Raw genomic sequence first — 70,817 nt, 5'->3', positions numbered from 1 at the left:
TTTGGAATTTCCCTTTTGAGGGCAACTTCTGACATTCTGAGGTTTTGTATCACTTTAATAAGAAAGGAAAGGAAACATGGCAACATTATGCAGGAAAAAATTTTAAATCTATATTTGAAAAAAAAAATCAAAATGCTTTATTTGGGAAACATTCCTAGACCTTCCAGGCCCCCTGGCCTGCCTGCCCCGAGGACTAATGCCCCTACGAGGACTATCGCTCCTACGGTGGGCAGGGTCCCTGGATATCCAGGCTCCAGGGGTTTGGTTTTATTTTTCTTTAAATGAAAGCAGCTGCTGCTCCACTTCGTTCTAAGTGAAACCTCTTATCCCACAGCCCTGCTCACAGCATCTCCTGCTTATTGTAAAAGAAACTGTCTGATACTTGGAGCACACAAAAAAAATCAGTGGAGATGTCTGAGGTCTCATTCAATACTACCTAGAGTAGCAGCTGTTTTTAATATCCACTTCTGAAATGCTGGAGAAGAAAATTAACTCGGAGGCTTCACTCCGTACTGATTAAAGCAGCAGCTGCTCTTAATAGCCTAGAAAATTGTTTCCAGGCTAAAGTGAAATGAAAAGCCCAAAGAGCTGGGTTGCCTGGGGGCTGAGTTGCCCTGGGAGCCAGGGGGTGGAAACTGGAGGAAACAAACTGGCTGAGTAACCAAGGAGTTTAGGAGCCAGGTTCAGGTGCCCAAACTCCTCATAGTTTCATAGTTTCATAGTTTCATAGTAGCTAGAGTCGGAAGGGACCTAGGTAGATCATCTAGTCCGACCCCCTGCCTTAGCAGGAAAGAGCCCCGGGGTCAGATGACCCCGGCAAGGTGCTCATCTAACTTCCTTTTAAAAATCCCCAGGCTAGGAGCCTGCACCACTTCCCCTGGAAGCTGGTTCCAGGCCCTAGCCACCCTGACTGTGAAGTAGCCTCATGAAGGAGGCAGTCCCAGGATGGGCTTTGCTGGAGCATGGAGGCCCCAGGTCCGTGGCAGCTTGTCAAGCAGGTGCCAGGAAGCCAGAGGTCTCAGGTTGATTCTTCCCAAATCAGCATTTTCCCGAAGAACCACAACTCACCTGTGGCAAACGTTGATTTGGCGCTAGCCGTCATTTCCACCCACCAGTCCTTCTGCTGGAAAACCTGCAATTCGCTCTACTTCCACGGGCTGGGGCCAGCAGCCAGCCGCGGCAGGCTCAAGGGCGGAGAGGCTCCCAAAGTGCAGCGGGTTTATTTTTCTACCTGTAGAGATCGCAAGGCTCCCACAGCCCCAGCCCACCCAGCTTTGCTCTCTTCCTTCCACTGCTGCAGCAGGACCCTCGGGGTGAGGGACTCCACCCCACTGTGCTCTTCATCTGCCTCCAGTTGGCATCCAAGCTGCTAGATTGTACGTGCTCCAATTGCTTCCTAGGGTGTCTTTTAGATCCTAGCGAAGGACGAAATGCATCAAATCAGAGACATCCCTGCAAATATCGGGCACATAATTCCCCTAACATTTATGGCATCACTTAATGTCAGCCCCTATACAACCTTATTTTCCAGTTCCTAAAGCAGGGGCAGGCTGTGTGCTAATTGCTTCTAGGTTTGTTAAGTGTAATTACCCAAGTGAAAAGAACCTGTAAGTGTTGAGTTAGTTGGCAGGTGCCCACTGTACCCTAGAAAATACAACGGGGCCCCATCTTCACTGGGGGGTAAAGCAGCCGACCTCTACTGGTGTTGGGAGAGCTGCTCACGTTCACATCAGCTGAGAAGCTGCCCCCACCCCTGTTCTCTCCAGGACACGTTTTAAACAATGCCGGCTGGGAAAGGAAGCGGAAAAGCAGCGTGGTGGAGGATTAAAGCTATTAGAGAGACGTCGGCATTTGGGAGCAAGCACTCCAGTACATGATGGGAAAACCCACTTGTATTGAGAGGCTATTCATTTTTGTTCATACTTCATTCATGTTTTTTCATTCTATTGTATGGACCATGCGTGTGTGTTTGTGTCTCGCGGTCCTTTGCTGGAAGCAATGCTGAGCTCAGACATTTGTGGAAGGCAAATGTTAAATTTGCTCCCTCAAAGCTACTGATCAGGCTTATTAGACCAAACCATTAAGGGTACAGGTCCAGTAACTAAGAGGTGCCCTTTCAGCACACCAGGGAAGGGATCATAGGAGTTAGCCTTGCTCAGGGGGGACATACCCTGAGCATACATCCACTGTGATGACTTCTTTGACTATCCCAACTAAACAGCTGAGCTTAAACAGTAAAAGAAATCCAGCCCTTTGGGTTGAGTCCTAACTAGATTTGGGGAAAAAAGCCCCGTACAAGGATAGTCAAAGCAATTATTTGTTCCTGGCTATTTGTAAGCTGCGGTGACAAGCTCCAAGTCATGCGTAGCCATCCGAGTGTCTCATGCCTGCTAATTACCAAAGCGGCTCATGTTTCACTGTGGGCTTCCTCCCTCGCAACCCAGCACCCACCCCGCCGACACGCTCCAGTCATTATATATTTATTACACACGCAGTTGGTGCCTAATAAATAAATGAATAAGTAAATAAGGGCATAAATAATGAAAGGATAGCGTGCACCCCTTGCAATGAGGTCATCCCAAAGCTGACTCGCTTACAGTTCCCTGGAGGGAAAGGCTGTAAGCTGATAAACCGAGGATTAGGGCTGCACTGCAGCCAGAAAGAGGGGAGTTGAGGAGGGGGAAACCCTCATTAGAGCAAGACAGCAAGGGCAAACACCGACCAGCCCTATTATGGGGCATAGGGGCAGAAGGGTCCTTCAGCAGGAGCTCACTGCGGTGTGAAAAGCCTTCGGGAAGGGAGAGCGTAAGGAACAGTTTCAAAGCACCTAACTGATGGAAGAGCCTAAGCCCTCTTACAAAGGGACAGGGGAGCAGATTTTGAATGGGATTTTTAGGTGCCTGGAGATGCAGAGACGCCTAGTGGGATTTTCAAAAGAGCCTGCACTGTTCTGGGAAATACTATTAAGCACCTGCCTGTATTCTTAACGCCAACCGCCTTGAAAATGTTGCTTTTAGGAGGCCAAGAGTACGACCATCTCAGGAACTTATCACATGGTCGAATCAGGAGGGCTTCACCACACATCGGCTGGTCCACGGTATCTGGACAAGTGCCTACTCTTACCCCATGACCAGCAGCAGGGAAACTATGGTAGCTTGGGCCTTGCTCTGTTCCTCTGAGATTGTATGGGAGACCGAGGGCTCAGTGATCTGGACATCGGCGGTAACCAGGCACGATCCCACCCCTACATGGATCCACAGGGAAGTCACCGGGGCTGGCTGCGGGTGGAGGGGTGCAGCCAGACCTGTCTGGGGCTGACCTCTCCTGAACGAACTTTGCACCGCACAGGCTCGGTCTTAGTCGAGGCCTTTTGCAGTAGGACGATTTATCGCTGCAGACATGCCTGAAAACTCGCGTTTGCCTCGATGGTTATCTCAGACTTCTCTCTGCAGGATGACACAAGCCTGTAGGCACAGACCATGGCTGAAGAGGGAGACTCTCCTGGATCTCTCCCCTCCTGTTTGCAGGCACAAGTCTCCCTCATTCCCATTCACCATCACGCATTGCAGTGCAAGCGTACAGTGTCCCTGTTGCAGCTCCTGACACAGACAGCTCATTCCTGGTGGGTATTTTGTTCCTTTATATCTCACTTAGATGCAATTCAGCATCTGGAAGCCAAGAGGAGAAGCCAGCAGCACTGCCTGGCAGGCACTGCTCAACGCTCTGCGGGGCCATCGCCTGCTACTGGGAACCATGGAGTCAAACCCCGGTGACTTGTCCTGCCACAACGCACCGATCCTTGCACAAGAGCTCAGGACTTGTGTCCTGCAACAGCTCTGCTCAGAGCAGGGAGCAGCGCCCATTTCCTACAGAAAAACGAGTCATAAAGGCCAACAGTCCCCATGGGCCTGCCGCCCCATGATGTTGCTCCCACCTTTCAGTACTTGTGGTGCTGCCAGCTCTATCCTCCAGGGCCACGCTCTGTCCGCTCTTCGCGCGTGCCCCCGCCAGCCTTGGGTGCGGAGATACTTGCTGGGAGCCGGTGCACGGAGGAGTGCCCTGAGAACGTAGCTGGAAAAAGGAAGGGGCGAGGGGGCAGTAGCTGCGTCTCCGGGTGCGAATCAGCCTCCAGCCCCGTCGCTGCCGCACTGCCCGCTCACAATCCCAGGGTCAGTGACTGTCAAGCTTTGCGAAGGGGGCTTCCACACCGCCGGGAGGTCAAATATCCACTGACCAGGCCCGACTGGTGAGGGCCAGAGCTGCGATGCTGCCTGGAGACAAAAGTCCCCTCGACTGAGGATCAGCCCATTGCCATCCCTATTAAATCGGGGACGGCAGAGACATCCCCTCCTTTCCTGGCCCCCCCGCTTCGCTCCGTCCTGATTGTTCCCTTGCTTGGAGACCTGGGCTCTGGTCTGCTTTGCTTTCATCTCCCTCGTTTGTTGGCACCTGAATAAAACGGCGCCGAGGAAGGAGCCGCAAAACGCACCTCGTCTCGGAGGGGGGCTGATCCTGCGCGGCGCTGAGTGCTCTCCCCTCCCCGTCACTGGGACCACTCCCCTCAGCCCCCCATGCCAGAGCTGTGCACATAATACAGGGTAATATGTATTTACCCGAGGCAAAGGGGATCGTTTATTAAGAGACGCCTGACAACTGCCGCCAAACTAATTTCTCTTAATAAGATACTTGTGGTCCCCATGGCGACTGCATTGTAGTTTCCGCGTTAATGGTATTTCACATAGGAAAACAAATTAACCGCCCCAAAAAGTCCCTCCAACATGCAGAGAAGAAAGCCGGCGCAGGCCCGGCACTGACAGCGCCGAGGCCGTCGGAGGGGCTGCAGACGGGGAGGCAGACAGCTCGCCAGGCCGCGTGTCGGGAGACACGCGGCCCCCAACACGGTCGCATCGAGCTGCTTTTCATCTTCCTTTCCCCGGCCTGATCACAAGCCAGTAGCCACGGGGAAAGGCTTAATTGGCAGGGCTCTGGTAGCGGGTGGATGGCTCTGTGATGGGTTTGGAGGATGAAAGGCAGGCAGAGGGCGGTGGGGAGACACAGGGATGTAGCCTGCAGCCTGCCTGCCTGGTTACCGGCGAGAGCGGCGCGGAGCAGAGCGCGGTGCATTGCAGCCCCGGCTGTCACAGGCAGAGCCACAGAGTCCCCTCCATCCTCATGAGGGGCCGAGGCAGTTCAGGCCCTATGCACCCGAATTGCCGGCGTCCCAGCACTGCACAATGCCCATGAGAGAGCCCTGCACCGCCAAACCCGTTGGGATGGGGAAGGCGCAGCCCTGAGGCCTCCAGGGGCTCCCCGGAAAGGACAGCTGGGGTGCAGCTATGGGATAGGCCCAGAGCTATGGCCCCGTAAACCAGAGAGACCCGCACTCCCTCTCCGATGCCCCTCTGGGATGGGGCAGACAAGTCAGGATGGCTCCAGAAACCCACCCCGTGCGAGGCAGTGGCTCCCTCTCAAATGCACTGTCCCCACAGAGAGGAGCAGGAGGTCAGACAGCACCTACACCTTGGGTTTCCTCGTGGCCTATTGGCACCTCCCTGCTGAGCACCGAGGTGACCGCCGTCGCCCTCCGGTGACCTGCAGGTCTCCACAAGCACTGCCCAGGAAGCCCAGGCCCATCCATTAGGATCTCCCTTCTGCAGCAAGGCACCCAGATCTTAGGCACCTCCGCTCCTACGCGAAGGTGCCAACAAGGGCATTTTGGGTCTGGGGACATCCGGCTGGTCTGCAGCGGAGGAGTGCCTGAGGGCAGCCAGGCCCTGTGCTTCTCCCCTCTCCTGCTCGCTGCTCGGAGACTCGGCACGGGCCCAGGGAGCAGCGACGGAGCCGCTCTGAGAACCGCGTGTGTGGCTGGGTCGGAGACCACGTCCGGCGCCCGCCTCCTTCTCCCGCAACCGCAGGCCCTGCTTCTTACCCTCCCCAGCCCACGCGCGGCCCTTGAGCAAGTGGTCTGGGAAGGCGGGTGCTCGACTGGCCTGCCAGCAGCCGGAGCAGTGTGCCAGGATGTCCCTCCTTCCTGCCACAGGTTTCTTCTTGCACTGAATGAATAACGAGGACCCAGCGCAGCAGCTTGGTGCCCACGGCCCCTTCAGCACAGCAGCAGCAATCTGCTCCCCGCGGGCAGCCCGCGCCAGGCCCTTTCTCTGCTCAGCCTCTCGCACACAGTGAGAATGGGACCCAGGCAGGCAGGCGCTGGCTCTGTAGAGCTGCCGAGAAGCAGATGGGACTTGCAGAGTCCCAGGGGATGCCCTCCCTTGGTATAAACATCACCCCTGCCTTACTCGGCGCTCAGCCTGCTCCCCCGGGGCTGCCCCTCACATCAGCAGCTCACCCCTGACCCCCACGCACCGCAGACGTGCTGCCCTGGTGCATTATTCTGAAGAGACTCTTCAAGGAGACATCCTTCCCCCGGGGGTCTGGCCCCATCTCCAAGCCTGACTTGGGGTCAGAGCTTGCAACAGCCCCGTGCAGTCACTGGCTGCAGTCAACGGCCCCCTCTACGTGCATGGCCAGATGGATACCAGGGGTGAAATGCAAAGCTGCTGCCCTGATTGGATCTAGTGTGTTGCTAAAGCCCCCGGGCCACCTGGTGCAGGGAGGGACATGGTCCCGATGCACATCAGAGGCTCCTGAGCGGATGGATGGGGTGAATTCCCCCAGGAAGCTCTATAGGCTGGAGGAAGGAGACCAGGTCATGCTCCCACAGCCCCAGTGGTGATCACCCTCCCAGTTCAACACTGCCCTACAGTCCCTTGGTGCCAGCTCATGGGTGCAGGGGATTTCTAGACAGAGCAGCCTGCACTGCTGGCTCTGCATTGCATTGGCACCATCTAGCCCTCTCTGTCCTTTCTCTGGTATCAGAGCCAGGGCATGGATGAGGGCCCGAGGTCCTCTCCCCCTTGCACACGCAAGTCGCCTTGGAGTGACAGCAGGGTTTTCCCCACACCCAGTTTCATAGATGTTCGGGGCTGGAAGGGACCTTGCAAGATCATCAGGTCCGGTCCCCCTAACTCAGCAGGGCAGCCGGACCCCTGCAGACCGAAGCAGCTCCCGCCCCAAAGAGGAACAAGTGCCACCGCGAGAGGCTGGATAGGCAGCAACCTCCTGATCACACGCACACATGCTTCCAGCCCCCGAGAGCCTGCTGCCCCCCACGCCCTGACACCAGGTGGCAGCTAGCAGCACCACCCTGCCATGCAAGCTGGTCTCCAGGGCATCAGAACGGGATCCTGGCTCCACGCAAGCTGGCCTGGCTTCGGCCACACGGACATGGGTGCTCCACTCCCTGCCTCTATCCTCCGCCCCCTGCCCTAGCAATGAAATCCCTTGCGGCTAGCGCGTGGAGAGCAACATAAGCAGAGGAGAATGGGTGTGTGCATCAGCCTGAACTAATTTTTGAAACCTGCTGCCTCTTTGCAATCTTGCATTCAGGCCCGATGAACTGCATCTGGCCTGGGTCCCCTCCCAGCAGAAAAGAAGAGCCCTGGGCCTGCTGCCTGGCTCCCCCCTCACCTGGGGGCATCCTTATAATCGCCGTGCTCACCGCCAGCTTCTCCCATGGCCTCTGCAGGCTTTCCTCTTCAGTGCCAGGGTTTCCTAGCCCTCTTGTTAAATCCTTCTTGCCTTCAAGAAGGGGGTGGGTAGGGAGGGACACGAAACCCGGCTGCAGCCTCTTGCAAATGCAGCTCCCTGGATGGGCTGCTTAGAAAGGACCGTGGCTCGGCTCTTGCCCCAGCCCCAGACTGGCACAGGCCAGAGAGTGTCTGGGGAGGTGGGAAAGGAGCAGGGATACCATATGCTGGGCAGAAGATCATGACTGAGGGACCGGAGGGCTGTATTAATAGCAATAAATGAACAAAGCAGAACTCGTTACTGGTGGCTCCTGTCACCCTGGAGATAAACAAGTGACTTCCAGTCCTTGCTGGCAAGCCTCGTGCTAAGACTAGCGGCAGAGTGCCCTCTAGCGACTCCGCAAGGGAGGCAGCGCCAGCGCCAGCGCCCTCACCCAGCTCAGCCACAGCCCGCAGGGCAACAGGACTGGGTGACCCCTGGGCCTGGGGCACGGCCCCCTTGCTGGCCGCTGCCCCTCAGAGCTCCTGCAGGCTCCAGCAGGGAGGAGATCAGCAGCAAAATTCACACAGGTGCCCCCAGTGCACCTGTCTGAACAGGACGGTCCCTGCTGAACGCGGCGCTGCGGGAGCTGGACCGGGCTTGCCATCCGAGCGGCTGGTGGGGAAGAGGCAGAGGGTGGTGCAGGGATCACTGCTGGGGACGCCCTGCCCCAGAGGAAGCCGCTGGGACACAGGCCACTAACAAGCATGAAGCCAAATGCTGTTGCAACCGGGACCGTCAAGACCCAAGCAGAGTTTGGGATGGAGCTGCAGATCTCTTACCCAGGGGCTCGTAACTGGGCAAGCTAACACCCCCTCAGCCCGGCAGGACTACAGGCTGGTCCATGAGGGCACTTGGCTCAGCGCTGCTTTCACTTGCAGCAGTGTAAGCTGGGGGGGATGCCCTTGGGACCAGAATAACCAGATGGGAGGGAGCGGGGAGATGGGTGCCAGGTGCCAACAGCCCACTGTACTCTCCTCTGCTGCCTGGAACTTCCCAGGTGCTCTGCAAACATCAGCAGGCACCATGGAGATGGGGGCTTTATAAATACCTGCAATAATCATCATAATTAACAGACTAAAAAGGAAGGTGTGGGCTGCAGGCAGAGGAGCTGCATGCTGCAGGTGCCCCACTTTCAGCTGTCAGCTCAATCCGCTGGGAAGCTGGAGGAGTTGCAGGGCTCGAGCAATCTCAAAAGGCTCCAGATTTCAGATTGGAGCCATATCCCCAAGTCTGGGGGCAGGGGCCGAGGTCCCAGGCCCCGGGGGTTTGCAGCAGAGGGCAGGGAATCTCTGCAGGTCACGCTATTTTTCTTCAGGTTAATGTAACGTTGAGAGCATAACTAGAGACCCTTGAATGGTGAGCTTTTAGAGGAGATAGGGGCCATGCACCCTGCACATGAGACGATCCCAAGTGGTCAGCGGTGAGCGCCGGGTAGGAAGAAGCAGCCTCTGAAGACCAAGCAGGGTGTCAGGCTGGCTGGGTCCTAAACTGCAAGCCTTGGCAGACCGCACCTACAGTCAGGGAAGAGCTAGGAGGTTTAGGTAGCAAATGGAGAGCAGACTTACACTGGAGCATCCAGGCTCTTCCAAAATGCAGCAACCACAGGCCTCTCCTGACCCGGTCTTGGAGGCAGAGCATGTTGTGGGGGTCCGCAGGCCCTGCCTGATGAGCATGCATGTCCAGGCCCTGAGCAGCCACTGCAGAAGGCTGCAGCCTGGGACCTGCAATCCTGCAGGGCCCAAGCTCTGCTCTGTGGTCCCTGAGGGAAACCTCAGATGTGGAGGGTTTGCTTCCTGAGCACGTGCATTGGCCATTCATGTCTACAGGCTCTTGGGCTTTGCTCAGGAAGGATGTCCTGTTGTGTGGTGGAAGGACAGGGTCGCTGCCGTCTGCTGCTACTTCCTAGCTGAGCAAATCAGTTCACTTCGGGCCTGCTCCAAAACCCAGTGGATCTCCTGTGCAGGGCTGACTGTGCAGTCGGAGACCCCCATGCAAAGCCTGCCTTGCCACGGGGAGGTGTCAGACCGCACTCCTGACCCTGCCTTTTCCTTCATCCCACCCGGGGCAAGCAGAGAGGAACTGGTTCCCTCCGTGATCACTCTGTTTGTAGCTGCAGGACCAGGGGTGAAGGGCTGCAAATGAAGACACAGCAAAGAGCCGACGTTGTCCCTTGGAATCACTAATGCCTTCACGCTTCACACCCACCTTTTAATATGGACGGCTGAGAATGGGGCAGTGACCTAAGACCGGGAGTCAATTCCTTGTTCTGCCACTGACTTCTTGGGTGACCTCAGACAAGTCACCCAGTCTCCGTACCTCAGTTCCTCAGCTGTAAAATGGGTTTAAGAACAGGGGTGGCAGCATTTTCCAGCAGCAGGCTGGAATGACCCAGGTCAGGTCTGAGGCAGGCTGGCACTAGGATCTGGCCACTTCCCCACTGCTTTTCCCTGTCTCCTGGCTGCAACGCAGCAGGGGCAAAGCCTCCTCCCTTCCCTGACTAGCTCCAAGGGCCTGATCCAAAGGCTCCACAGGCCATAGGCTGCCGGCCCCTTGTCCAGCAGCATTTCCCTACCTCGCAGGGATGTGGTGAGAGCAAATTCATTAGCAATACAATTGTAAGGTGCTCGTTTGCCTCAGTGAGGGCAGCTGCATCTCATACCCTGAGCTACAAGCAGGAGATTTTTTTTCCTGTGGGCAATTTTGAGGGGGGAAAAAACATCTTTTTCTACATATGATTTTCCCTTGTGCAACTTTCAGGTATTTTGCTCAAATCAGATTTTTTTTCCACCTCATTTTCAAAAACTCAAAGGGTAAGATATTTTCCCTGCTCTGAATGAACGTTGTGTTTGGTCAAAAAAAAGCTGAAACCTAAGTGTTTTGGAAAGAAACCAGCAACGATCCTTTCCTTCCAACCTCTGTTTTTCTCCCCCAAGGCCCAGCCGACTTCTTCACCAACTGTTCAAGTGACTCTGGGGAGGCTCTGGGGATAGGAGCGGATCCTGGGGAGCTGCGGGGAAAACCGCAATGAAACAAAAGTACTCAGGACACGGATTCAAGCGCACTTTGCTTTATTGGGGTAACACCACTTGTGTAACAGAGAACACGACCGCCGCGAGGAGCCAGCCGACAAACTCGCCGTGCCCCACCGAGGGACATCTTCGGCATCACAGAATGGTCGACCCGTCACACGAAGATAGCTGACACGGATAACAAAGGGACCACAGCACGAGCACAGTCCTGACATCAAAACACTGCTTCCTCCCTTCCTACCCCCACCCCGACCCCAACCCCGCCCCGGCCACAAAACTCAAAGCCCACCGAACAAGGCAATGCTGCTGACGCATCCGGAAAGTGAGCGAAAGGCAATGGGTCTCCAACGAGCAGCAAAAAAATCACAGGCACCACAGTCACATTGTACGCTACAGCGTGTGGTCGCATCCATAGGCACTTGAGGGTCTGGAGAACAATCACCAGCCATGTCATCTGAACCACAGAGGACTGCAGAAAGCCACCCGGCTAATTTGACAGCTACGTGACACCACGAGCAGCGACACAGCGACACAAAACTCTGACTGGAACGGATGGATGTCCAACGCATCCCTGGCAACGGAGACTGCATCCAAGCTAAGATGGACCACAGTGTAGTTGGAGAGCTCCCAACTTTTTTAACAATAGGTGAGGCAGCGTTTTATAGTGGTCAGAGCTGGGAACCATCACTCCCCAAGTTCTGCTCCAGCAAGTCATTTAGCTCTCTGTGCCTCAGTTTCCCCACTTATAAACTGGACAGAGTTACCTACCTTGCTGGCTGATCTAGTATTGATTGAGTGCTCTGGTGTCCTTGGAATTAACAGTGTTGCCTGAATGGAAGCAATTACTGATCTTATGATGCTGTATCCAGCATGTCATGGGTTTTCCATTGGAGAAAAGGCCTTGCAACATGGGAGCTATATAAACCACCCCGCACAGCTGGAAGCCAGCACTCGGGTATGAGACTCCAAACTCCTACGGCTAAACCCCTTTGATGCAGAGACAACCTCCGGGATTATCCTTCCCTGCTCAGCTGACAGAGGCTGAGGGAGCTGCCTTCTCCATGCAGCTGGACCTCAAGGCATTGCTGCAAGGTTCAGCTCTTCGCAGCTGCCCAGCCCGTCTTACCCTCACCGTCTCTGACGGCCAACCACAGATCTCAGCATCTTGATGAGCATGAAGCAAGGTCACCCTCTGGTGGCCTGTCCAGACAGCCTGCCTGGCAACTTGGAGGCCGTGCTGGAGGATTTCACAGCAGCACTCAGCAAGAGCTTAATTAACACAAGATTAAACACTCCCCTGTGAGTCCAGCAGAGAGCTCTCCTTTCCCTGGCCAGCCTGTATAATTCTCAGCTAGAGCCAAAGCCTATCCCATCCATGCTAAACCTCTCCTGTCAGTACTTTGGTTTGAAACAGTAACTGGACGCTTCCTCAGAGCTGACCTCAAGTTACAAGGCAGCACTCTGGGCTCTCCTGCAAGGAGCCTGTAGTACAAGGACATTCAAATGTTGGTAGATCATGCCAGGGTTGCAGGTACCGAGACCTGGTCTGGTCGTATGGAGTAGTACAGATCTCCCCCAAAATATTCTGACTGCATGTCTTGTGGAAGATGTCATTGGAAACCAGCACAGGTCCCTATTAACTAGCAGGGCTGAGGTTTGAGTCATAGCTATCTTAGATGGACCTAGTTCAAGACTCTGCTAACTTCTCTGTAGTGAGAACCCAAGACAGAGAGCAAGAGTTGGGCAAAAAAGAGAGGTAGGTTTTGCTCTTCAGTAAAATATTACTATTACCTCAGATTAGATCTCATCTGCTTACTGATCTGCAGGCTCCCCCCCTCAGGGGGTCAATGCACTCCGAACTGCAGCCTCTGTTGCATGGTTGAGCTGGTAATTCGGAGAGCAGGCTCAGAGAAGCAATAGGGATGACCTGCTAGCCTCCTGTTACATCTGCAAACCAACACAGAGTGATTTTAGAGCAGAGTTAGCAGCAGCGATGCATGTTTTACCAGTTCACAGAACTGCTCTTGGGCTAATCTGACTGTCTCAAGACCATGCTAAAAAGCAGATGGCCAACACGAGTCTCTATGTGATAGCCTGCATGGTGGCTGTTGCACACAACACACCGCAGGTGGTGTGTCTTTCCCTGTTTTATTACAAACGACCCCTGTCTCTGATGGCACTTCCTATCTCTGCTGCTGGGCCGCAGCTTGAACACCAGAGACAGCTTCCTCTGCTGTTGCACACACTCTCCATACTTTTTTCCCCCATGCACACTCAACACATCTATGTCCCTCACTCAGTACATCTTCTAGACCTTGTAACTATTACAGACACGTACAAGGGCTAGTTAGGAGTCACTGAGACTTGCATTGACATTGGAGAGTCCGAACCACGAGGCCATATGTTTGTGTTGGGGGGTTATAGTAATCGGGGAGATTTTCTGTGATGTTCTCATTTTTCTGTGCGAAACTGAGACATTAGACTGTGACTCACCTCGTAAAGACCTGCTGAGCCTCTAACTGAAAAGCCATTTGGAATGATTGCTAAAAGCCCATAACCTGGAAGCATCTAAAGTGCTTTGAGTGCATAGAAATAAGCTCCTATCAGATAATGCAGCATTGTGGACAGAGCTGTTGTGACACCACCTAGGACCTGTGTACCAAGCCTGACTGACCCACACGCCGCAGGCCTTGGCATTCCCCATCTCTGCAGCCGTGGCTCTCTGAGCTGCCAATCTGGGCTTCAACACCCACTACATCTGCTGTGAGAGCCAGGCGCCCCCCAGGAAAAGGGGGTCACTGTGGTATGGTTTGCATTGATTAATGCTTCTGGTATTTACAAAGCTGAGCCTCGCAGGTGGCTGAGGGGAGCAGGGACATAAGGCGAGGTGGTAGGAGGGTGCAAAAACACTTTAAAAACCCAGTACATCAGGTCACTCCACCTACCAAAAAAAAAAGCTCACATCACATTGCTTTTAGCCAGGGTCTTGCACTGGCTCTGCAGCACACCGACACCACGTCACAGGGTGGGACGGCTACGGGACAGGGTAATAGCTACATACACAGTTAAGCTTTCGGTTTGCTACTTTCCATGACATGCAACTTGAGACAGGAAGAGCAAATGACCTGCTTGAAAAGGAGTGTTGCAGCTCTCCAGCACTCCCAACGCAGGGGCTGGTACATTAATAATGCCGCACAATGACATGGGCATCTTCTGTAACGTCTGGGTCGATGCCCTGTTGAACACACATGGGATGCCAGCAGTTTCAGGGACTAATCTGGAACATAACCAGGAAAGGCATGGATGCATTTGGAACCGGACCACGGTCTTGCAGCCTGAGCTGACAAGACACATATCTGAACTGGATCTGAAGACAACAGGAGGAGGCATCTTGTAACCTCCTCTTGCAAGCCAAACAAAACTCTCATTCCAATCTGTTCACACAAGAGATTATATGAAAACCTACTTCTTCTTTTTCATAAATGCCTGCTCCAAAATTCATGGTCGAAAATGTTGGTTTCCCATGGGGGCTCCCAAATAAATATTTTTGCATCAGAAGAAAGTCCAGTGGTCTCTCACTTCTTCCTCCTCTTTTACTTCTCCTGGAGGGAAAGAGATAAAAATGGAGGGGAAGACCCCCTGCCCCCAAAATCCAAACCCTGCAAATGGCAACTAACATTTTTCAGTTCCCCAAGACCAATGTTAAAGCTATATTCTGGGTTGAAACAAAAGAAATATATATTTTTAGAGTTCTCCTGTCAGAAAAATTAAGTAAAGCAAAAATCACTGAAAACAGTGCCTTTGCCCTCTATCCCTTTGCAAAGATCAACTTCAACAGAATCATAGTTTCTGACAGAAATTGTTTTTGGTTGAAAGCATCACGATCAGCTCCATTTCTCACATGTGAACCTGACCTCTTTCACTCCCTTTCACACAATCTCACATCTTCCAACTCACCCAACCATCGATGGCGTCCCGACTCACCCACCCATCTTTTCAGGCATGATGAAACCTGGCCCCAATTCAGGAAAGCCTTAAAGCATGTGCTAAATTTTCACGTGTTTTAATGGGCTCTACATGGGTGCTGAAGTGAATAGGGAGGTTTTCTTGATTCACGGACATGAGCTTGGTTGTACGAACCTCCCTGAGGTGACAGCATCCCCCGCATCCTGGGGTGACGGTGCAGATGCAGTCACCCTTCAGCCGCAGGCCATAATGAGGCCTGCACTGTCCCCACAAATGAGACAGGTACAGTTATGTGCACGTTGATCAGAACAAGCCAGTTGTGCTGTGAGTTTTGTCATGGAAAGGTCATATTTGGCCTTTAAACACTCGTGCTCATCTCCCGTGGACTGCAACAGGCTGAATCTGGTCCTTACTGAGTCTTTAATAATCACTCTATTATGAACTAATTGGCTGTGGTGTATTTAGTTGAATTAACATGTTTTTGACAATTGTCACCCAAAGCATGTTCCTGGCATTAGCTGGAGATAACAGGGATGGTACTGGTGACTTTGCAGAGCACTGGAGTCTGAGGATTACAGTTGCCTTCCACTATGAATAACTGATTCAGGATGGTTTCTGCCAAGCAACTACACTCACTGAAGGTCTGCCAATACAATTTGCTATCAGTTGTCACTTTGCGTTAAGCAGAGTGGATACAGGTACCCACGGATAGTGCCTGTCACAAGCGCTACGGCACTCCAGTCAAAACACAGCACAGAGAGGATGGGAACAAGTTCAGCAGCAGTGCCGGAGGGAGGGGGAGAGAATCCAAGGGGCTCGCCAGGCATCCAACCCAACTGGGAAATAAATGGTTTGCTCACCCCATCTGGAGGGGCAGTGTGAGACCCGAGGGGCAAGGTGTGACAGACAGGCATGTGACAGGTTTGCAGGCAGACACAAGAAGGTAGAACCTATGCACAGGGAGTAATGCTAATGGTAGAAAAGGCAGCCACACCAATAATGAAAGAGCTCTGCCAATCTGGCCAGGACAGAGGAGTTTGGCTAGCAGGAGCTTCAAAGAGCCAGGTGCACAGGAGGGCAGTGGAATATTTTCCATCTGAGTCAGGAAACCAAAGTGCAAGAGGGTCAAAACCACTGGGCAAATGGCTTCAAGTTGGAAATGCAACTCCAAGCCAGGCCCTTTAGCCAGGTGGTTTTGATCGGATGTAACATGCTGCACAGCCTCTCTCGAGACCGTAGGCTGTGTCCCTACAGGAGGGGGCTTTGATGGAGCAGAGAAGACTTTACTTCTTAGGACACTTTCCTGTCTCTACTACACTAAGCCAGAAGTGCTTGGGAAAGAGCTTGCTTTCTTCAGCCCATCCTCTGCATGTTCCAGGCAGTTTACTGACTGCAGAGTCTGCCCTCACAATGCCCCTGCTCTGTGGGCACACGATGCTAAGGCACGTTGTCAGCTGTGGGGCAGTCCTGGACACCAAGGAATTTGGAATTATAGTGGGATCTGAGCACTTAATTCCTGAGGGTTTCATTGAAAATCTCAGCCCAAGTCCTCCCCTGGTGATCAGTGAAGCCATTCCATGGCCAGGGCTGGGAGAAAGTAGCTTTTCACCCATCTCCAATAGGAACAACACTACTGCTGTTTGCGTATAAGCCACCTGGACACTCAGTCGCAGTCTGCATTTCCATTGCCCTTGACCTACGAGAAGTAGCAGATGCATAAGCATGAATCCTGAGACAAGAGACACAGGATAATCTTCACTAAAAGGCATTCAAGACTGACGGTGGGACACTGTCAGGTGCCTCTGGGGAGCAACAAATAAATCATGCTGCAAATGCTCTGCATGAAGAGCAGAGGGGAGCTTGGTAAGCAGGAGAAAAGTGGGTGGATCAGACAGCTGAGCAATGCTTTGGGATTCTCTTCCTGGGAGCAGCACTGGGGACCACAGGGAAGCTGCCTGGTGCCCAGCAAAACCAGACGTGCTCTTCCTAGTTACCAAATTGTCTGATCCTTTCTGCTGAGACACTAGCCTAAATAATGTCCTTCTGCAGGAAGCAGCACAGGACCTTGCTTAGGCCGTGAGAAGAAGAATCGCCAAGCATGGGATTTTGAATGCATTTCAGTCACGGCTTTGCCAGCGCAAAGCCTTGTTCTAATAAACGTGCACATCACTGCTGGAGCAGAGCTCAGTGTGTCTTTAAGGACTAGTCCCTGTATCCTGGGTGCCTTCACAGACATCTGCCTGGATCCCCCCCAATGCCCCTGCCGCTCCTAGACATTGTTTGGGTTGTAGCACAGCAAGTTGAACTCAAGGTTCTCATCCCAGTGCCTGAGCAACACAAAGAGCTGCCGGGCTGCAGCCTTCACAGTGGCCAGGCCGCAGCCCAGGGGGAACTCCTGCTCACTAAGCCACATGCTGGCTTTGGCAGCCACCAGCTCCCACTCAATAAAGTAGGAGGCCGAGCTGTGTTCCAGCCAGGCCAGGGCGACCGCTGTGGCCCAAAGCATCCCCTCCGGCTCAGTCCGCTGCTGCAGCTCAATGTCAGACAGCAGGGCCTGGAGCTCGGAGCTGTCTGTCTCAGAGCCTCTGCCACTGTCACTCTGCAGCTCCAGAGGAGGCTGGGTGCTCTGCAGGGAGGAGAAGCGGTGGATGGTGATAGCAGGAGGGGAGAGTTCATTCTCAGCTTGCAGAGCCCTGCAAAGGCTCTCAGCCTCGCTACCTGAGAAGTGGCGAGGGCAACCCCCATCCTCCTGGCCCTCACCATGTCCATTGGTCAAGGGACTAGAGATGAAGTCCCTGTCAGAGGAGCCTTCTCTGCGAACATCACCAGGCACCTGGAGCTGCCGGCTGTAGGCTGGGCTCTTGGCTTCCCCAGGGGTGTCTGGCTTCCTCGTGCTGTAAGAGCCAGCAGAGGGGCTGAGAGTCATCCGGTGGCAGGAGAACGGAGAGGTCCACTTCAGTTTCTCCATGGGAATGTTGGTTGCATCGCAGAGGGCTGAGTTGAGCAGGAAAGCACCACAGGCCAACTGCAGAGATACCTGCAGGGAGGAACCATAGTGCAGTAAGGCCCCAGAGAAGATCTCTTCTGTAGCCAGGGCTGTGGCTTACCCAACCCAGCAAAAGTCCACCCCAGCTACACCCAAGCCAGGCTGGGACAGCAGCACTATGGGCAAGCCAATAGCTTCCAGGAGGATCACATGCAATATTGCTGCTTGTCATCTCCTCTGCTGGGTAACACTTTATTACAGGTCCTCAAGTCACGGAATCCTCCTCAGAAGCAATAACTCTAGCTCATGCTCTAGCGATACGCTCTACCTAGAATATGCAAGTATGCAGTAATCATGAGCAAGTGTAGGCTAGGAATCAAAGTGGCTTCTAAGCATCACCTCCAAGGAATGACGTCCTGGAAGCACCTTCCAACAGGAGCAGTTGGAGCAAACAACCTAACTTAGGCTGGGACCGGAAGAGCTTATGAACAGGGTTATAGGACATAGCTGTCTGCAGTGGCAGGGAACTGGACCCAGTGATCAAAAAAGTCCCTTCCGTTCTTATCTTCCTATGCTCCATTATGCCAAATAGTAGAGGTCTGGTTCAGTGGCTTACCAGGGGTAGATAGTCTTTGTTCTCATTGTCGCTCTCCGAGCTGGGCTCAGTCACCCTATTTGGAGATTTACTCATGAAACCTTTGGCTGCACGAGTCAACAGTCTTGTTTTATTAAGGGTCAACCTGCACCAAGACAAAGTAACAAGGGGAGGTATAAGCCACATAAGTCAGGCAGTCCAAAGACACATGCACCTGGTCTGCTGCCGAGCGTCTGCTCACTTGGCTTCACCCGCAATACAGAGCAGCCCATCAGTCCCCTTCTGAGCTATACCGTGACCAGTACGGCGAGTATGCTCTGTACAGCCAGCGCAGCCCAGTAAAAATGTAACTCTCCTCTAGTCAAGTCTCTCGTGAACTCCCCAAACTGGGAGGAAACTTTAGGAAGACCATCATTGCCCCATGCCTCAGAAATAAATTCTTCAGCTAATTAAGAGTATGTGACCCCCCCTAAGCCCTAATCCTTTCTTTTGTCACTTTCTAGAAGAGCTGTGTGACTCATGCTCTCTGACAGAGGTTTCCAGGGACTGGAGCCAGAGAGTCCAGGCAGCATAAGGACAATGGGATGAGCATGTCGGTGCATGAGAAAGACAGGGGGCTTTTCCTTTGATCCCTCATCTCTTCAAATCACTGGAGAAAAGTAAAGCTTACAGTACCTAAGTGACTTAGGACCCGAAGTCCTGCTGAATTTCAGTAGGCTATGGCCTGCACAGTTTCTTCATATCAGATGACATGGAGATACCTCCATAGTCCATACCCACATATATGGGTGGCTTGAGGAGGGAGTAGTAAAGTATGTAGTCCTCTAGGTCACTGGTTCCAATCTAAGCTATGTAGGTGCTGAATGAAAAAGTTACCATCTAATGAGTGCTCTGTGCACTATGGATGGGTGTGGGAGCTTCATGTTGCTTTCCAGTGGGATGTGAACCCACTGAGAGCCCCACTCAGCAAAGACACTCAGGGCTGAATGGGCCATCACTGAGAGTGACTCTCCTCTGTCACACCAAAGCAAAGGTGAGGCAGAGTGAGGATGCTTGTGTTGCACTTTTTTCTAAGTATATAAACACTAAAGCCTCCCTGAAGGAGTCTCTCCTCTCTGGTAAACAATTGCTATCAACTGGCTGCAGTGGGTGGCACGGAGAATCCACCCCCCATCTGGTCTGTTCAACCCACTCCTACAAGCATGGCATTTATACAACACTTGTAAACTCAAAAATAAAAAGGTGTATTGCCTAGATCCCAACCATCAGTCTCAGCTTTCTGGCTAATTCTCCCTAATCCCAGCTCACCAGCTGTCTGCTTAGGCCATTAAACCAACTAAAGAAGGGCTGGGGTATAGCACTTTCAAAGCAAGACTGTGCTGTGAAACTTATGGCTGATATGACCCTTATTCTCAAAACACATCTTTGCTTCTTGAGTTTCGCCTGTTCCCCATCTTCAGGATGCAGATACTCTCCCAAGAAATATACAGGGACTTGTGGTCAAACCCACAGCCAAGGAAGATACTAGCCATGAGGCTCGTCTCATCGGGGAACGCTCCAGTTGTCTCTTACCTGGCAGCAAAGAGGTTCTCGATGGACTTCTGGGAGTGAGTGGAGGAAGCAGATGGACTCTGCAGTGGAGCTGGGGAGAAACACAAACACAAGGATAAAATGAAGAAACCTCTGGTCTGATGGGAGAGTTAGCCCCAGAATTCAAGGGGTATGATCTATATACTAGGAAACTGAGTTCCCAACCATTCTTCATGGCTTTGACATCAATTTGCCTTGAGACCTTGGCCAAGTTACTTCATCACTCACTGCCTCCTTTCTCTCATGCGTGTCACAAGGATAACAATATCCTTCCACCTCTCCGGAAATCATTGATGATCTCACAGGAGCTAGTCGGAGCTTAGAGGCTCTGAACTCCAGGCCATTCCATGAGGTACCTAAATATGGGTTTATAGGCCTAATTTTACTCAGCAATATACAAAGATTGGCCAAAGCAGATTTAAATCATTCAAATAAGATACTAAATTGCCTACTGTTCCAGGAGCAGCTCAGAAGTCTGAATGCAGGTTACTAAAAAACTCTTTCCTCTTCCACTTGAAATATCAGTTGGATGAAATGGCATTGCCCTGGCCTCGAGGTATAACACAAATGCCACACCTTACCTTCTGGGAAACTGTAGCGCTCCCAGCCAGAGGAAGATGGGGTACTGCAGGGCGACAGGCCATTCTCTTCCATATCTGCAATAGCGGAAATACAAGAGCAATGTCATCTATCTACATATGACTCTCACCTCCCTAAGCCTTGTCTTGGCCCTCTGAATTGCATGTACAGCCCTCACACCCTCTCCCAGCATTACTGTCCTCCTCATCCTCTGCTGCATGTAGCACCATCATCACATCTATGACATGCAGCGCACCCAACACATCTGTTACCTTCTTCATTCACTGGACTCCCTCTTGCCCCTCAACAGCCTCTTTATCATTTTTGGCTCCAACCTTCCCCATGACTTCAAAACTGTGCACCTCTTAGGTCCTGTTTTCTGCACTGTTTTCCTCTTTGTGCTACCTCAATGCATCTCAAGTCTACGTAGGAGAACCACCTTATGGTGGGGAGAATCCCAGCCCCATTCATGTTCTATCTTACCAGTGGATCTGGCTGGACAAAGGAAGATGTGACTATTTGGGGCATTTTATCATGTCAAAAAGAGGTTACCAAAGGGTCAAACAGTTTGGCCATGACTCTCCATGAGTCTGAACACCTGGATCCTACTTCTGTTGGCCAACATTTTAGTCCACTCTGGGTCAGGAACTGGGTATTCCAAAGAAACCGAATAGGAGTCATTTCTATTCCCTCTCTGCCACCAACTTGCTATTTTGATGCTGGCTCAGTCACCGATACTCATTTCCACTTCTCTAAAAGTGGGTCAAGCCTTACTCTGCAGGATTCTCCACAGATGAATGTGCAGAAAATACCTCAGGATCCTTGACAGGCAGGTCCTTTAGGAACGTGTGTTCACCCATATTCCACATTGAGTTAATTCCAGGAAGAAAAACCTTAGAATTTATCAGTCTCAAACTCAGAAGTAAGCCCACACCAACATGCAAAATGTGATTCAGCTCATAGAAAGGAAATGAGAAGCAAATTACTGCATCATCAGATCACCCTTTTGCTGCACCTGTTCATTTTTCTTTAACTTTCCTTTAATGGTGTCTCCCCCTTTATAGACACTTTTTTTCCTCCTGCTTCTCTCTCCCTGCCTCTCCATCTTCCAGCAGCTGTCATTCCAGCTGGATGGACTATTGATCAGCTATCTTGGCAGCTCTCTTAGTTGCTCTGAGGATACAATGGGAAGCTGAAAGGTGGATGGAGGCATGGCTGGAGCACAGAGATAATGTAATGGGATTTTCCGTACTTGGCTCTTGTGGAATTGGACCTAAAGCCCACTGACATCAATAGAAAGATTCCCACTGACTTCCAGGGGCTGTAGATCAGTCCCATACCGTATTGGAGTGCCATTCAACGATGCTTCTTCAAAGGTCTGTCCCGCAGAGGGAGCTCACATGGCTTCACCATGCACTTTGCTTCCTTTTCATTAGAGCAAAATGTCAGCTTTAGAGCTGGAAGGGACCCCAAAGGCCATCTAGTGTAACTCCCTATATCAGTGGTTCTCAATCTTTTTAGACTCAATGCACCCCTGGATAGACTTGAGGCACCCTTGGATAAATTTGAGGCACCCCTCAAAAAATCCAACTCACTTTCACTCTTTTTTGCCTACAGAGAAATAATAGAGAGGTTTTTCAGTTGCAAAGAACTCAGAAAGACCCCAAATCTGGATTTCTATTTGAAATCAATGAATTTATCTTGTGAATCATGTCTGCAAAGCTAATAGTGCTAACATTGTGGGGCACCCTGTGGAGCCCTTGAAAGGATCCCAAGGCACCCCACAGTGCTGTGGCTCCCCCCTGGTTAAGAATCACCGCCCTACATGAATGCAGGATACATTATTCCTAAACCACCAGGAATGCCCAGCACAACTGAAGGATGGGAAACCTGTCACCTTGGTATCACCTCAGAGTGAAGCAATAAAGAGGTGCTAATTACCAGAGTCCCAGAACTGTCGGCCTCAGTGTCTAGGGAGGCAACACATAGCTTTGTAATGGGCTATGTCACCAGCTCAGAAGCAAGTGCTGTTATTAAGCGCCAAGACCTAGATCAAACGTTAGCTAGAGATGTGCTGCAGCTCCTAAGCTTCTGGTCTTTCTGTGGCATCAAACAAGCTGTGACCACTGTCTCTCTTCAGACGCATGTTCCCACCCTAGGATGGATCAAAGACTGCTCACTGGAGAATGACAATACTGTTTAGTGGCAACTTCCAAAATGCCCATGCTGGATTTGGTTCTGCACTGGAAGGCAACCCAAGGCTTTTGAAATAGAAAGACGGGTGGAATAATGTTTTCATCACTCAGATTCAAGCAGAAGTGGGGCTTGGACCCCAGGGGACCTCACCTTAGGCTCATGCAAGGACCATCCAGCTCTAGGTTACCCTACAATCCCTTGGCACTAGCTGTGACCCCATCCTGCCCCAGGGCTCCCTCCCTGTCCTCTAAAAGGTGACTATAAACCTCTGGTGAATGAAAGTCCTGGTTTCTAGAGTGCCCAAATCCTCAAAGGCCTGAGGAGCCAACCTTCAGCATCACCCACATTCAATAGCTACTCGCACAGCACAGAGATGTGGAAAGGAGATAGGGATATGTTCAGCCTCTGGGAAACCCCACGTACCCACGCTGCTACAATCAACTCATCAGAGCAACTCTTATTCCCATGGGCCACCAGGATGACCCTGCAGCGCTCGCTGGGATCACGCTAACAAGCGGGGGCAGATAACTAAGTGTTTCAGGTTGCATTAGACTTGAGAAGCTGAGGAGATCAAGAAGAATATGAGGTTAGTTGTCAAGTCTAATAGTGTGAGTGCTGCCAAGATTTAATCTTTGGTGAAAGAGGGGGGCAAGGACAGGAACATGGAGAGAATAATTGCTGCTGAGGCAGCTGTGGAGAAAAAAGCAGCATGTGCTTCTGAAGTGAAAGGGCTTCAAGCCTGGTCCAGCTGCAGCTCCAAGCTGTGGCTAACAAGCTGATGTGCCCGAGGTCAGGCCCCTGGGCTAGGGAATGGGGTAGGCGCAGCTAGAGAAGGGTGTGATTCTAGCTCATTCCTGAGCAATATGACCTGGTGTCGGTACAGGGACTATCCACAAGGTCATGAATTCCAGCTCCCTCCTTATCCCTAACGAAAAAGTAATTTTAACTTAGCAGCAGCCTTGACTGTATGAGCAAACATTCAATCCAGTTCATCTTTATTAGCTGGAGATTTACTGGCAGCTGCATTAAAAGTCCCTTCATCTCTAATTGCAGCCTGATTGGCCCCTCGTGTCACGTGTGTTATGGCTGCCAATTAATCTCAAAGCATCAGCCAAAGCCATTTCTGAGAGACTCAAAGAAGCTGTCGTTATTTCATGGAGTTTCCTTTCCAGGGGACAGCTTCCAGCCTGCACTGAGATTAGCCAATCCAGCCACATGCTATGCCCATCAGACCCTCCAAGTGACATTAGTCAGGGATATTCATTGCCAAAGAGTTGTCTCATTGCCCAAAAAAGAGGGTTGTCTACATGACAGCCTAGATGGACCTCCCTCATCTACCTCAGGGTTTGGGACTGGTGGCCAGGTAGTGCTGGATTACAGATTTCTGGGGTGAAATCTTGGCCCCATTGAAATCAATGGCAAAACTCCAGTGGATCTCCCTGGGATCAGGATTTCACCAACAAGTGGTGTTGTTTGTCCTTGCTTATACAAGTTAAATCTCTCCTCTGCAGCAGGCCAGCAAACAGGCCAGGACTTTGCCTTGGGAGACAGAAAACATTACCGCCTGTTACATCAGTGCAATTGAGGGCTCCCTTTGTGCATGTGCTAGGGCAGGAAAGAAAAGAAGTTTCCCCTGTCCAGCAGGAAAAGGGCTCCATCCCTAATTAAAGACAGACCTTCGTGGCAGGATTAAGCATGGTGCGAACAGCCAGGGTGACTATAGGGGCAGCAAGAGACAGTTCTAGGAGTACACCAGACCCAAAACGTCCCTGAAAGCTCATACCAACCTGCTTTCAGATTCACAAATGGCTGGCCCCTGCTCATCTGTGTCTCATTTCCATGGCTCTGCAAATCTGGCTGTGCCAGAAGCAGGAGGACTAGAACAGCACAACATAAGCTCATTCAGGTGATAGAGCTGGTCTAGCCAGGTATGTGCAGTACAATGACTGCCACTGCATGCTCAGAGTGCTTGTTTCTGCCCATTCACAATAGTGTTACACCTTAGACTTCGCTACAGTTGAGTTTGTGATCACCAGTATAAGGAAGAGGAGAATCAGGACCCCAGCATTTATCCATTTATGTCACCGCCTTCAAGAAACAGCCATCATCTTGAATGAGGAGGCCAAAGGGAGGAAGCTCACAAGTGACAGGTAATGGAAAGGACTGATGGTATGTGTTCATGCACTTTCATGTTAGATCATGGCCCCCAGCGCTAAACAAGAGATCAAGGGCAATAGTGAAGGGCTGGACTCTTACTCAGGCCAGACAATCCATCGTCTGCTCCGTCCTGGCCACAAGTCGACTGGGTACGTCCAAGTCCAATGGAAAAGCCTCGGTGCCTTCTGCTTCCCGAGCCTGAGCTTCTCTGGCTGCCTTGCTTGGCTGCTGCACCTTGATGTGGACAAAGGGAATCCCCAGCATTATGGCTGTCTGGGGACACCATGCAGTGGTGATACAGCGAACAGCTGGATTAATGCAGTTACTTCATGGCTTCCAAGCCAGTCAATGGCACGCTCCTTCCCCCTGGGGTTGGCTGCCCCAGTGCAACTACCCTACAAACACCTTCTCAGCAATAGGTTGTTTCCACGGTGCTTACTCTATAGCAAAAGCTGGGGGGGCCCCAACTGGCCACTTGAGCTCTATACCCCTGCTCACCCACTGTGTATCATACCTTCCCCTGTTACGGTCAGAGGTCCTCAAGAGAACCAAGGCTGTGTAAGCCCTTCCCCACCATATCCTGATGTGGCTGCTAGCAGTCAAGTGCTTAGGACAAGGAGAGAAAAGTAGATGCATTCTTGGGCTCTTGTACAAGACACGGTCACACAAGATAGTCCTGAGGATGAACAGACTGTGGATGGAGTCTATGAACCTCTTATAACAGGGTATACTGATATATGAATAACAAAGAGAACTACACTGAAGGAATTATTCTCCATACATTCACCGGAAGTCCAGGGCTCACCTTACAGAAGCAAATGGATTTGCTATTGCTATCTATAGCTTGGCAGGCCTGATTGTAACCTGCTCTAATGCCAAGATCCTGCCTGAATCTGGTTTCTCCATGGGTGGCCTTTTGCACTCTTGTGGAGTAGACTCAGGGGATTACAAAGGAGTGCAGAGCATACACTGGCATCAACCAAGTAATATTACTATGCTGGAGAGTCTGTTACCTGCATTGGCATATTCAACCACAGTTGGTAGGTACCCATTGGTACTAAGATCTGCTGGGACGAATGCTGTGTACTTGCTGATGATGTTACATGCCTTGCTGGTGTGGATGGCATTGACCTGGTACCGTCTCCCAGACCCTGTTGGATGAGAGAAGACAGAGTTACAATTTGCAAGGTTTCTGGGTTCAGTCTACTGCCCAAAGCCATTTTCCAGGGTCATCAGCCCAACATCCAAGCTTTAAGCTCACACACAAAATGAAATAATCCCCAAAATCATCGCCCTGAGAGAACTGCTCCAGGCACCAGACTAGGTTGAAGGTTTGTGCCAGTGAGAAAAAAAGGACTTACCCTTATATTCCTCTCAGCTGCCCACTCTTCCCTCCTTCCCCTAGTTTAATGTCTTGGAAGATCTCTCTGATTGAGTGTCCCTGCCTGAAGGTCCTGTCTCAGATATTACCAATGGACCAAGACACGCTAGGGCAGGCTATCTGGGAGGGCTGTATCACCTTCGGTAGATATCTGCCTGAGACTGATGTGCTCAATAAAGCTGCTAGTTCTTCCTTGAGCCTTAAGGGGTATATAACACAAGGATCCCATGACTAGTTGAATTGTCTGGAGTTTCTCTGTCATTGCAGTGAAAATGAGAGAATAATCCGAGTTTGCTGGCCTTGTCAGCAACCTTTTAAAGCCCTTGTCCGTTTCCACATCCACCGAACTCTGCCTCTTGAAAGCAATGAACCCACAACGCATTGCCCTATATAACCTCCAGGCCCCATCAGCACAATAACCACCTACAAAGTGCAGGCTGGTTCCTGCTATCAACACACCTCTTTCCATCCCAGCTGGGCCTTGTGTCCTGCATAGTCTGGTGACCATGTATCCCCATGGTCCTATCTCCTACCGCAACTCTCTCCCATCCCTTGGTGGCAAAGACCTCCTCGTTGTTATCCTTGGCGCTATTTAGAGGTCCAAATTCCTTGCTGGCATGCGTCTATTAAAATAAGTCAAGGAGCATCAGGAATGCATTTTGCCTTCATATTTCTTTGGAAAAATAAGGGCCAGATTCTATCCCACCCATTAGGCATCTACATGTGATTCTACTGCACCCTGTCCAAGCCCCTGAACATCTACTTTGGTAACAACAGACATCTCACCCTTTTCTTGGAGTCACAAAAAAGCCGCAGGGACAAGGACAACCTGCTTACATTTTGTTTTAACTCTTTGCCAGGGACTCAAGCAGAGAGGAACAGAATCCCACCTAGATGCCTAAGGCTACTTACGTGCCTAGGAGGTGGAAAAGAATCCTATCCTAAATGTTTTCAGCCAAATTCTATGTTGTTACAGCCCTCTCTCCTCCCCTGTGTGGGCTGCCTCTTATTATAGCTCCAGAGATGAGTGTGGATACCCTTCCGACTCATGCTAAAAGCTGCCCCACGCTGATCCAAGAATCAATAAGAACCCGCTCATTTAGGACCCAAACGTGGCCAGGAGTGATGCCAGCCACATCGTTCCCCCTGTGTGTCTTACCCATGCTAGCATTATAGGCTGCTGGGCTCAGGGGGACTTTGACAGCCCCATACAAATGCCCAGAGTCTTAGAGGAAGAGTAAAAGCTGAATTTGGCCCTCTGGACCTCACCCAGGAACGGGAAAGAAAAAATGGCTCCTTCTTCATCCATAAAACATCACTTGCAGCTTAAACCCAAGCGTAGGTTCCAAAAGAAATGCTTTCCCCCTCTGCTCCCCACCCCTTGGTTTCCTTCAATATGGCCTCTGCACTCCTGATGTGTGGCCAGTAGCAAAAACAGTGACAAAGGAACAAAAGAAACAACACGTCTTTACACTTTTGACCTGGCCAAAGGTAAAAAACACCAGAAATGTCACTAGGCAGCTTGTTACCAAAGGTTTTTCTTATTCAGATGTGCCCAAAACTTTCCCCTGAGAACAGACTCACTGGGAAATCTCAACTTCCGGACACATTTGAACAGCAATGTTTGATGTTAGATTCAAAGCCGAGCCCTGCCAGTTCCAGCTGCATTGCAGAGGAGCTGAACAGAGGGAGTTTGAGTGTTCTCTGCTTCCTGATCTGGGCTCACAACTCAAAGTGAATAACCGCCTGTACATATAATCAGCAGGCTTGCTAGGGAGGGGAGCAGGGGAGTGTGGGAGAGGGAGAAGGGAAGTTGAGAAAAGGAGAGAATTGGTGTTAACAAGCAAAAAAAGCTGTGGAAGCAGAAAGGACAGTCTAGGGAGAGAGAATGCAGACGTTCTGCGTGGCCATGTTGTGTCTCCACTGTGTGACCACGTATTAACACATTACAACTGACAGCCAGATCTCTCTGTGGCTGCAAACATATAAAACTGAAGCTGTTGGGACAACACAGGCTTATAGCAGCTGGGATTTGGCCTGTGGTGCTGTCACAGGGGTCAGGGAGGACACGTGCATTACCGTGCTCGATTTCACATTCCTTCTCAGAAAGCTGCTCAAAATCCCGGATGATGGACTTGGCCGCCAGGTGGTGGAAGGTCTCGTTCCACAGATCCCCTTCACTGCTCTCTTGCCTCTCTCTGTCCCAGAAAAGGGGCCGGATATCAAAGGTGATTTCCCACTGGACTGGTTCATTACTCCTTAACCCTTTCACCACTGCCTTGCAGATGCCCCTGGGGGAGGTCAGGGACCCCCTGGCAGAGCTCACATCCAGGTCTTGGGGCTCCCAGTCCGATGATGTCTCTGTTTCAAAGGTGAATGATGGGTGCTGGACAGACTCTGAAGACAGGGAAGAGGCACTTAATTAATTAGCATCATAATGACCATGCCTATAAACTGGATCCTCTGTCGCACTCACAATGCGAGTCAATTGAAATCAGGCTCCTATTTCCCCTCTCAGATCAAGGCCTCTGAAATGTTTTAATCAATGTTTCCCAATTTAAATATACAAGACCCCAATGCTATGATGAGAGGCCCAGCGTAAATTCACAGACACACACAGCAGGTTGGACTCCTAAGCTAGTTCTCTTCCCTAGACAGACTCCGTCAATACCTGGATATCACTTACCCAGATCTCCAGGGCTTCGGCTGCCAGAGGAGGACCTCAAGGCAGAGTTGCTTTCAACTCGACCCAGCCCCTTCCCTGGGACCATGTGCTGAAACATGTTCTGTAGCTGGGAAGAGTCTGCGTCATGACAAAATGACATGCAGCTCTGTTGCAGCAGAGACGGCCTCCTGGCACCCATGCCATGTATACGCATAGTGGAGATGTAGGGGCTGGCAGTTAGTGGCTGTGAACAGAGAAAAGCCTGAGTTCAATAGGTGGTTGTGACCAATATCAGTGGCACAAAATCCTAGCAAGCCAGGGATCCTGCTGGGAAGAGGTGAGCATGACAGCTGGGAAGGAAGGATAGTAAGAGATTGAGAGAGAAGTGCCTGGTGACAGACTAGACTTGTGGTCCTCAACCTTTTTAGACTCCAGGCACCCCTTGGAAAATACCAGGTCTTAATTTTTGTTCTTTTTTTGCCTACAGAAAAATAGAGCAATTCTTCCATTGCAAAGAACTCAGAAAGACCCCGACAGCTGAGAAGTTAACACTAGGGATTCTTATTTGAAAACTCTGGGTTTATTTTGTGAATCACATATGCGCACTTATCAGTGCTAACACTGCACGACACACAACGGTACTCGTAAAAGGATCTCGAGGCACCCTGGTTCAGCATTACCGGATTAGCCAGGCAGACAGACAGAGCCTGCTGACCTCCCTGTGTTTAACCCATTCCCATCCTGACTCAACTCACTCACTGACTCATCAAATATACAAAAACCCTTGCGAGTGAAATGGTCTCCATGTCCTGAACTCAGCTGAAGACATTCCCACACCAAACACTTGGGATTTTTACTATGGTAATTACCCCAGACAAGTTCCCTTAACATTTCCCTCGAGGCTGGAGTGAGTCATTGAGGGAATCTGCCACCCAAGGGGCTGGACCCAGGGAAAAGGTGGAATATGAATCTCATCCATACAGATCTTTTAATTACTTCACAAGGAAACTAAAAGAGAGATGAGAGAGATATGCCAGGACCCAGTTGCTTAGTAACCAAAGGTAGGCTGGGAGGCATTATTCCTCCCTAAAACAGTCCCTTCAGGGAAGAAATGCAGAGGGGAAAAAAGGCTCCAAGTGTGAGACATGGCTAAGCTGGAGGGGGCAGTTACCATATGGATGTTTTCTCCTTGGGGCGAGGAGAGGCACAGAAATCCTGATGCTCCCTCTCCCCTTTCCTAGTCCGGCGGAAAGGTGCCTTTCCTGAAACCTGACATCTTTCTATTCACAGAAGAGGCCTGGCATGGATCTGCTGCAAAAAGCCACCGCAGGCTGCAGACCTCGATACCAACCGAGAGAGCCCTTCTCTCAGGGTGAGGCAGGAGTTCAGTCTCTGGGACCCACTCAAGCCTTGGTCTCTCTTTTACCACTACCAGCCAGGGGGGACAGGCAGTCAGGAGAGTGGATCTGGATGGTGGAGCTGTCCACCGGGCTTGGTTTGAAGCCACCTGACACATTCGAAACAGTCCACAGCTCTTTGACTCACTGCCTGGCTTTCAGAGCCAGCCGTACATAAGAGGCGTGCATCAACAACTGGTCTGCTCACCAGGGCAGCCCAAGGGAAGACAAGGTCTAATGGTCCCAAACTGCTAGAAGACTGTTTTAGACTGGACATAAGGAAAAACCTCTTTACCATCTGAGCCCCCAGAGTCTGGAATAGACTTCCCGCCAGAAGCGGTGCAAGCACCTACTCTGGACACCTTTAAGAAACGCTTGGATGCATATCTTGCTGGGGTGATGTGACCCCAGCTGACTTCCCGCTCCTTGGGCAGGGGGCTGGACCCGATGATCTTACAAGGTCCCTTACAGCCCTGATGTCTACGAAATCTATGAGGGAGTGCCTTTTTCTACCTTGTCGGGCTTATGTGCCCTTCCTTCCTCTACCGGTCCTCCGAAGAGGGCTTACGGCCAAACCTGCCCACACCCCTAACCCTGTGGAGGCGAGAGCCTTTGGTGAGGAAGAGGTGCCTTTTCCTGATCCTCCCTCACTCTGAGTCATGGTTTCCTTCTGCCCTGTTTGACTTCTGAACCCTAAAACAGTCCCTCGGGGGGATGCCGCCTAGGCAAGGAGAACTCCTGCTCTCCGGGTACGATGGAAAGACTCTCTGTGGAAGTGAGTGTTGGCACTTTCTATCCGCCTGCTCTGCACCCTTCCCCGAGAGACCGCAGCAGCGTGTGGTTGTGCAAAGCCATCCATCTCTACATGCTGACCTTTCCATTCCAAAGAAGGGGGAGGAGAGCACCGCACTCTCCTCTCCGAAAATGTCAAACATTGGCAACCTGACCCTCAGCCTGAGGGGGCCCCCGGGACCCCTCGCAATGAGAGAGACGCCTTAAAACAAGGCAGTCATTAAACTCAAGCAGAACACACTTCCCTCCTGCTGCCACTTGAAGGGGGCTGATTTCTTCTTTTCCTCCTCTAGAAACATCCTGATCCCCTCCAGAGTGCAGAAGCTGGGGCCTCGCTGCAAGGCAGGTACTGTCTGATTTAAAGATCCAGGGTAAAGATACCAGCCTCAGAGAGGTATAAATCATCCACCCCAACCTGCCTGTAGGTACCTACCTGCTAGAGATGCCTGGGCTCAGTGACATGCTGTTTGGTAGCACGCTACGATCTCCCTCCAGCAAGGATGCTGCAGTGTTTGCAGCCAATGTGATCCCTCCAGGCACTAGCATCTACTCCCCTCACTCTAATGCACTCTCTTCCCCAGCCTCCCCTTGCCCTAGCCCTCTCTTTCCCTCCCAGCAGTGATCTCCAGTGCCCTGACCCGGAGCAGATAAGAAACCAAGTCCTCTGTTCGCAGTTGCTAAGGGAACGGAGGTGCAGTGGCAGCTGCTGCTGTCCTGATTCTGATCTGCCCCACTGCACTGCACTGCGGTTTTGAAGGAGGCCGTCTCACCCCTGCCAAACATGGAAGCGAGACCTCGGCTGAAAAGCTTCCCGGCGACATCAGGTTTCAAATGCTGGGTTCGCTTCCAACCCTGGAAATCACCCTTCGGCCACAGAGTTTTCAGCCAAAGTCACCATATCTGTGTTCCTTTTTACAAAGAGACAAGTGGCCCGCTCGTGGGTGAAGCTCAAATCCTTCCCACTTCTGTCTCCCACCATGTCACTGGCCTCATTTAGAAATCTAGCCCTGGGGAACAAAGTCCTCTGCTTATGCACAGAACAGGGACAGCAGGAGTGATCCTAGGGATGAAGAAGCCGGTGGGAGCTGCTCCATCTGGCAGAGCTTAGAGCAGCCTAGGGGCTGTTCTCATGTGCTCCCTGGGCTAAGCTGACCTCCAGGTGTTCCCACAGATGGGATGGGGAGAAGGAGCCAAAAGGCAGCAGAAAGCCATCAGCGCCATCCTGTTCATATGCATGGACCCAAGTGCAGTCACGGCAGAGGTTATGGGCACATTGACAAGTTACCGAGAGGTAAAACGGGGTGAACTTCCAGTGAGTCAGCTAGTCCCTGTCAGCTGCTTGTGTGAATGCTCTATCACACAGTAAATGCAAGGGGTCTCGTAGTTCTTACTGGGCGTGTCTACATGTGCATTTACCGTGCAGTAACTTATTGCACAGTAACTTATTGCACAGTAAACGGATTTCACACCGGCGTCTACACATGAAGACATTACAGCACAGTAATGCTGTGTGTGGACTGACTTGGGACTAAAGTTAGCCCCAAGTCAGTCCACACACGGAGTTACTGTGCAACAAGGTGTCTACACGTGCCTTACTGTGCAGTAACTACTTGGGCATAAATTTGTTACCTGCATCATGCAAGTAGTAAATTTATGCCCAAACCAGCATAAGTTGCCATAGTTATTGCACAGTATGGGCATGCACATGTAGACATGCAGACGTACTGTGCAGTAATATTTGATTACTGTGCAGTAACTGTGCACATGTAGATGCACCCACTGGGGAGTAAACTGTCTTGCATTTACCAAGATAACAGTATGTTCAGTGGCAGATACCATGTAGCTTTATTCACACACTAGCATAACCCACAGCAAAATGTTTCTGTGCCCAAATACTCAAGTACACCCAAGGATGGAAAAGTCCATGGCTCTTGGGCAGCAGGAACAGTTATAATTACTAGGACATGATGAAACAATGTCTTGGGTGTGACTATCCCACGTACATCATGGCCAATTGTGTCTAAATGGAAAGAAAGAAGAAAAAAGAATGAAAGAAGCTGTGAATTGCTGCAAAAATCTCTCTGGAAACTTGCCTAGTGAAAACTTTTCTCTCCAGTCCCTTTTCATACCCTCCCTCTTATTACCTTTGATGCATGGATATATCAATGGGGGTGGGTTCTGCTTCCAGAATTAACTTTGCATGGCACAAAGGAACCTCTAGCAATCTCTAGGGTTTATGCCATTTGGCCAAAGCCTAGGGAAATATTAATCAAAGAAGAATTAAAAGGTATAACTGGGATCAAACAACAAAATAAAGCTAAAGCCACTTCAGTGAGATGCAAGGATGAGCTGCTGGTGAATCATGTGAGCCACAGTTTGAAATAGAAGTGCTGGAGACAGCAGCTCCATGCTCTTGTTTGAAATCTGGATGGGATCTTTCCCCAGCTGGGCTGGAATTCTGCTTCCAAAGTTATTCCTCCTTTGTTCCAAGCACACACACAGGGCGGGATGGCTGCTTTGGCTGCTCTTGTAGGGTGACCCTGAAGCTACCTGTATAGCATCCCAAGTGGTCCTCAGACATGTGAAAGCAGTGCCTGGACAGCCTGCACAGCTGGCTCTGATTACTGCTAGCGTATCCATCCAGCAAGGCACAGTGTCAGCACTTACTTGGAAATCAGCTTGCCACGACTGGGGCTCAGGGCTGATTTGGCACAGATCCTGCACGTGGGCTTTGCGGAGTGGATTCTTCCCCATGGCTGCACCAGGATCGCTGGCTGTTGGGACCTTCTTGAAAGGCTCGCGGTCGGCAATCTGGTTGGTGCTGTATGCCCTGCGCCGTGAGGATCTGGGGTCCACCCCTGCACAAAGGAAGAGACAGTCAGCCTCACTCCTGGAAGCCATACTAGCCAACACCAGACAGGCCTGGGGCACGACTTTCTTAGGGGGCAGAGAAACAGAAGCCTCATCTTCCAGAAAGCACAGTGAGAGCATCACCCGCCTGCTCTTGCCCTGACTCCATACGGGCCAGACCCTGGAGAACCCAGGAGTCCTGAGTCCCAGTCTAACCCTTCTCCTTTCTGCTGGGAATGAAGCAGGGCCCTCAATATCTGGACAGGGACACATAGTCCAGCCCCTCATTGTGAGGCAGAATGAGGGAGATACAGGCCAAACTCACACATCATCCAAGCCTGTGAAAGATCCACAAAGGGTCCAGGAAGCCTTTAGTGAAGCTGGTCTGGGCCAAGAGAGAGGGTTTTTTAAAAACTGCAATAATAATTACAGAGCTGAAATGTCAGGAGGGAAAACTGGAGGGAAGCCTGTTCTCAAGGGACTTCCCCCTTTGATTTCCAGACATATGTGGATAAAGCTTCCAACTAAGCCAGCTCTCCCAGCCCTGTGTGGTTTGTCATCACTCCTCCTGAGACCCCTGTCACTTCAGAGATACAGGTAAAGGGACTTCATCTGACAGCAGCAAATCAGCTGCCAAAGGCAAAGCTGCAGGCGCATCAGGGAGACGAATGTGCGACATGCTTAGGCTTCCCACACAGATGGACTAACCGGTATCAGGGTCTGACTCTCTCCCTGGCTCTCCCCCAACCATCAGGTGCTCAGGGGTACGGTCAGAAGGGAACCCCCACTCTGAGTCTTTGGCACAGCCCCAGCCATCTGCACCAGGTCCCTCCTCCTGGGAGTGAAAAAACACAGAGCTGCCTGACTCCTGGGAACGCAGCATGCTGTAGCGCCGCCTCTTGTCCTGGTGAAGAAAGAGACAGAGAGGGACAGGGTTGTGGGGGGCAGCATCTCAGCCAGCTGTGCCTGGAAAGTGCTGATGACAAGACTAGGACTGGCCTTCACAGGTGTTTAGAATTGGCTGCCTTTGCCTAGTGCAATTATCAAGGGCCTCTTCGCTCGCTCCAATATCTGAAAGCACCTTCTCCCCCAGCCTTGATGCCCACTGCTGCTCATTCCATCATCCTTTCCCTCCTCACCCCATTGTCCCTGAAGACTCACCCACCATTTCCCTCCACCACCCTGAGCCCGAGGCCACCATGACCCACTGGCTCTTCTGACAGTTTGCGATCCATTTGGGAAGGCAAGAAGAGTGAGAGCAGTGAGAACATGCAAACTTCCCCCAGTGCATGTGCACGCTCACACATGTACCTCCAACACATACTCCCACACACAGAGAGAGCACATTCACACACACACAGTACACATGTGGCTAGGAAAGGTTTGTGGTGTGTTACTTACAGATCTGGGGTTGGAGGTATACAGTGATGCGTCGCAGACAACGCCGTATCCAACCAGCCGGTCACCTGGGAAGAGGCAGCTGGCACTGACCGGGGAGATCAAGACCTCCGTGGTTTCAGGAAAGACCCACTCCACAGTGACATCACTCAGGACAGGCCCCATTGCTTTCTTCAGGGACTTTATCATCTGAGAGGAAGAAGCACAAAGCACAGGAGGATTGTGGAAGGGGACGTGCACTGTGAATGGATGTCTGGACACACTGTGAACGGGTTCAGTGAACACGCGTGTGCATGAATGCATGGGTGTGACAGTGTGGTAAGGACCTTGGGGTGAACCAACCAGTGTGTGTGAGCACGTAAGTGTGCTGCACAGGCTGCAGTTAAACCCGCAAACCCTGTGGGGTTTCAGAGAGCATGAAGCACAGCAATGTCCTGACTACCAGACCTTGCAGGAGGAAAGACCAGTGGAGCAGCTAGTCTGCTCTTCTGCCTGTGCCTTACATGTGACACTCTGGGGAAAAAAGGAAAAATCTGCCCTTAGCTGATGATGCAAACTGACTGGCAGAGAAACATCCACTCCTGTCTCCTCGGGGTGCTGAGACTTCAGAGTGAGATTGAAGTGGATGTTCCCCCAGTGTCACTTGAAGCTAAGTAACTTCTTCTCAACAACTCACTAACACCTGCCTCCAGATCCTTGCAGCTACTCTGAGCTGTGCCATCTGCTACTGTCCCCCTATACATCCATGTCCAGGGATGTGCACCGGGGACACCCAGGCACCATGGACAGTGAGCCCACCAGTGGGTAAATGTCAGTCTTCAATGCAAAGGCTTGGAGAGTGTCAGCAGACACCGTTCCCTGGGCAGGCCAGTAATGCCCTGGTACCAGGATATCAGGCTGGGTCTGTGCTCCCCTGAGAGGGTAAGTCACATGCACAGAGGTGTGCACAACCACGGCACCACCCCTCTCCACTCTCACCAGGGACAGCCGGGGATAAAGAACTCCCTGGGGCTTTCCAGAGGGACAAGACAATTCTCTAGGGCAAGCCCAGAGCTGTCCCTGCTCTGAATCAACTGTCCCCAGGGACGCCGAGCTTTTCTCTTGGACATGTCCTTCAAACCAAGGCCAGCTGCCACCAAGCACTGGGCATGCTCCTCAGCCACTGCCAATTGGCGCAGCTCCATGGGCGTCAATTAGCCAGGCCCCTGGCAAGTGCCAAGCAATGGCTGGCATCAGTGGAGCTACACCAGTCACAGCAGCAGGAGGTCCAGTCCAGTATCAGTGACTATATCCTAGGCCAGTCTTTAGGGAAGCTCACTTTTTTTCCCCCCACAGACGATTGTTTTTCAGTGTTCAGAGAGGAGTTAAAAGCAGAATTATAGATGGACACTTTTAAGCGCTCTGTATTGTTCAAGGTGTTATGGGAGGTTTGTAACATATAACCAGGCTGTGTTTTATGGGGCCATCAAATAATGTCTCAGCCTGCGGAAGGTCCCAAGCTGCAGAGCATGGGAGGCCTGTACTGCACTAATAGCTCCATAAAACACATCCTTTCTTGTCTTAGGCCTTAATTTATAATGGAGAGGCTTGTGCTCTCTGAAAGTGCTCCCTGTGCTGTGGATCCCAATGGAGGGACTTCCAGGAAGTGAAGATCTCTTTAAAGGCACTTTGGACCCTCGAGATGCAAAAAAGGAATCTCAAATGTGTCAAAGTACATCAGGTGCTTAGTTCTTACTGGTTTCAATGAAACCTACTTAGATGCTTTTGAAAATCCTGCCCATTGCTGATCTGCAGCTTAGGCATCCAAATACCTTTGAAAAACCTGGCCCTCGCTCCCTACCTGTACACAGACATCACTAAGCCCCGGTGTGCCAATTACAGTACCAGCCGACGGCTGTTTGTCACTAATCATCAGGCCCACTCCTGACAGCCCCAGGTCTCAAACCTGCTAGAGGCCAGGGGCAATCCTGAGTGTGGAACAGAGCTGTCCACTGCCCAGGCTGTAGGACCAAGCTAGGGCCATGCAGCAATGGTACAATGGAACTGGAGGAATTTTATGCCCCACCCCACACTGCCGCCTACCACACATGTGGCATGCCAGCAGTCACGGTGGCTAGGACGAGGCATAAAAGTCTCCCAATCCCAATCTACTACTGTTTTAACGTTTCTGAGTTCCATGGCAGAAGGGCCAGATTCACCGAATGGGGCTGCAGCAGAAGAGGAAGTACACAGTAGTCCATAAGAACCAGCTTGGGATATAAATGCTATAAAATGAAGAGGACCAGAGGGCCTCAAACCCAACCAGTAACCTTTTGAGCCCAAGCCTCCAATGTCCCTCTGTTGGTTAGTGGAGAGAGTATAACCAGAACCTGCAGGGATATTTATGACAGTGAATAATGAAACTCGCTATGCGCTTATGATAGAGTGAAAATGATGAATGCAGGGAGCTCTGGTATTTATGACATTGGCAGTGCAGGAGCCAGACATGAAACCTTAAACGCCTGCCTCCAGATTGGTTCAACAGGCACAATGATTGCACTGTTTATTCCTCTTCCTCCTACCCTGTGAACTCCCAGGCTGCCAGACTAAGCTGAGCAGGGGTGAGCTGGACTTCAGAATTAATGAGCTGCCCTCATGCTGGTTCCTCTTCCTTGGGCTCTGCCTAGTGTGGTAGCTGTGTTTGAAGCAAGCTGCCTTATTGTGGCTATCACTTGCAGGCATCCAGACATGCAGAGGGTAAATGCAGGCTCTGTCACCAGCCCGTCAGAGATAGAAATGCTTTCTCATTTTCCTCCACTCACCCACATGCTGTGGCTATGTGGGAGGTGCAGAGGCAGTTCCAGAGCAAAGAATTACATGGAAACCAGCTTGTGCCCAATGCCCTTGCCCCCACCCCATCAGAGCCAGATGAGAGCATCATTAAAGTGACATGAGGCTGCTCTTCCAGGCACATGCCTGCAGGAGAGGAGGGATGAGGGGGTAGGTCCAGCCACTCTGTGCTGGGGTAGCCAGGGTTATTCCAGAGGCTATGCCAACAGAATACAAATAGCTCCTGTAATCCATGCTGGGGCCTCAGAAATGCCACACTTATGAACAATTAACCTCATGGTACAAGGAGAGGTGCTGTACCACATGGAAGTCACTCTGTGGTAACTGCCCATGTGCACGCTCTGAGCCTGGGGTATGTGGAAGCCAGGCTGTGATAACTTACCCTGCTAGTAGTACGGTAAGCATAGTGCTGAGGACTACACTTCCACACCTAAGCTTGCATGTGCCACAGGATAACGGCACATGTGCAGGCCATTCCCATGAAGCTGCAGACACCTCTGCAGCAGTACTTTGTTGCCACAGACCCTGACTTCTGGGGCAGCTGCTTGGGCCTGCAAAACTCACAGCCACCTCTCTGCCCCTGCAGTGAGACCTTGGGTCAAGTCAGGCCCCTTCCTCCCAAGACACAATCCCCTGCTGGGAAGGCAAAACAGCATGCCAGACCTCAGCCCATTAGATAACCCATCTTGGGCCCGGGGTGAGGGCAGTGCACCATAGCACTGTGGCACTGCGATACGCAGCGTTGTATCCTCAGCAGCGTTGTGTGCAGGTTGGCCCCCTGAGACCAGGCAGACATTCTCAATTCACTGCAGGGATCTGCAGCCCCCACAGAACCTCTGCCAAGTCCAGCAAGGACATCAGCATGCAAGGAAGCATCTTCTAAGAGGAATCTCAGGGAGCATGGCCAGCTCCTGGCCAGCTCCCCAGGAGGAGTCTAAACCTCACATCTGAAAGCTCCAGTACAAAGCCTGGGAGCCTGGAGTAATTTCTCCGTCAGATTCACCATCCAAACTTCCTCTTTAGCTAAAAATAATCCCTCCAGCATTGGAAATCAATCACCCCTCTGCCTTCTGCCCCTGCTGTTCTGGGCTCACCCATTACAGACTCAGGATGGATGGTTGGGGCTGGACTGCAAAGTGCCCTGCTCCTGGTGAAGGAGAATAAATCATAGACCTCCCCCGTGGCAGCCTTGTTGCCAGCTTTCCCATGGACTCTGAACTTCCCTTAGAGCTGTGGCTCCACCCCAATCCCAAAGCCAAGAGTCAGCAGAGGAGGAAGCAAGCCCTCTGTCCCACTGCAAACCATCTCCTCTCACTGCTGCTGTGTGATCAGGCCTGTGACCTCTTAGAATCTGAGGCTGCATCTTCTTCATCTTCTGCATATCCCAGTAGTGTCTAGGGCAGTGAGTACTGCAGCATGCCTGTGTCCTCAGCAGAAGCTGACAGGCGAATGCATGGGAGATCACAAGGAAACAATGAGACTGTTGGCCCCACAGTAGCTGGCAGGATCAGGGCAGCAGCTGCTGAGGATGCAGAGCTCTGCCCATGACTTCCTCCTCATAGTTTCATAGTTTCTAGGGTCGGAAGGGACCTGAGTAGATCATCTAATCCGACCCCCTGCCATGGCAGGAAAGAGTACTGGGGTCAAACAACCCCAGCAAGGTGTACATCCAACCTCCTCTTAAAGACCCAACCATGCATCATTACAGGACTTGAGGGAAGGGCTCAGTGTGTGTTCAAACCTATGGAGGTAAAGCGCACCTGAAAACAGGTCCTGACCTGGCTGGCTCCCTGCACAAAGCCTGCTGGATGACTCCAGACTTTGCCCTTGTGCTCAGCAGTGAGCATGTCAAATCAGTGTCTAATTCATCCACCTTCATCCCTATTGTTTATGCTGATCCCTCTGCAGGAAGGATCCCCCTTGGACCACTCCTCCATCCTGTTACAGTGCCAAGAAGCTGCCAGATGCAGTGGCACTGCCTCAGGTCTGCAGGGGAGGCTGCCCCATTCTCTCCCTCTCCTCCACATCAGACAGAGGCACTGAGGGAAGGGAAAGGATTGTGAGGAGCACTACCTTGGGCTGCAGCCTTTCTCCTTCTGCCAAGAACTCTGCACTCCCCTTGGATACAGCAGCCAGCCCGTGCACCAGCCTCCTGCAGGCACTCTGCCCGATGCCAAAGCTGTAGCACCTGTGAAAGGACAAGAACACAGGACACAATCAAGGGGAAAGGCCCAGGGGTATGGTCTGTCCCTGCCTTGACTTTGGGCAGGGAAAATAGCCTGGGATTCAAAGCTCAGGGTCCCCTGCTGGACATCACTGGGAGGTAGTCTCTGAGAATCAGCTGCTCATTAAGGCACCTGATGTTGGGCAGCCAGCTAGAACTGCCTGGCCTTGCCTGTTCAGCCCTGGCAATGCAAAGGAGGATGAGATCATTAGGAAGCCGGGAGTGCCCTGCTGGTCCCTTGAAAGAGCCTCCAGAACCCAGGGGTGCTCCTGACAGGGACCCTACACCCTACTTCCCCCTCCTAACTGGTCACTGCATCAGCTCACTCCCTCTGTCCACACAGAGGCTGCTTCTGTGCCAGGTCAGCTGTTTCCCCACTGAGCCTGCAGTCAATACCATTAAAGACCTGGTAATTATCTTTGCTCAGAATTAAAACAAATGTTTTCTCAAGGAAAGAGAAGCCAGGGGACAGTGCTGCTTTCCTGACCTTCCCTACCCTTTTGCTAAGTGACTTGGGTTTCTTTTTTCTATATCTGGTGGCACCAGCCATTGGTTGAGAGCTGACACCGGGGCTACGAAAGGAACAGCAGGGAGTCCGAAGGTTTTCTGCAGCCAGGGACTTGTGCAGGGATGGCAGGCAGTTTCACTAGCTAGAAAAGGGCAGGGAATCCAACTGTGTCCTGAAAGGGAATAGCTGTTTTTCCTGGGCATTAAACAGCTGCTTCTTTCCTGTGCAATTCCAGAATACTTATTACATGCAGCCTTGCACTGGCCCAAGCTGGCAACAGAACCAGATGCATTGAGAAAAAACTGCAAGAAATACTCTTCATGTGTCATTTCTGCATAGAGGAAGCATCAGAGAGGAGTTTGGCCCCGTTTTCCTAGCTCAGATCATTTGAATGAACTTCCAGAAAAGCATCTGAACTCCTGGGCTCCAGTCCAAGCTCTGGAAAATCTCCCACTGTTCCCACCACATATCCTTCTGCTTTCCTGTCCCTGTCTGGGATGGCCATGAAGCCTGAGGTAGGAGCCTCCTGCACTCAGTGGGTCCCACAGCACACTTGGTCCTTTGCCTGTGGATCTGAAAGGTATCCATACCTGGTGGAGGCAGAGTGGTTCCTCAACAGCTCAATGACCTTCCCTGTGTTGCTGACAGCTCCATCGGTCAGCAGGAAGAGCAGACGAGGGTGTCCCCTATGGATGGGCTGTCGGATAGCCCACTTCAAAGGGGATAAGACGTTGGTGCCACCCATATCCGCCCGGATCTTCTTGATGCTCTCACAGGCAATAGCCAAGCTCTCCTAAAGAAAAAGGACACATGCGTGTGAGCCACACTAGCAAGGATCATGGCTGAGATGGCGCTTCCCTCTCCCACCCATTTTATCTGAGCTGGGAAACAGAGGCATGAACAGGTCCTGACCAAGATCATACAACGAGTCAGTGGCATAGCTTGAAACCAGTCCTGTTTTCAGTGTCTGTTGTGAGGCAGGATGAACCCCCCACCCCACAACTTTGCTGCACACTTGGTTGCAAGAGGATATGGATTGAACTCCAGAAGGGCTCAGGGCTTGTGTTAACAGGAATGTTCATTCAGATTATTATGGGGTGTGAATTTTAAATGAACTGGCTAATCCCAAATAGCTCCATGCAAGAGCTCTCTTAGTCTGGAATGAAGAAACTCTTAGTAAGAGAGTCCACATGAGGGGAAATTCCTTGCTGCCAGGTAAAGGGGCATCCAAGCTACAATGCCCTGAGTGCCAGCACATTCAGAAAAGGCTTGCACCCACCTCACAGTAAGTTTGACTGGAAGGAAATAACGTCTTAAATGTTGACCCAAAGCCAATGACGTTGAAGAGACACGCTGGCACCAGGCTCTTGAGAATGACCAGCAGGGCGTCCTGTGAGGGCAGAAAGTAAGCAGTTGTCAGACATGCCAGAGGCCTGAAATGTGACCAGTCACCTGAACTGCATCAGCAAGTGCTCTGCTCTGCCCCTCCTATGCGAATGCACTTCAGTACCACAGCCCCGCCACGTAGCTTCTCATTCACACACTGAAAACTACATCTAATTTCTGAAAACTACATCTAATTGCTCTTCCACCAAAAGCTCCTTCAAGGGAGCAGATAGAGAGGGGTCATCAAGATCTTAACATGTAAGATGTTGGGGGGGGACAGTCTTTAACTAATGTTTTTCTTGCTCATACCCACCTTGCTTCTCCCAGCAGCGTCCTCTTCTTTATCCTTTCCCTTCCCTACCCTTCGTATTCTAACCACTGCTTTCTCATAGAAATCATAGAGAAGTAGGACTGGAAAGGACCTCTGAAGGTCATCTAGTCGAACCCCTGCCTGAGGCATGATTATCCCTATCCAAACCATCCCATGCAAACCATAATCTAACTCTTAGTAAAACTACAGTCAAGTCTGATACAATAATAGACATAACATCCTAATACACCACACGTAAAGGAGGGGGACCATGAAGGCAACGTCCTGCTTATATCAAAGGCTGTTAATATACTGCTCAAGAGATCCCAGATAGAGAGCCATGACCCACAGAGGAAGGCAACAACCCTCACTGTCCATACCATTCAGTGTAGAAGCTCTTTTTCTGGCAGTCCCTTGATAGCATCTGATGACAAAAGCTGTTGCTTACAAAAACTTACCATCTCTGATTTAGTCTAAAAGGTGCAAATCTACTCTGCCTTCTGCTGGACTTCAGACTAACGAGGCTAACTACCTCACTCTTTAGAGAACTTAACACTGGGAATGTTTTCCTGAACTTAAAAGCAATGAGCGCAGTTGGACTGGATAGCAATCTTCTTCCTGGGGCTTGCAAACTAACATGGTAGCAGCAGGCTAAAGCAGAGAACCAGAGGGTGAAACTGTCCTGCCCATTTTCATTGCCCAAACTGCATGAAAACAAAAACTGAAAAAAGGAACAGGAGGAGCATCTATGTGGTTTATTTTTTTCAAACTGCTTTGTTTGAATGATGCGAGGTGAAATGACTAACACAGGTGACACGGATTTATAGCCTGAGGTGGTCTCTTGAATACTCCAGTCTGCACTAGTTCATCTCTGCTTTTTTCATTACAGAACAAAGATGTCATTTCTGGTGCATGCTATCAGATAGGGATGGAATATTCCAGGACAGAGAGAGCAGCTTGTTTTGGTAGCAAACAACAGAGTGAATATGAAGCTCCTAAGCTTGCTGCAGCAGCACAAGCAATTAGCATTGCAAAGAAGACAGTTGAAAGCAAAGCATGGGTCAGTGATTTGTTTTTGTGCTGGATGTTCACATGCTGATGAGGGCAGACTTCTGCCAATTTGCCTAGGGCAGCAGAAACCCTAGAGCCAACCTGCAGAGAAAAGCTGCCAAGGTCAGACAAAGTGAGAGCAGCCTCCTTGCTTCGTCACTGAGAGCAGCAGGGACTTGGTGACCTAAAAGGCCAGGAGGCTGAAAACTTCCCACAGCGGGCTGAAGGTAATCATCCTGGAACTGCCCAGTCAGAATCTGGTCTCAAGACTGGTGCTAAACATGTGTGTACCCAGTGCTTGATCCAAAGCCTGGGGCCGTCAACGCAGAAAACTCCACTAGGCTGTGCAGCGAGTTCATAAAGCCTCATGGGAGTTTTATTGACTGCAAATGGGCAGCACCTCTCCAGCTGTGCAGCCACCCCCTCTCCAGCAGTGCAGCCACCCCAAACACCTTCGCACAAAGGGTGCATGAAGTCTGCCAGGCAGCCAGGGCTGGAACTCCCCCTGACGTCAGCGGAGGTTTTATACCCAGTGAAGCATTGTTCCGCTTACGGTGGGCCAGAAACAGTCATGTGACAAATCAGTACACTTGTACTGACATCTTAGAAGATCTGAAGCAAGGTTAGCCAACCAGAGATTGTATGTAAATGAATGCACTTTGACTGGCTGCAGATGGGTTCGGGCAAAATTCATTATCTCTGAGCCAATGAGGTACCAACATGTGCTAATTGCTGCTTCCTGAAAATGGCAGTGAAGATGAGGGCTCTTTTTTCTAAGGACCTTGAACCCCGTTCCCCTTTTTAATAGTAGTCTTAAAACCAGATTTCTGGACATTGTTAATAAAGCAATTCCCAATGCATGTTTCCAACACCGACTGAGCATTTCAGCGAGTGGAAAGATTTATTGCCCCTTGAGGCAAATATTGATCTCCCTGCTGCTGCACTCAATATTTATCTCGCAGCTCAATAAAACCGAGATGTAAACCTCAAGAGAAGTCAATACCTACTTATTATTTCCATCTTTGCCAATGTATATGCTTGATATAGACACACTGCAGGCCCCCGTCCCTTCAAGCAGACATTGGCATTTGCAAAGAGTGTGTTGGGAGAGTTCACTGTGGCAGCTGCAGGAAATTAAAAGCGTGGAGCTTGCCTCCTCAATATTTTCATCTTAGCTTCTCTTCTTTCCACAGATGACTCTCCCCACTTCGTTCCACACACACACAGAATAGGCACTGAATTATCCACTATCTAGATGCGCTGATCTCCCCAGAGCCCTGACGTCATACCACCCTGGCTATGACTGCAGCTGGGATTTTTATTCTGTGCAGCTCCCCTCTCTCTTTCAACCCATCCATGTTCATTCCATGCAATGTCTAAAACCCAGATGATGTCTATGCAAATATTACTCAAGCAAGTGCAATCCATCCAAGATGCATTACAGGGCAGCAGCCGCAGTAAATGAGAGTGCTTTGCGAAGTGACACACGGGAAGAAAAGAGGAGAGGAGAGTGTTTTCTCTCTGGATGGGGTTCACTCAAAGGTGGGCGGTAGGAAGGGACAGAGCGGGCATCTCCAATAACCTTTCATGCCGTACTAGTTGAGAATAAAACTCCTCCTTGATCTTCTGGGTGCCTCCTTTCAGCACCGCAGACAGCTCCCTCTGGGCCACTTGCATTCAGTTCAGCACCCAGCTACTTCTGGCCGCAATTTTCAGAGGTTGAAGGGATCTAGGCGCCCAAATCTGAGACGCCTAATGCCCTTGGTCCCTTTAAATATCTGAACCATAAATAATAAAGGGTTCAGATTAATTTGTGGGGTGGGCTGCAAATCCAGCACAAGTTAGCTAGAAAATGATTTGGTCATTTGCACTCTTTGGCCCTCCGGGGTTGTAACATGCACTGTGTCAGCGTGAGGTGAGTTTTGAGGTCCCCTGTGCAAAACATGGTGAAGTTTGATCTTTCTGGGCTTTGCAAGAGCTAAAGAAACCTAAGCTACACATTAATGAATGTCAAGCACCACCCCGAAATCATTATTCCTTAATATCTGCCTCATACGCAGCACCTTTCATCTGTAGCTCTCCACATCTTTACAAAGCTAGGTTTCAATAGTCCTATTTTCCTGTTGGGGGAACTAAGGCAGGGGGTGAATCAGCTGCAGTGCTGGGTATAGATCCTTTCACAAGTCCCAGGGCAGTCTCTTCATGGTGCCTCTTTTCTTCCCTACAGTCCCAACAGTAGTTCAACTGTATCAAAGCAAGCACTTTGTGTCAGTGATTAAACCCTGTGCGTGGGGCCAGGCACTCATTCTTACTGAAGACTTCATTGCTAGGTCTGTTAATAGCTGCTTTGGCCCAAGAGTTGAATTCCCCCTGGGTCAAGAGTGGGACAAAATATATGTGGGAGTCTACACATAGATGCACACAAATATACACATAGGCAAGTTCACAGGTAATCATGAGGCTTAAAATGTACACAGGCATCCCAAGAGGGTTATGATATAATGCCATATCTCTAAAGGGTATGAGGATACCTGGAGACAGCCCTGAAGCTATTTGCTCACATTCCAAGGATTGTAAGGATACGGCATTAACTCCCCTCGAGATGAAACCAAAGCATTTTGAGACACCAGAGAGATCCTGACTTGAGCACATTTATCCTTATTCAGAGCTTGCCTGAAGGAGATCATAAGCTTTTTAGAAGAAAAACATGGTTCTGTTGGCTCAGAAGAGCCCCCCCTCTGCCTCATTTGCGTATGTGGAAGATTTTGTTTGCCTGAGAAACTGAAAAGGGAAAAATGTTGAAGGAAGAGTGTTTTAAATGGAGCTTGATTCAAGGAAGTGAGACAACGTTCACTGCAGGGAGAGGGCAAGGAAAGGAGATGCCACTAGGAGTATTTGGAAGCACTTGTGACAATGGTAATACTTCTCATTTGCCTACGGGCGAAGATCTCAAGGTCAAGGCTCTGAGTCAGGAGTCAGAAAATAGGGGTCGCTGTGTGTCCTAGACAAGTTACTTTATTTTCCTTAGTTTCACTTGCCCGATCTGTAAAATGGGTTTAAAAATCCATCCTTTCTTCCATCCTTTGTCAACGCAGGTTAAAAGCACTTTCTGTCTGTACCGCATTATGCATAATTAGACCCTGATCTCAGCTGGCATCACCACAACAGAAGTAATTAACACACCGTCATGAGCTTTGGCTACAACCTCTCATTTTAAATAGGTATTATCCTAATTTGCAGCTACGCACATTGAGGCACGAGGAGATTAAGTGATTTGCCCAAGAGTACTGCATGAATCAGTAACTGACCTGGCCAGAAAACCTAAGTATTCTGGCTCCTCTCCCCATATTCTAGCCAGCTGATGCCCCCGCAATCCAAGTGAATCTGAAGGGATGCCCAGAAAGTCAAAACAAAGCTTATAATGACTATAAAATTTGGGGGCAGCCATTCCTTGAGTGTTAATGAAGCCACCCTGCATCTCTGTCATATCACAGGGATGACATACAGGTCCCTGGGGACACTGTCAACAGGAGGCAGTAACCTGCAGCGAGACGTGTAGTCAGATGGGTTTCCGAAGGGCCCCCCAACTCCCACACTCACAAGGGCCAGAGAAGTGACAGCGGGACTGACCTGCCTCCAGGTGACCCTATGCACCAATCCTTCCAAAATGATGCCAACAGCCAGCACATGACAAAGGAAGCTCTTGCACTCTGCTGGTGGGGGGCCTTCCTAATCCCATTCCCATTACACCCACCATCAGGCTGGCAAAGATAAGGGCTTGGTAAGGCAGTGTCCTACAGAGTGGTAGCCGCAGAGGCAAAGAATCTAGCCACAAGAACAGGTAACGGTATTACCAAGCACTTCTAAGGGTAGGGGGACTCCAGCGACCCAGCTCAGCCCCAGATATGGGTGGCCAGGGGCAAGACACTCCCTGTGGCTATCCCAAGTATATTCTATTAATAGGACACACAGCTGTGATGGAGCCCTGTCCATCCTTGCAGTCACCCTGGGGACAGGCTACCTTTCCAAACCCACCTACATCCCCAGGCCTGGGAGCAGCAGCCCATACTGACTCAGGATAGTATGATGTGCAGGAAGCCAGCAGGGATGAATGGATCCCAAAGGATTCAGATGGAGACCTTCCTAGTGGAGCTCCTCTCCCTGAATGCAGATGTTCTCGGCAGCCTTCCAGTGCCAGCTGGCTCCAGCCAGACACGGGCCTGATCTCTGATGCATCTTCATCAGAGACGATGCTAATTAAAGAGTTGCCAGGGCGATTTCCTCATTGATAGATGTAGCGGTTTGGAGAAGGGAACTCTGGCTCAGCGCAGTAACCTAGATGGTTCTGCTGGACAGTGGCATGGAGCCAAGACCTACCCTGATTTATGGCCCCAGCAGCTCCCTCCCAGGAGGAAGTGCTTTGCCTGTGATAACTGAATAACAGGGTTTGCTCTCACAGACCCAGTGCTGTGAGCCCTGCCTGGACAAACAGACCCGCTGCATTCACTGCTCCTCATCTGAGTTCAGGGTGGCAAGACCAAACTCACACAGAGGTTGATTAAAGTCCAGTGAAAATAATGGAAAGACTCCTGTTGACTTCTCTGGGTTCCCATCAAGGGTGTGGTTACCCCATCGTCCAATGAAATATGTGTGTAGGGTTGCAACTCCTGTGTGCCTACAGGTTTTCATAGATCTAGTGCACCTTCCAACATAACTTTTATACTTAAGCACTGCTTCTCAGTTACCCATCCTCGCTGAAATGCAGTCAGCTTTTAATGCAGTGCATTGGCCTTTTAATACTGCAAATCTACGTGGAAGTTTAAGCTAGACTGCCAGGACAAATTCCTTTAACCATTGAAGCAACTGCAAACAAGCAACGTATGAATTCATATTCCTATCCACAGCATTTCCTACCCAACCGTCTCCAAATCTTTCATAACCTTCACCTGAGCCAAGTAAACATGGTTATTCTGCTTCCGCACAGAGAACAGAGACAGAGACTGGTTCAGTGACTTGACCAGGGTCACACAGTTTGTTACTTGAGGAGCTGTCAGCAAAGTGTCTCTGGGTTTCCCTGGAGGTCTCCTGTTGAAGCACTGATCAGGCCTAAGCCCCTGCTGAGACTGTGAATTGTAGCTACAGAACACTATGCACATGCCCTGAATATGATGAAAACAAAGCTGCTTCTGATTTGTGTGTATCTGGCTATCCCCTAACAGCCAGAAAGCCAGCAGAAAAAGCCCCCCCACCCCCCACCCCACCACCCCTCATCACCCACCGGCAGTACCTTGACACGATTGATGCTCACACCACTCATGCTTCCACTGCGGTCTACAAGAAATATAAACTCCCCCTGGGCTTTCCTGAGGTCTGGCTGGATGTTCCTCAGGTTGGGGCAGAAGTTCAGCATGATCACAGGATGGTGAGGAAGGTCCTTGTGCAGCCGTTTCCTGATGATTTCTGTCTGTAACACAGAAGATGAGCTCTTTAGAGGGAACGTGCCAGCATCCCTGCCCCTGTCAAACCTCTCCAGATTACTTCCCCTTCCCCCGACTCCTTTTCCCTCTAGGAGTGAATTGGAGCAGCATTAGGTGACACCACAGTAAAAGTGCCCCAGCCTTCAACCCCTATGAAACCGCCTGTGAGGAACGACATACCTGATTTCTGTCAGTGGACAGCACCCAGGGCAAATGCTGGGCACTTGGCTGGGATGGTTTAGTGACCCTACCTTGAGTAGGAGGCTGGACTAGATGACCCTGAGAGGTCCTTTCCAGCCCTGCCTTCCTATGAATCTATGATCCCATGAAACCAGTGAAGATAACACCAGGTAGGGAGTATATGAATGCACAAGAAAGGCAGCTGCAAGTAGGAATAAGCATCTCCCCACAACAGATCACTAAACACTCTCTTAATTCAGCCTCACAAGAGCAGGTAGGTTGGTGTTATGATCATTCCCATTTTACAGCTGGGTAAACAGAGGCAAAGAGTCATTAGTGACTTCTTCTTCGTCACTAAGCTTCAGAACTGGAATCAAATCTCAGGGGGTAGTAGGTTATATTTTAATGGGATTCAATGGCTGGTTCTGTTAACTTCTTCTGTTCTGCTTTTTCCTACCCATTCTTGTTATCATATTTTATTGCCTAAATCAAAAGCCTATAAAATAATCTGACCCACCATTCAAGATATAATTACAATAGCATCTGGCATGATATATAGTTTCTTTATGGCCCGTTATATCTCAAATTTAATGGGTTTCTGCATTTTGTTTAATATTACTTGATGTATTGATCCTCACTAAAAAGATCTATAAAATTAAATGAAAAAAAAAATCCAGTGATGGTTTTATAATCTCCTCTGTGATGGCTGCAAAAGGCAGCCCTTGACAGATCACCTCCTCTGGAGTGAAATCATAGCCTCCTCGCTCCTTATGGTGCCGCACTGACTACATCAGTGGAGACTCTGGCCTCTTGTTCCCAGTTATGCAATACTGAAACATGCTCTGAAGCAAACACTTTGATTGTTGTCAGTTCATAAATAAGGCTACTGATGCTCTCTGATTGCAGGAGAAGTTATGAAGACCTTTGCTCAAATAACTGGACTTATTTTAGACAGCCGGTGGGTCTCTCATTCCCAGAGCCTGCTATAAATTAATTACTAATCCTTTTTTTCCCCATATTGGTCTGATCATAATGCTGACACCTTCCCTCACCCAAGGAACAATTTGGATTGATCTGCACATGCAGGCTTCATTTCACAGCTACCCAGGCAGAAATTTTCTCACCAGCCACCTATGGAAATGTACGCCATATTTAAAGGAATAAGCTGAGTACCCTGCAGGTACATTAGCCAAGATAAAATGACCAGAACTATTGGCTCTCATGCTTTAGGGCATACATTGATCCATCACTGCCTGGGGGTGGGGGTTAGGAAGGCCTTCGCCTGCCTTCATGTAATGTTACTTTTTTTAATACCTTCCTCAAGATTCCAGCAATGATCTCTGTCAGAAGATCAGACAAAATGGATCATCATTCAGATTCAGGGAGGTAATTGCTACGTAACTTCATATAGATTGTAGTAGCACTTCCTTTGATCAACATCAAAGGCCTAACCCTGTGTGTTCCTCAGCCCCTCCTGGGAAAGCACCTCTTTTGCTGAGTATTTCTGTGGCCCTCTTCTCCCTAGTATCTGAATATGTTGCAGTGGGTTATGATATTTATCTCACAGTTCCCTGTGACGGAGAATGTAGCATCCCCATTCTACAAATGACAAATTTAGGAGCAGGGTAGATTAAGTGACTTGCCCTAAGTTATATGCTGGGGCCGCAGTAGGAACTGAATCAGGTCTGGATCTAAGTCTATGGCCTAAGCACTGGTTTATCCTAGAGTGGAGGATGCCAGCACTTTCCAGGAGGAGCTGAGAACCACACATGATCAGGGCCTGATCCCGCTAAGGTCCAAATGCACAGGACTCCCATTTGCCTTCAGAGGGAGATGTGTAAAGAAATCTTTGTGCAGTCAGAGCTGTTGTGGCTCAGCTAGGGAAGATAGCATTTCATTTGCCCCCTACCTTCTGCCTCCCCCTATACCATTATCCAGTTATAATAAACTAATCAGATCTCGTCAGCTGCCAACTGATTCCAGGAACACATTTGTCCCCATAATCTTGCTAGCTAATGAGCACTCAAATCATCTGCATAACAAACTGAAGAAGGGAAGTGAATTATCATGCACCACTGAAATTTTGGAGCTAATTCGTTTAAGCCAAGAGGTGATCAACGTCATGCTCTCAGCAGCAGCAATCCTAGCCTGTAATCTACCCTGGACACCTTTGTCAATGGCTCCTGTGTGAGGGACTAAGTCATGATCTCAGAGTCTGAGGAGTCCAGCATAGTCATGCCTCTGTCACAGTACCAGCCACACTCAGCTGCTATGTTCTCAGCGTGAATGCTCCCCCAGTCCCTCCTGGTCCCGGGGGCAGAATTCAGATTTGAAAACAGGCCTGGAATTATACCCACCAGATAATTTGACAGCTTTAAGACACAGAATAATTAGTCAGGCTTCAAAGCCATGGGGTGGGACATTCGTATCCTTCCACCTGCTGCACTCAGAAGGCAATTAAAGAAGAAGCCTGCAGTGTAATATAAATGAGGTTCTCATGCTTGCCTCTAATTGCGAAGGAGAGAAAAGACTTCACTCCAAAAATTTGTCAACATGTTTCAAATGTAATGAAAAATCATCACAACAACAACCCAGAGAGCTGCCTTTGTGATAGCCTGAGGAGGCCCAGGAAGTGTGTGGTAGTCTGTAGACCACAGCATGGGCGTGGGAGGTAGGATTAAGAGCATAAGTGATGCCATACTGGGTCAGACCACAGGTCCCCTACCCTGGCTAATTGTTGTGTTCTTGTGCTAAGGCTGGTGATGTCTCATTTGGTGACCAGGTCACTGAGGCTAAAACGATTGATGGGGGGGGCACTGATGCATGTGTGAGTTCAAGCCACTCAGACTGCTCTGCAGAAACACCAAACACTCAAAATCCCACCCACTGCCAGCTTCACAGATAACTTGTGTGCGACACTACAGACCTGTGCATTTAAATCAGGAAACTGGCTGTGTTCTGGATTGCAAATCTATCCATGCATGTCAGTACCCAACTGGCATGTGTACTTTTGATTAAGCGCTTAGCAGTCCCGCCCACTCCAAAAAGCTCTAGTCTAAAGTCTTTTGTATCAATATCGACCACACAGATGAGGTCATTGAAGAGAGGCTCATCCACCGTTTCAAATTTTCTGGAATATTTGCCAAAAATCCTGCTATGAATATTTCTTATTCATTAGTCAATGGAATAAGCATTCATTCCCATCCCGTTGCCCTTCTGTCTGGCTAAAGATTCCCAGCCAAGGGGAACAAGCTCATTGGGAGCGTTTGTTTCAGACATGCTACTTTCAACAGCACCCAAGAGGCATGGCGGCAAATATCACATCTGGCCATTCCCCAGCCTGAATAACCAGGTAACCATTTATAGCTGGGAGCAGCCTCTGGCATTGCTCTTATGTAAGGCTTGGCCTCATCACTCAGAAGCCAGGTCAGGGCTCCCTAACCACTCCATAAGCATGGCCCGATAACAAACCCAAGTAATAGCACTTATATAATTAGGCCTTTACTACAGGTACCTGATATAGGACATATTTATTTAGCATCCATCTTTTCCTACTGTATTATTCCAAATTATTATGGTCACTATTGCAAATAATAGATTTAATACTATATCATGTTAATTCCCTGCAGAATGAACCATGGAACTACAGTTACATATGAGTGTATAATCTACCATTCCACATCAGACCCATAGTCTCTGCTGTACAGCATCCTGCCTCTGAAATGAGGCTTATGGCTGGGGAGAAAATTCTTCACTGCTCCTTGTTTAACTAACCATGGGAGAAATTCAGTGAAGGACTTACTGCCCATAATCATTAGAACTGTATTATGCATGTAGTGTATAACTGGATATATTCTGCTATTAGTACTAATTATACTACTTATAACAATGATAATAAACTTGGGTAGTACAATTTACCTTGTACTGATAAATCAATATTTACTTTCCCAACCCAGGCCCTTGCGACAAACTCCCAAGTGCAGTCAACATTTATTTACTGCTAAAAGCTCTGTTTTCTTATATCTAAATCTTCCCCAATTGCCAGCCAGAAGCCCATCTCAGGAGCAGGATACTGCACTGTGGGGATTTCTGGGATGTAATACAAAAAGTAAACTAAAAATCAATCATTTGCTGAATTAAACCCCAGCTAAGGGTAAAAGTCCATTCTCTCCTCACCTTCTTTTCTGCACTGGGGTCCTTCTTTGTCCCTTTAATAAAATCATTTCTTCCCTTCAGGTGTTGTTCATACTCTGCAGGGGTCATGTCACCTTCTTCCATCAAGATATGAGGCATATGGGGTTCTAGAAGAGAAGGAGCAAAGGGCACATTTAGACTTCTAGTTTGGGAGACACAGAGGGGCACAGAATTGGGAAGATGCTGCCTTCAAACAGGCTCCAGAGGACAGTGGCCCACACTTCCAGGTGAACAATTTAATTCACATACGGGCCTAGAAATGTACTACCTGAAAAGTGCCAAGACCCACCAACTCCCCTTACTTCCAGGACAATGGGAAAGGACCCCTTGGAAGGGAACGGATGGCTGGCAGATGGCACGGCCCACCTACCGCTTGGATGGATTAGTATTTCCACTGGTCTGTCAAAAGTGTGTCTGTTGGCTAGCGTGATCATGATGCTCTTGGCAGAGCGGGCAGAGGGATCGGCATCTGCCCGGATCTCATGCGTTGGGCTTTCAACACCTGCGTGGGAAAGACAGAGGTCAGGTGGGAGCAGTGCTGGCAGATCTGTGGAGAAGCTATTTGTGGAGCTGGATGAGGGGAGCTGGGCTTCAGGAGACCAGAGTAAGAGTGAGGAGACATGGGGTGGCTTCCCTACCCAGCAATAAGCTGCACTCACCCATCCCTGCTTCATCAGTGTCAACTCCAAGAATGGAGCACAGAGGACACCTGGGGACACCTGAAGCCACTTCTCCTGAGCACACTGGAAACCCGGGGCTTGAGCAGTGCCAGGAGCATCCTCAATGCCTCATTTTTGGCACTGGTGTGCCAGAGTGGGAGCAAGTGAGCAGGGCTTATTGCCTTGGAGACATGACTGAGCACTCCGTGGCCCCTGCGTAGTATACTAAGGGAGCAATGAGAGGCGGGGGTATAAAGGAACTGGGAGGGGTGTGTAAGGACCTGTGTACCAGCACATCTGGTATGCTGTCCACACTGTGCACCCCATGTCACCTCTTGCCAGCTCAGTGCAATGAAGCCATATTTGCAGAAAAGCAACCGTGAGAGGAAATCACTGCTCTTCAGTGCTCTTCAGCACTGCAGGTTAGGCAGGCAGATGGCTGAGGGAACCCTGCCCAGCTGGAACAGGGGTGTTCCCTTAGTGCAGGGGGCAGAGCCCTTGGTGGTAATTCCAAGCAGGTCTGGCTTCAGGCCCTGGCACTCTCACCTGCGAGCAAGCAGGGCCCTCGGATCTCCAGGTGGAAGCTGAACTCGTACTCGGTTGGGTTGGATGCCTCACTCTCCAGCAGCCGGGCCAGACACAGCTTCTGCCCTTGATCCAGGCCCCCAGCTCCAGAGTTATGCCTGTCTCTGTGAGGAGATGAGACTGTGTGAAGGTGGCACCCCTTGGACTTGCCCTCTCTGCTGCACTGCAAACATGCTATGGAGTCTGAGGGCAAAGCAATCAGTCACTCTCTCAGCTCCTAATGCAGCTGAAGCTTGTTTTTATGCAGCAACCTGAGCTTCAGTTCATAGCTCTCGGCTCAGTGCCATCCCCAGGGGCATGTCGCCTTCTGGGAAGCTCAGGAGAGGATGAAGAAACAGCCAGGTGGGCACTAAGCAAGACACCCAGACAGAGCCAAAGGCTATGGGATTGGAAATCATACGTGAAAGGGAGAAATGGACAGAAAATGGCCAGGAAGGGGGCTAAAGAGTAATGGTTATGTCAGGACATGACCCAGGGGGTGAGTGGGGGGCACCTCAGAGGAGAAGTGGGGTGTAGTAAGGCACACCAAGCCACGGGTCAGCTGCAAGGAGGCTTCTAACAAGAGAAGATGGGAGGTGTATCAGCATCAGTAGAGGCAATGGCCTTCCACAAAAACAGTCTGTTAGTCTGTGGCCTGGCCTTTGTACTCCTAATAGCTTGGAAGAAATTCAGGCCTAAACAAGCAGGCAGGTAAAGCTCTGTAGTTAGAGAAGTGATGGGGAAGGGGCAATCTCAGAGGATGCTGCTGAAGGAAACAGGACTCTACAGGCCTTTCTTTGGCACCTCTCACCACAGTGTCTGGGCGATACCTAAAACCCTCTGGCTTCTTTGCATGGTCCCTTACGCTCGGAGCTGATATCCAGAGAGGCTGGCAGAGTTCTCCATGTTTGACTGGGGGACGCTGGGCACGCACACAGCTGGGAGAAGAACCCTCACTGCCCCGCTTGGCAGTGTCTGAAGCTCCGAGGAGGTGCTGATGAAGATGGAGATGCTTTCCAGTGGAGGGATCATGCCCAGGTTAACCACAAAAAGGATCCTTTCCAAGTCCTCATCCAGCACAAGCCTTCCTGCACAGAGAGAAGGTCACACAGAGGAAATGCACTGGATACCTGCCAGGGGAGACACTCTTCCCTGCCAAGGTGACCTTGTCTGGGTCTCTCTCCTCCCTCAACAGCCCTTGGAAGTTGTTAGACAATGCCCAGCAGCATCCCAGTGCAATCAGGTGCATTGCCAAGACATTCAATCATAGCTGGTTGGGACTAAGATCTGCTTTCACCTTTCTTTGTAGCTCCAAAAAATGCCCGATCCAAAGCCCACTACAGTCAATGAGAGTCTTTCTAGGTCCCTTTATTTGAGCTTCCCCCTAATCATACCCTGTACACTCTCCCTTTCAGCATCCACTCTCTGCCACTGTGTGACACAGGAGACTGGGCAAGATGGACCTATTGTCTCATCCATAGCAATGGCAGTTCTTATGTTCTAAGTCATGTAGCCTTCAGAAACAGATGGACTTTCAGGCATACACCATATGAAGAAGGAAATGACCCAGCCTCAGCCCTCTGGTCCAAGCCCTCCTGATGCCACGTCATGAGCAAACCTGGCTGATGGGTCAACTGAGATTCCCCTATACCACAAAAACACTGAGCCCTTCTTACCGCTTCCATCTGGAGTCCTCCCACTGGAGATGTTGCTGCAGTCGAAGTAAGAGTCATCCATTTTGGCTTTGTCTTTGATCTGCACTGTCACAGCACGTCTGGACACAACAGCTTCAAACCCAACCACCGTGGTGTACTCATCCAGTGGGTACACAAAGAGACCTGCCAATGGGAGGAGACGCAGCATTAAGGGTTCCTTTCTCTGGCAGGAGCCAGCACTGGGGGTGGAGAAAACCCTAGGCCTATAAAAAATGACATTATGGGCTTGGTTCTCAGGTCCAGCACTTTTGCAATTGAAAGGGACAAGCAAGTGCCCAGATCCCCACCTGAGAAGTCATCTGATCTGATTCCTGGGACAGAGCTCATCTGGCATAAAGCTGGTGCCTGTTTCGCAGATTCTCAGCAGTGCGGCCCTTGGGGATCAAAGGCAGTGTCTGGAAATTAGAAGAGTCCTTAGGCTTCTCCAACTTATCCTAGCACAAGGGACCTGGGCTGGAGCTGTTGCATCTTGAGGACTAGCTTCCCAGTGGCTCCCAAATAGTTCCCACTGCACAAGAAAATCTGGACCAGAGGTGGGTATTACAGGGAGACATCTAAGGAGGACTCAGAAGATAAAACCAGTGCCAGGAGTTACCCTTCTCCCATAGTGACCCTGGCACCTGAGGAATACAGCCTTTACTCTGTGGACAATAGGACCTCCTTTGGGAACTTACCTTCAAAAGGATGGGCCTCTGGGTTGGCATATGTCAAAGAGGCTGTCATCCCAAAGGCATAGCCACTGACGCATGAGGTGACCTCGGAGGCTGTGAGTGGAAGTGGGCAGCTGGTTGTCCGGTTGATAAGCCCAGGCATCTTGCTTAGAGTCTATGGGTGGCTCAAGTGTCAGGACCTGCAGCAAACTGGAGACAGGAGGAAGGACATGAGCAACATGAAAGAGCCCTGACAGCTGGAATCCCATATTCCCATCACCCCACATTCACTTCTGCAGCTCTGGGGTTGGCTGCAGAGCTACAGCTTGGATTTCCTATTGCCCAGCTACTTGGAGGCATCAGCTATCTTGGACCTCTATCTCCTCATTCCCTGCAGTGCCCACAGCCTCACCAAGGGCTTTCAAGATACTTGGATATTCCAGAAAACTGTTGGCAGGGCAGCCTGTATCTCAGCACAGACATGGACTCAGTTTCTAGCAGAATGTGGAACTGGAGAGATCTCTGGGCTGAACAAAAGAATCCAGTTGGCAAGCACTGGTTATAGCTTCCTCCCACCGACCCGCTTTCTTTCCTCTCCCTTCATAGCACAGCAGCACAGAGTGGGACAGGTGCTAGTGAGATGCAACCACACCACCCTTTTGTCCAAAGCTGCGCCCACATCCATGGAAGGGCAAATGGGTGGATGACTGGGTTTGACTGGCATGAGTATCTCCATCCTTTGCTTTCCCAAAGCAGGCATTCATCCTACCAATCTGGGGTAAAGCACCAAGACAGACAGACAATGACTGTGTGAGGATCTGCTTCGGCCAGGAGGAAGAATTAATTCCTACTTGACAAGGGAGAATGAATGTCCTCACCAGGGAAGGAAAGATGAGGCAGCCCAGATGAGTAACACATTTTAAGACCGTAATGATGGAAAGATGCTGTATGAATACAAGGTATTCTGCCCACTACCTAGGAATGCCTTGGAGCTAAATCTGGCTGAAGGATAAAGCCTGAACCAAGCAATGCACTGATATTTCACCATGAGGCTTAAATTGCCCTCCATTGTATCAGTTTGTTTTAACTGGTATTTAGCTTAACCTGTGTCTGCTTCTTTCCCAGACAAAGCTTGTTCAACATCTCGCCCAACTATACAATTGATCTAATCGAAGATATCACCAAAAGTCCTTGCATCTTACAAAGTGATAGACAGACAGATATTCTTGTCTGCCTAGAGTATCTCTGCCTCTTAGCAGACACCCCCACAACACTGGCCATATTAATTCATCTCTTTATTGTTGTTGCATTTCAGGAAATTGGAATGCTGGCCCCCCACCCCAGCCCCCCAAACCCTCAGCTCCAATGTCCTGCGTCTCCACTTCCCTCTTGCAAAGTATGACTCACTTTAATAACTCCTTAAGAGAGCTGCTCATATTTTAAGGAGTTGCCTCTACTGGTTCTGTTAATTAAATTTCCCTTGCAACTCTGCTCCCTCCTAACCTGTTCTCTGTTCTAGCTAATCTTCTCCCAGCCTGACTGGCAGATGCATTCAGGTAAGGGCCTTGCAGGGGGTTTCTGTCCTCAGCCATCTCCCAGGGGTAGCTTCTGTCTAGCTGCTCCTCTGCTGGCTCTGGATGCTTTAAACCAGACTTTACAAGATCCATAAGGCGGGGGCAGCAATGGAAAACATCAGCTGTCTCTCATTTCCTGGCAGCCCTGTGTTATTAAAACCACCTCGAAATGCAAATGTCCTAGAAAGGGCACACAACAGTCATCAAGACTCATTCCTTGCTGTGGAAAAGCAGCAGCAGCAGCCGATCAACTTAAGAGGCTAAAACAAGGCAGCAAAGTGAGAAGGGCCAGCAAAGACTGTAAGAGGGAGGAACAGAACCTAAGGGTCCAGTGGGGCTGGGAGTCAGGGCCAGTGGGTATGGGATCCCAAGGGTTGCTGGGACTTTAACAAGACTGGATAATAGCTATGGAAGAAGGACAGCAGAAGTCTGAAACACAATGAACTAATAATAATGTTTTGCAGTTCCAGGACATCTTGCACTTGAGGATCTCTGTGTCAGTCATTCCTGCTGAAGCCTCTCAGCCTTCATTGGATACAGTGACAGATAGGAACAGAGATGTGTCCAAAGGGAGCTTGTGGCAGATCTGGGAATAAAACTCAGTGCTGGCTGCCAGTCCCCTGCTCTAGGCAAAAGGACTCACACTTTGTTTGCAAAACTCATCACAGGAGGGTTAGACGCTCCAACAGTGACAGATCTGTCTCCAGTCTAATGGCCCATGGGACCGGTCTCGTTTAAGCACTTGATCCAACAATACAAGTGACTTGGGAGCTCAGCTGGGGAACAGCCCCACACAGGAACCACTTAACAGGGTCTCTGTTTGGGAAAGAAAACGTTGTTCATATCTGTGCCTCTGACAGGCAGAGAGAGACCACAAAAAGCCAATGACATGCATGTAAAAAAAAACCCCACAGGACAAGGTGTTGGATGCTTAGCAGGACTAGGCAGCTCATATATCTAGCTAGTTTACCCTATTGCCTTTCAAAGTAGTGATGACACCACTGACCAGACAGTCTGGGAAACCCAGGCTCCTCCAAACAATAAATCTGGAGTCTGGCAGGATTGCGAATGGAGTCCTGCTACACAGGGAGATCATGAGCATAAATGAGCCATTGAGACAGAGCATCTCCAGCCAGCAAAGCCCATCGTGACTTTGGGGAGTAGTAGAAATGCCGGATGGGAAAGAAGGAGGCTGAATGACATGATCAAGGAAAGTAAGATCTGAAAGGGGAAAAAAGAGAGGACAGGAGGAGGAAGACTGAAGAGAGGAACGGGGGAGCCAACTGAGCCAGGCTGGCAGCCTGATGAGGTATCGCTGTTATGCCACCCAGGGTCAGTGAGGTGAGAACCGAGCCCCTGGTCTCCACTTCTCTGCTCTGGAGGAAGTTGAGGAGCATGCCTCCTCCTGGGATGACCAGCCATAGTATAGGCAGCCAGGCCATCTCTGGCTGCACAGCCCAGGCTGAGACGCAGGGAACAGCAAAGACTTCAAGGCAACACAGGCTGTGTTTGAGACCCAAGGGCAGCTGTCTGGGGAGATTGCTCATCCTCACCAAGGAAGGGCCAGACAGAGGACAAGAGACAATGATGAGCTTCAGAGACAAGATGATTTATAGCAGCCACATAAATAACATCTCAAAGTGCCATGGTTTGCTGACTCTCAGCCTCTGCTAGTGATGGGAAAAGCAGTCTGGCCAGAGGGGTGGTAAATGAGGGTCTGCAGGGAAGATCATCCCCAATTAGCTCTCACCTCACCAAGACAGGACAGCTGTGGGGCCTCCAGCTGGTAGAGGAAGCATGTCTATGCCCAGTGAGAGGGTTGGCAACCACTTTTGTTACAACCTACAGGAGTTCCTAGAGGGCCCATGTAAGGCCAGAGCCCTGCTGAGCTGGGTACTTCTGAGCCCTACAAAAGTAAGAGAGAGGAAAAATTATCAAGAAGAACTATCACAGTGCAGTTATGGCAGAACAGGGCCAAAAGTTTCCTCAGGCCCAGGGCAGTGCTTAACCACAGCCTTTCCTCTCCAAACCGAAGGGAGAAGAGAAAGAGAGGATGGGGACAAGCCAGCTCCAGCACTGGGAGTGGCCACTTCTCCCTTCTGGCCCTTCACATGCCTCTTCCTCAGCCTGGAAAGGTATTGAGGCCACATCTCTCTTCTCAGACCTTTTCCTGGTGGGATTTATAAGCCAACCTCACTCTTTATCACTGCGGGACCTCTACTCCCTGATTCCATCACACCGGCTATGCTCCCACCCAGTGCTTTGTCCTCAACAAGAACTCGGCAAAGCAGACAAGGACTTCTTGTCCCAGAACACAGAGCAGTGCAAAGCACGCCTCGGCTCATTCACAGTCAGGTGGGCACCAGCAACAGCCTTCCCATGAACAGATTCAGAACGGTACCTGCCATGAGTCACTCTCAAACAGCCTCTGTTTCGTTAGGCTTCTCCTGGTGGCCCATCCCTACTGCCTACCCTCCCCTGCCTGCGTGTGAAGCCAGGAGCTGCCGTAGGCTCTGCCCTTCCAGGGCGCCAGCCCCCTTCGTCACCCTTGACAGAATGCAGCCGTGAATAATTTTCACTTTTTCAGCGTAGCAGGGCTCGAAGCACCAGAGATGGCTTCCAGCAAAGCACAACCCAGGACTTTGGGAAAGCAACAGTGCTTTAAAAACACTGAGATTTCTCTACCTGCTGCTGTGCTCTGGCATGTTTTTATCTCAAGTCTGCATGGAGCTATTGGCTTTCCTGGGCTTTCCTAGACATTTAAAACTCTCCTTGGTGGAAAGAAGACTCAGATCAACCTGCAAACATTTCCAAGCCTTCTGCCACATGTTCAAGAGGACAGGCAAGTCAGTGCATTGTCCTGGGTGCTGCCCAAACCCCTGGTGAGAGACACTTCCTGTCCCAAAGAGGTTGTAATCAAAACAGGGAATCGAGAGAGCCAGGGTCACACAGCATCAGTCAGGATTAGAGCCCAGGCTTCCTGCCTCTCAGCCCAGCACCCCATGAGTCTAGGTTGAACCTGCCTCAAAGCCTCCCTCACTTCTCTCAGCGCTGCGCCGCGAGTCTAGTGGCCAAACACGGAGCACAGGCTGTGCACTGCAATCTGGCGAACCTGTGCAGAGAGCTCTTTCTGCTGCTTCACCTTCAAAGGCCCTTAAAATGGCAAAGAGAAAATGGCAAAAGCTGCTGGAGAAGGCACTGTGGAGCGGATGGGAGGCGAGGGACCGGTGCTGCGCTGCAGTTCGTGTCAAGCATGCCATTAAGTGTCTACAGCGGAAAGAAGGATGCTGGGGGGAGGTAGAGAACGTATGGAGAAAAGGAAGGGAAGAAGCAAGGGTCTGCAGTCAGGCAGCGCTGCCAGGCAGCTTATAGTATTGTGAGCTCTGAGCTCCCCTCTCCACTCTTCGCAGGGAGCTCTGACTGCCCTGCTCTCTGCTGATGAGCTGCCCACTGGGCAGCCAACAGCCCCCAGTTCTCCATACCACTGCCTGCCTCCTGGATTCCTTTCACTTCACCTTTTGTTCTCCGAGCCAGACAAGTGGTGTTGTCTTGCTTTGTCTACACACAGTAGAACTGGACCCGAGGTACCTGAATGGTGGGCTAGCTCGCCTCTACAAAGAAAAAGCAAAAGGGAGCTGCTTTCCCTCTAAGCATCCTTAAAACTAAGCTCCAGATGCTAGTGTGAGCCTGGGTAACTGTGCACACACCACCCTACCCCACCTGATCTCAGCTGTGCACTCTGGGCATGCATGAAAGGAAGCTGAATTGCAACTCACAGACCTGTTACCCTGCAAGGATAGTGAATGGATGAATGCAGGGATTAATAAGCTGAGCTGCTACATTTCATGTAGCAAAAAGCAAAGGCGATGATGACTGCAGTGAGTATTACGGTGCTGCAGCAGCTGGACCTGGCCTCACACTGCCCACAGCTGATCAGATAAGCAGCCGTGCCTGAGACAGCTAACAGAGCCGGCAGCTGGCTTGCTGGATGCATCACAAATGTCCTGTGCTGGTGCTTTCTGACTAGTAGAGGTGGCCTGGTTCTGGGGCAGGGAAGGGAATAATCATTCATTGTTTGTAGGTCAAGCTCAAGACCATTTGCGCAGCTGCTGCTACTGCTGGGTTTCTGGTCCCTAGTGATGATCAGCTTCTCCTTCCAGCTATGGTGAGAGAGTTTACAGAAGAGTGAGCTATCATGCAATGGGGTTACACCCTGGCTGGGTTTATGCTGGGGTAATAAGGAATGAGCTGATCCTGCACCACAGTTACGCAACAGTAGCAGAGAGGTGTGAAGCAAGCAGAGCCTTGTCATCATCAGGAACAAACCACTGCACACAGTTTGTAGGCAGCATTTACTGAGCTCCAAGGGCCTCCTCCAAGGTCACTGTGCTAGGCTCAAGTAACATTGCTGTGTCACACTTCGGTTTCAACAAAACAGCAGGAAATCAACAGATCTTTTGATCCCGTGATCTCTTCTGAAACCCATCTAAGAAGCCAAGTTGGTTGCAGAAGATGATGATGTGGGTTGTTGTGTCATGCAGAACTTCTGTGTAGGTTGGGGGCTCCCAGCCAGCTTGCCCCCAGCACCGTGCAGGACCCAAAGCATGTCATTTAAGCACTGTGGGCCAGTAGAGAGAGTCCAACCTGCACTGCTGATACCACAACACCAGTGGGCTCCATACACTGACACTACCCTGGTGATGCAGAGCATGGTAGAGGACCCACTGGTAGGCAGCCTTACTCACAGCAAGTGAAATCCAGACAGTGCTGGGAGTGCGCTTGTGTATCAGACATGATACATGAGTGCCAGAGGTGTATCAGACATGCTAGGAGTATCAGGACTTGCCAAACTTTTCCTCCTTCAATTAGATCCAGCGGCTCTGGTCTCTCCATACAGAATGCCATGTCCTGGGCCCATTTCCTGCCACCGACAGTACAGCAGGAAGCCTTCCAGAGGGATTCACTTGAATTCACTGGAGTCACACACTTCCCACCAGATTGTTCCTGAGTGGGTTTCAACATAGACTACCACGCTGTTGCCAGGACCACCTTCTAATTAGATTTGCAACAGAGGTCCTCCCTGCTCATGGGCACAATGCACAGGAGTGATAGTGCCAGGGTCTTGGCCCCTTTCCAGCTGGGAAATTATGTTCCATTTCAGCTGCATGCAGTACTTCACTTGCCATTAACTTTTGCATAGCTTGTTACAGAGCTGGTAGTTTCCACCCTAGAAGCACCCGCATTTCTGTGATGTCACGTGCTCCTTGAATGCTTCACAGTTGTCAAGAGAAAACCCTGGGCTGGAATGCTCTTTTGGAATGAGAAAGCATTAGAGAACCTGGTTCTCGGACGCATCGGTAAAATGCTGCCGTGGTACATGTGGCTCTGGGACATTCGCAGATGCAGGGCGACATCCCCAAGAAGTCGGACTCTCAGTCCTAGATCTAACTAGAAAGATGAGCCCTCCGACAGCACAGATTTCCCCAGTGCCATGGAGACACCTACTCTACACCAACTCTGAGGGACTCTTCCAGATTTCAGTCTTCTGTCCAGCCTAGCACTGAGATCACATCCACGTTCACATCATTTGATGAAGAGCGACAAGTTTTCCTGTGCTGGGTAAATATTCCTTCAGCTTCATTTGTATCAATCAACACTGACATCCAGTGGCCTGTCAGGACGACTACAGCTGGGCATGTCTTGCAGAGATCAATGAGAGCGAGCTTCCCTCCCATGCTCCACTGTCCAAGCTAAAAGCAGTATAACCTATTGCATTATGACCATTCATTATTGCTCTCATTTCCAAATGAAGTCAGTGGCTGTGAAAGGCACCAGGTGCCTGGAACTGGAAAATAAACTTCTGTTTGCCTGCAGAACCAGTAAAACTGAGGCAATAACTCCATGCACTTCCCAGAACTGCCTCACCAATGCACCTCAAGCCTGTTTGGGAAAGATCACCTCTACAGAGACCAGCCTCCAAGGCTTTAACCATAAAATGAAGGATGCCCATAACATACAGTGTAATATACAGTGCATCCTTCAGCCATCCCGCCTTGTCAGAAGTCAGAGCTAAGCCGAGTCAAACCTTTCCAGACCCTCAAAAGACTCGAGATGAATCTTCTGAGCACTGCCTAGGAAGTACTCGCCTTGGGATAAAAAACATCAGTGATTCTGTAAGCAGCATTTTTCACTATGGTACTGAGCCAATTACCCAACACTGTGGCGGATATGGGAGGGGGGTGCTGGCTCTCACAGGAGATGTAAAAGCCAAGTCCAGAGTTGCTGTGGCTCTGGCTAGTCTTGTGGCACTTGCCAAAAGCATGTTTACCCCAATGACCTGGCCGACCTCCAGCGAAGGTCACCGGGCTGATTCCTTCATCTCTTCCCTGTAACTGCAGTTGGATACCGCTGTAGAAACAGCTGATGGGTTTCACCCCAGAGGTGACTGGTGGTGGGTGTGAGGATCAGGGGGGAAGTGCTGCCCAACCTGTAACCAGGGAGAAATTCTTTTGGGACTAGTGGAGGTGCGTGTCCCTGCTGGTGCCGGGCTGGCTGGCGGAGGAGGATCGGGTGGCAGATGCAGGGGACTGAAGTGTGAGGAGCAGATCTCTGCTAGCAGAGACAGGAGGACAGGAGATGAGCATGCTCCAGACTCTCCCCCAGAGTCCCAGCTGGGGCTGGGTGGGCAGGCAGCAGTGGGGAGAGGGGCAGCTTGCAAGTGCTTCCCCTCCTTCCCATTGCCACGGCACTGTCTACTCTTCCTCCCCTGTAGCCAGGCCTGCCCAGAGGGTGCCTGGCCGTGCTTCTCCATCCTCCCTCCCCTCCTCCTGGCCCTGCTGGCTGGTGAGAGGCTCTGGAGGAGCGGTGGCTGATTCTCCCCAGATGACAGCTCCTTAGGTATAACTCAGGAGGCCGATTTTCAGATTGACAATCAGTGCCCTGGCTTGGAAAGACAAATGCCACAGGACTGTGCCTAGAAGCAGCCCTCCTGCCTGGCCCTGATTGCAGGCTCCGTCCCTGCGGGAGCCCCAGCACTGCATCGCCCAGTGCCTGCAACCTGCAGAGCCCTGGACTCACTGCTCAGAAAGAAACAAGCTGCAGTGGCTCTACCTTAGCCCAGAGGCAAGCCCCTCCACAATGAGCTGCGATCAGGATCACTGATCTAGTGTGGGGGACAGGAGCCCAGCACCTCCCAGGGCAGGGCAGGGCAGGGCAGGGCAGAGGCACCTCCCAGCTGCAGCAGCCAGGGACCGCCCCCCCCCCGACACGAAGCAGCCCCTGGGCGAGTCCAAGCCCGGCCCAGGCCAGGTGCGAGGAGGGCAGGAGGCGCTGGCGGAGCGGGAGCTGCAGCGCCGAGCACAGCCCAAGGTCACGGGCGATGCCGCAGGCGGATCCCCGGGACGGGACCGGGCAGCCGGCCTCGGGGGCTGCGGGAGGCTCCGGAGCAGAAGCGGCCACCGCTGTCCCTTACCTTGGCGGAGGGCTGCGCTGTCCGAGCCGGAGCGATCCCGGCGGCGGCAGGCAAAGCTTCACACTCCTTTGGTCTCTGCCAGGCACCGGGAGAGAGAGATCAGAGGGATGGGGGGGAGGATCCCACCCCCGGGAAGGACCTTCAGCAACCTGTGGCATCCTCCCCCGCTCCACCTCCACCTCCACACCACCCCAGGGGCACAGATCTACCCCCTTGGCACTGATGCCTTGGGCTGGGGGCTCCCCTTGACCACCTCCCCTCCAACCCCTGGGGTTGCCTTACCTAGCAAGCTGCAGCAACATGTGTCCCTCTGCAAAAGCCGGCTCCGGGGAGCTGCTGACAAGGCTCCTGCTTCACATGGCAGAGCCTCGGCTCCGCTGGCAGCCAGCTGATGAGCGCCGGCTTTGGGCGAGCTGTTTGGGTGCCCATCGTTAAGTGCAGCCATTTGTTTTGTCAGAGAGGTAACCATGACAATCCCCTTGTACACACACACACACACATGCACACGCACACCCCTGTCTTTCTCTACCCCCCGCCGCCCTCTCCCCCTCCTTCTCCTAAGGACATGATGGCACAAGTCTTCAGTTTGCATAATTCTTCTCTGCTTCGCTTGGGAGCCTTTAGCTCTGCAGCCGCAGGGAGCGGGGGGACAACACGTCTCCGTGTCCAAAATGGCCATTCTCTCGACCCAGTCTGTGCACGTCTGAGCGGATAGATGAGAGGACAACGAGAGGTCTCATATCTGCGGGCACCTCTGATAGACCCTCTCACCAGGTGGAGAGACAAGGTCTGAGATAGAAAGCAGGCTGGTGACAAGGTAATAGCACGAAAACAGTGCCCTTGAGGAAGGGAAGTTATGGGCAGCCCGTAATGGGAGTGCAGGATCCAAACAAGAATCACGGTCACTTCTCTCCCAAGGGGGAGATTTTTCACAGCAATTGCTGGGGGGGAGAGGGGGAATCATTTATTTTACATTTCTTTATTGTGGGTTCCTTGTTTTTCTATAATAGGAGTGCCCTAAATCCTGCAAAACCGGCTGCATCCACCGCTACTGGCCTCCTGCAAGACTGCCACAGTCTCTTGTTGGTACCCAATACAAAAATAAGATGTGCTCTTCTCCCCATAGCGAGCTGCCACTCACTCACTCACTGCTCCTCCTGCAGGCCCACATAGTCTTATCTCATCCTCTGTGCCCCTGTTTCTTTTCAGCCACCCATGGCAGCCACTTTTTCACATCCAAACAGGCCCCAAAACCCCTTACATTGGCTGTAGTGGGTATCCCAGAGGAGGAGTCTCAGCACTCAAAACACAGGACACCATTAGATCCATAAGCAGAAACATTAGGACTCCAGTGGCCCCATCTAGATCTGGGCCCTGTTGTGCTAGATGTTGTCCTGAGGTGCGTACAGTGTAAAGTCAAGTCTATACTGCACAGTGTTTCCCTGACTGTGTGTTATCTGGGATGTTGAAAAGCCATGACCTTCATCCACAGAGTGCCGCCTGTAAAACCCGCCATGTAAAGGCAACTTACAGTGGCAAAAGTGGCTTTTTGCTGTCTGAGCCTGTGTCATTTGGGAAAGCAATTTAGACACAACAGCAGAGGAATGCCTCTTACCAGTATAAGCTGCACTTCAATTATGGCTTTGCTGGTTTAACTATCCCAGGAAAGCCTTGGTAGGGCAGGTCAAGGCTGCAGTCCCCCTGCTTCACCTGTGGCAGGTTAAGGTGTTAGGTCTACATTGGGTCAGTGTTGCGGGTAGTCTTATGTAGAGTTGAGATTGTGTTTTTTATGGGCTGGCTTGGATAGGAATGATCCTGCCTGAGGCAGAGGGTTGGACTAGATGACCTCTAGAGGCCCCTTCCAGCCCAACTTCTCTAACTAGCCCTGAGAGGCACTGAGAAAGGAAGTGAGTGGACCAAGGTCACACAAGTGACCAGTGGCAGAGCCAGGAATAGGAGCGAGACAGCCTGACTCCCTAACTGGACTCCATTCCCAGTTCTGCCACTCACTGGCAGCGTGAGCCTGGACCTATCACTTCAGCTCCCCGTGCCTTTGTTTCCCCTGCTGTCAGAACTGAGGGGCGAACGTTTAAAGTTTCAGGGCAGGGAACGCCTCTTGCGGTGTATTAGCACAGCACAGAGCCCAACAGGCTCCTCAGTAATATAAATGGTAATAATGTGGCTGTTGAAAGGAAATTTAATATTGCTGAGAATATTGCTTCAATGTTCTTCAGGACTGAAGACTCTCAATTGTGGCAGGGATGCTCAGAAGGCCTAATTATTCTCTCTTAATACCCATGTCAATCAGAAATACTTTCTGTGAAGTCAGGGGAGAAAAAAAGTGGAAGGGCTTGATCCAAAATCCATTAACATCAATAGGAGTCCTTCAGTTGCCTACAGAAGGCTTTGGGTTAGACCATAAGGTAGACTAGCTTCAAGACTAGATTCTCCAGTTCCCCTGTGGTTGTATTGGCCTCTTCCCACTCCTTGCAGGCGCTCTCCTGGATGGAGTAGGAACAACTGGCCGGTGAGACGAGATGTTCTTCAGAACCTCCACATGTAAAAGGATGCTGGTCATGCCACCATGAAGCTACAGATCTTCCTGATCAAATCAGCATGAGACAATCACTGCATTTTGGTACCCACTCCCTACGTGACTGCATGGGCTCTTCTGGACCAGACTCCCTGTCCAAGCTCTTCTATCACAGGCAGGACCATATCTCTAGGGAAATGTCATCATGCCTCTCACTTGCTCTGTGTTTTCCATAACTCTGTGTCTCTACTGATTTTAGGGCCTCATCTCTTGGAGGAGAACAAGATACCAGGCATCTGACTATGGCCATGCCATAGGAAGACAGCAATGGCCATAATGGATCAGTCCATCTAATGCAATCTCATGTTCCAAAATTTCAGAGGAATAGGCAAGAAACTCAAAAGTTTATCAATAAAGAAATTACTTGCCCACAGGGGAAGTTTTGTTTCCAGTCCCCATCAGCTCAATTCTTGCTTGCGCCCTGAAGCACAAGAGTTTACATTCCTTATTCGATAAGTAAGACAATCCCCAGAGAGAGCCCACGTCACATGCTACAAATGCTTGTTAAACATTTGCTTTTTGGCTCCGACAAAGAAACTAACATATGTCACAAAAAAATCACTGGGATTCGTACCAACAAATCCGGCACCCAAGCCATATGTATTTATAAAACAGAGCGGAATTTGACATGGGGGCTGTGACAGATGTGAGACCTTGGAAGAATGGAAACACTGAGATTTGTCAGACACTCGGGGTAGGGGGAGCATTCAGAGAGAGTTGTATCCACGTTCTAAGTGCTATATATGTCTACTGCTGGAGGGAAGTTACAAGGCTTTTCTGCAGAACTAAGATGACTGGGGGCGATTGATGTAACTCCTCAGGCAATTAAGTCCTCAGAAGCCTCACCTCACTGGGGGAAATTGTACATCCATTTAGAAGAGAAGGCAGTGATGAAATAGGTGAAATTGGGAACTGAGCACCTTGCAAGGTGGCCAGGCTGACAGCGGGGAGGGATCTCTCGCACGATCTAAGAACGTAAGACTGATACTGACTCTGGAAAAAAGATCTGAGGAACTTGTCCGATGCCCCTGCCCAAATCCCAGCCAGGCAATGGTTAAAGCCTGGCCAGTTTAACACATGGGTAGACTCTTCATGGTTTTACTGTATTTTTTTCTGCAGTTTTTCATCCTTAAATAAATATCCTGAGCTGCATGAAACCTGGCCAGTCACTCATTAACCATCATTGTCCTGAGAGAGAGCAGAACTGCAGGTGCTGAACTAAACTCAGACCTGCTGGGATAAGCACAGAAAATTGCAAAAGAGGAACTGCAGCCTAGATCCCCAGCCTGGAGGGTGAGACTGTTGTGGGACTCGGCCCCAAGGAAGGCGACGTTGGGAAACCTGAGCCTGAGCAGAGTGCCCTGGAGGAGAGAGCTCCCTGGAACAAAAGCTGGGCCCTTTGGCTCAGATATCAGCAGGGCCGTCCCTAGGGTAGGGCGAATTGGGGTGACTGCCCCGGGCTCTGTGTTTTGGGCACCCCCCAGAGCCAGGCGGAGCGGCTGTGGCCCCTCCCGCAGGGCCCACCTGGAGCTGTAGTCTCAGCCCTGCACTGAAGAAGAATGGAAACCCCCCCACACACACCCCACTTGCAGGGGTACCACAACTCGCACAGCATTAAGGGGACTTCACACAGGCTGATTTGCCCCAGGCCCCGCACCCCCCGAGGGCTGGCTCTGAATCAGTTTGCTTTCCCACCCTGTGATTAGCAGGAACGTGCACATCACCTGGTGCCTGGCAGAGGAAGGGGAGGTATATTCACTGTTCCTGCTGCTGACTCTCCTGGCGTACAAAATCCAGTATGTAACTGCATTTGTTTCATAAGCCTGTAGCTAACATTTCCCAATTAGGGATGTCACGACTCACTACATCATTTGTAAGCCTTGGTACTTAGCACTCTTTACTTCCCAAGCTCTGGGCAAACACTACTGTCCATATTTCCAGAAGTGCTTGGCATTCGTAGCTCATGTTGACTGCAATCTGGGGCTTGCTGCTGCTGTTATTTCTACTCTCTCATGCCTAGAAACTCTAATCAGTGACAAAGGCCACCCTGTACTAGCTGCTGTGTGCAAAACAAAGAAGACAGGTTTGTCCCAGAGAATTTACACTTCAGGTAGCCAGGAGGCAAAAGGTGTACAGAAGAGGTCAGATGAGTCAGGAGGATGAGTTAATTATGAAAGGAATAGAGACCATCAGGGAGCTCAAATCTTAGCTCAGTGCTTACCT

At 50.7% G+C, this 70,817-nt stretch overlaps 1 protein-coding gene and 1 long non-coding RNA gene across 2 annotated transcripts in view; both read right to left on the bottom strand.

The window, feature by feature from the left end:
* Positions 1-4,698, bottom strand: part of LOC149854490 (uncharacterized) — a 16,486-nt gene extending 11,788 nt beyond the window's left edge. The window contains exons 1-2 of the long non-coding RNA XR_016438748.1: positions 3,935-4,698; positions 1,069-1,415 (exon numbers count right to left, since the gene is read on the bottom strand). This is a non-coding gene — a long non-coding RNA (uncharacterized LOC149854490). The remainder of the gene's footprint in view (positions 1-1,068; positions 1,416-3,934) is intronic.
* A 6,236-nt stretch (positions 4,699-10,934) lies between these two features.
* On the bottom strand, positions 10,935-70,023 carry VWA5B1 (von Willebrand factor A domain containing 5B1). The gene is made up of 23 exons (XM_090024224.1): positions 66,284-70,023; positions 66,002-66,076; positions 56,981-57,166; positions 56,268-56,429; positions 55,457-55,679; positions 54,574-54,716; positions 53,739-53,870; positions 53,351-53,475; positions 48,805-48,981; positions 42,051-42,161; positions 41,362-41,564; positions 40,113-40,227; positions 35,214-35,399; positions 34,521-34,716; positions 33,630-33,820; positions 28,795-29,017; positions 28,188-28,505; positions 25,741-25,878; positions 24,827-24,961; positions 20,377-20,451; positions 19,778-19,847; positions 18,227-18,350; positions 10,935-17,661 (listed from the first exon to the last, which is right to left on the bottom strand). Exons 3-23 carry the CDS (start codon positions 57,117-57,119, stop codon positions 16,894-16,896), a joined length of 3,954 nt encoding a protein of 1,317 aa, XP_089880350.1. The 5' UTR covers positions 57,120-57,166; positions 66,002-66,076; positions 66,284-70,023; the 3' UTR covers positions 10,935-16,893.
* Positions 70,024-70,817: the final 794 nt, after the last annotated feature.

The sequence above is a fragment of the Crocodylus siamensis genome, chromosome 12 (assembly GCF_052110815.1).
Source record: "Crocodylus siamensis isolate JL-2025a chromosome 12, ASM5211081v1, whole genome shotgun sequence".
NCBI classification, from domain to species: Eukaryota; Metazoa; Chordata; order Crocodylia; family Crocodylidae; genus Crocodylus; species Crocodylus siamensis.
The sequence above is the reverse complement of the archived record's forward strand: the minus strand, read 5'-3'. Positions and strand labels throughout refer to the sequence as shown.

Bases quoted from the DNA above. Each gene is read 5' to 3' on its own strand.
- VWA5B1 (XM_090024224.1), bottom strand. From the start codon at position 57,119: ATGCCTGGGCTTATCAACCGGACAACCAGCTGCCCACTTCCACTCACA. The intron at 25,879-28,187 runs GTAATGCACGTG...CTCATCCAACAG, and splicing joins GGAATGTGAAATCGAGCACG to GGTCTGGGAGACGGTACCAG. The intron at 20,452-24,826 runs GTAAGAGTCCAG...CCGCTATTGCAG, and splicing joins CGATGGATTGTCTGGCCTGA to ATATGGAAGAGAATGGCCTG.